Raw genomic sequence first — 72089 nt, forward strand, 5'->3', positions numbered from 1 at the left:
AGATATTTCTGCTTGAGGGAATTGATTTGGGACTTGATCCACAGTCGGGTGTCAAGATTACTGAGTTGGAAGAAGACCTGGGAAGTTCAATGGCTGAAAAAGAAGACACTAATGCCAATCCTGAGGAGGTTGAGATAACCTTATATGCTTTAATTGGTAACCCCACGCCTGGTACTATGAGGATTAGGGGTAAAATCAATGGAGTAAGTATGGTAGTGTTGCTTGACACAGGCAGCACCCATAACTTCATTGATGCAGCCTTAGTCCCTGGACTGAAATTAGTAGTTGACCAATCATAGACACTGGAGGTCAAGGTAGCCAATGGTGCCTTGATCAGGACTAAGGGATTTTGTGATCAAGTACCAGTTTGCTTGCAGGGAAAGGAGTTTTCTATTCAATTCCATGTGTTACCACTTGGAGGATGTGATGTGGTGCTAGGAACACAGTGGCTAACTACATTGGGTGATATTCAATGGAATTTCCAATTCTTAACTATGGGATTCTATCATCAAGGGCACAACATCAAGCTGCAAGGATTGAAGCAAACTGATTCACATCTCATTGATGGTGACCAATTTCTTAAAACCCCAATCAAAAAGGGTCTGTTGGTTCATATTTCAAACCCTTCATCACTGGAGAAACAGGTTGCATTACCTGTGGCAGTAACTGATCTACTGCAAGATTTTTCTCATGTTTTTGATACTCCAATAGGCCTGCCTCCTCTCAGGGGTCATGAACATCATATTACCCTTAAGGATGGAGTTCAACCAGTCTGCCAAAGGCCATACAGGTATCCTTTTTATCAAAAGAATGAGATAGAAAAAATAGTTAAGGAATTGTTAAATGCTGGATCTATAAGGAATAGTTGCAGTCCCTTTTCATCTCCTGTTTTGTTGGTGAGGAAGGCAGATGGTTCTTGGCGTATGTGCATTGATTATAGACAGCTTAACTTGAATACCATTAAGGATAAGTTTCCAATACCTGTTATTGATGAATTGCTTGATGAGCTGAATGGTGCTTGCATATTTTCTAAACTTGACTTAAGGTCAGGATATCATCAGATTAGGATGAGTGAGGAAGACATTCCTAAGACAGCCTTTAGGACTCATGAGGGGCATTATGAATTTCTGGTTATGCCCTTTGGACTCACTAATGCTCCTTCAACATTCCAGTCCCTAATGAATCAAGTGTTTAGACCCTACCTTAGAAGGTTTGTTCTTGTGTTTTTTGATGACATTCTGGTGTATAGCAAGTCCCTGGTTGAACATGTTTCTCATCTCAAAACTGTATTGGAGGTGTTAACTAAGGAAAAGTTATTTGCAAAGAAATCCAAGTGTGTCTTTGCTTGTGAAGAGGTGGAGTACTTGGGCCACTTGATTTTTGGTGAGGGAGTAAGGACAGATCCTAGGAAAACAATGGCAATGCAACAATGGCCTACTCCAAAGGATGTTAAGGCCTTGAGGGGATTCCTAGGTCTCACAGGGTATTTCAGGAAATTTGTGAGAGGGTATGGGCAGATTGCAGCACCACTGACAGCCCTTTTGAGAAAAGATTCTTTTGCTTGGACTGAAGAAGTTGAGATGGCATTCCAGAATCTCAAGTCTGCTATGTCCAATCCACCTGTCTTAGCTCTTCCAAACTTTGATAAACTATTTGTGGTGGAGTGTGATGCTTCAGGTGTTGGGTTGGGAGCTGTGTTAATGCAGGAAGGGAGAGCTATAGCATTTCACAGCCAGGCTCTTAAAGGCAGGAGTTTAGCTTTATCAACTTATGAAAAGGAACTGCTAGCCTTGGTCACTGCTGTGCAAAGGTGGAGGCCATACCTGGTTGGAAACTCTTTTCTGGTAAGGACAGACCAGCAGAGCCTCAAGTATATTTTGGAACAGAAAATTGGTACACCAACCCAACAAAAGTGGATCACCAAGCTGCTAGGGTATGCCTTTATTGTGGAATATAAGAAGGGTTAAGAAAATGTAGTAGCTGATGCTTTGTCTAGACAGGTCCCTAGTGATGAAGTCTCATCTCAAAATGGGGTTTTATGTATGATTTCTTTCCCTACTCCTGACTGGTTAGCTCAACTTAAATCCAGTTATGCTACTGATGCCCATGTTATGAGTATTTTGGAAGCTTTTCAAACAGGTAAGGAGGGTCCTAAGGGATTTAGTATGCACAATGGGCTGCTGTTGTACAAAGGCAGGATGTATGTGGGGTCATGTGAAGCCTTAAAAACAGCTATTCTGCAGCAAGTACATGATGGACCATGGGGGGGACATTTTGGGGTCCTTAAAACTTTGCACAGGGTTCAAAGGGACTTCTATTGGCCCGGATTGAAGTTAGATGTGAGGAAATATGTTAGGGAGTGTGACACTTGTCAAAGACTCAAGCATGAAACATGTCATCCAGCAGGTCTACTACAGCCCTTGCCTATCCCAGAGAGACCTTGGGTGGCTGTGAGCATGGATTTTGTTGAAGGCTTGCCAAAATCTCAGATGAAGGAAGTAGTGATGGTAGTGGTGGACAGGTTCACAAAGTTTGTTCACTTCATAGCCTTGTCACATCCCTACACTGCTTCTAAAGTGGCAAACTTGTATCTGCAACATGTGTTTAAATTGCATAGGATGCCTACTTCAATTGTGAGTGACAGGGACCCTGTTTTCACTTCTCACTTTTGGCAAGAACTGATGAAACTTCAGGGCATTCAATTGGCAATGTCCTCAGCATATCATCCCCAGACAGATGGCCAAACAGAGGTTGTGAACAAGAGTCTTGAACACTATCTTAGAGCTTTTGCAGCTGACAAACCAGCCACTTGGGTGGAGTGGTTGCCACTTGCTGAGTATTGGTTTAATACCAACTTCCACACCTCACTCAAGCTCACTCCTTTTGAAGCAGTGTATGGCTATCCTCCTCCACGATTGATGGACTACATTGTTGGTACAACAAAAATTGAAGGAGTGGATGCTCATTTGAGGACTAGACAGCAATTGACCTCCTTACTAAAGCAGAATTTGGTAGCAGCACTAAACAGAATGAAGCTATATTCTGACAGGCATAGAACTGAGAGAAGCTTCTCTGTGGGGGATTGGGTGTTCCTAAGGCTCCAACCTTACAAACAGAAGTCCCTTAAGCACCATCAGTTGAAGAAATTAGCTCCTAAGTTCTATGGACCATTCCAGATTTTGCAGAAGGTTGGAGAGGTGTCATATAAATTGGATTTACCTCCAAATTCTAAAATTCATCCCACCTTCCATGTATCTTGCTTGAAAGCTAAGTTGGGTCAACATGTGGTTTCAATTCCCACTCTACCACCTACTGATATGGAAGGGGCAGTCATCACAGAGCCTGTAGCTGTGCTGCAGGAAAGGTCACACCAGCTTCAAAATAGGACCATCACTCAAGTCCTAGTTTAGTGGCAAGGAGAAGGTGTTGATGATGCTACTTGGGAGAATTTATATGTGATGCAGCAGAGGTTCCCTCACCTTGTGGGCAAGGTCTTTTAAAGAGGTAGGTATTGTTAGGAGTTTTAATTAGGAGAATTGTTAAATGTAATGACCATTGCTATTTTAATTGGTTAAGTGCTTGGCTGTCTGCTAAGGTACCTAATTAGCTAAAATAGCAAAGGTAAGTATGTAGGAACTACAATAAGGCTATAGGGATGCTTATACCCGAATCAGGTGTAAAGGTTAGTGAAGTTAGTTGTGATAGCTAGGACAGCTGGAGTGTGAGTTAGTTACACAGCTGTAAGCACAGCTATGTGCAGTCATTTACCAAAGAGAATTGGGGTATAAGGATGAGAGGATGTAACCATAAGAGGCATCAATGCAGAAAAGCTCAATATTCTTTCTGTTATTCTATTCTTCTCTCTGTTATTCTATTCTTCTTCCCCATTCTTTCATTCATCCCAGGAGGCCTAGCTAACCTCGAATTTAGCTATTATCACCTCATCAATTCAGCACTTAACAGAATTTTCTTTCACGGGTCGAGTATGAACGGAATTTGGGACTAAATTTTTTTTCTCTCTTTCTCACCCTTTCTCATTCTAGTTTGTATAGAAATAGCGTCGGAATGATTATTTTCAATTTTTTTAATTTTTTAGCTATTTTTTTTGGAAATGGAAGCCCGGCTCGAGTAGGAACGGAATTCGGAACTAAAATTTTTTTCGGAATTTTCTTCCCCAGGTTGAGTACGAACGGAATTCAGGACTAAATTTTTTTTTTCTCTTTCTCGGCCTATCTCATCCCGTTTTGGCTAAAAATACTACCGGAAAGAGGTTTTTCATTTTTTGAATTTTTTTGCTATTTTTTTTCGGAATTTTCTTTCCCGGGTCAAGTATGAACATAATAAGGGACTAAAATATTTTCTCACTTTCTCGGCCTATCTCATCCCGTTTTGGCTAAAAATAATGACGGAAAGAGGTTTTTTAGTTTTTTGAATTTTTTTGCTTTTTTTTTTTTTGAAATTCTCTTGCCCGGGTCGAGTATGAACGGAATTCGGGACTAAATTTTTTTTTTCTCTTTCTCGGCCTCTCTCAACCCGTTTTGGATAGAAATAATGCCGGAATTAACTTTTTTAATTTTTTGAATTTTTTTGCTATTTTTTTCGGAATTTTCTTGCCTGGGTCGTGTATGAACGGAATTCGGGACTAAAATTTTTTTTTTCTCTTTCTCGTCCTATCTCATCCCGTTTTGGCTAAAACTAATGCTAGAAAGAGGTTTTTTAATTTTTTTGAATTTTTTTGCTATTTTTTTCAGAATTTTGTTGTCCGGGTTGAGTATGAACGGAATTCGGGACTAAAATTTTTTTCTTTGTTTCTTGGCCTATCTCATCCCATTTTGGCGAAAAATAATTTCGGAAATAGGTTTTTGAATTTTTTGAAGTTTTTTGCCATTTTTTTCAGAATTTCCTTGCCCGGGTTGAGTATGAACGGAATTTAGGACTAAATTTTTTTTTTCTCTTCCTTGGCCTATCTGATCCCTTTTTGGCTAAAAATAATGCCGGAAAGAGGTTTTTTAATTTTTTGAATTTTTTTGCTATTTTTTCCGAAATTTTCTTCCTCGTGTCGAGTATGAACGGAATTCGGGACTAAAATTTTTTTTGTTTCTTTCTCGTCCTATCTCATCCCGTTTTGGCTAAAAATAATGTTGGAAAGAGGTTTTTTAATTTTTTGATTTTTTTTTGGGAATTTTCTTCCCCGGGTCGAGTATGAACGGAATTCGGGACTAAATTTTTTTTCTCTCTTTCTCATCCTATCTCATCCCGGTTTGTATAGAAATAGCGTCGGAATGACGTTTTTCAATTTTTTGAATTTTTTATCTATTTTTTTTGGAAATGGAAGCCCGACTCGGGTAGGAACGGAATTCGGGACTAAAATTTTTTTTTCTCTTTCTCGGCCTCTCTCAACCCGTTTTGTATAGAAATAATGCTAGAATTTAGTTTTTTAATTTTTTAAATTTCTTTGCTATTTTTTTTGGAATTTTCTAGCTCGGGTTGGGTAGGAACAAAGTTCGGGACTAAAAATTTTTTCTCTCTTTCTCGGCCTATCTCATCCCGTTTTGGCTAAAAATAATTCCAGAAAGAGGTTTTTTAATTTTTTGACTTTTTTTCTATTTTTTTCGGAATTTTCTTCCTCGGGTCGAGTATGAACAGAATTCGGGACTAAAATTTTTTTCTCTCTTTCTCACTCTTTCTCATTCCAGTTTGTATAGAAATAGCGTCGGAATGATTATTTTCAATTTTTTTAATTTTTTAGCTATTTTTTTTGGAAATGGAAGCCCAGCTCGGGTAGGAACGGAATTCGGGACTAAAATTTTTTCTCTCTTTCTCATCCTATCTCATCCCGGTTTGTATAGAAATAGCGTCGGAATGACGTTTTTCAATTTTTTGAATTTTTTATCTATTTTTCTTGGAAATGGTAGCCCAGCTCAGGTAGGAACGGAATTCAGGACTGAAATTTTTTTTCCTCTTTCTCGGCCTCTTTTAACCCGTTTCAGATAGAAATAATGCCGGAATTTAGTTTTTTAATTTTTTGAATTTTTTTGCTATTTTTTTCGGAATTTTCTTGCCCGGGTCGAGTATGAACGGAACTCGAGACTAAAATTTTTTTCTCTCTTTCTCGGCCTATCTCATCCCGTTTCGGCTAAAAATAATGCCAGATAGAGGTTTTTTAATTTTTTGATTTTTTTTTTTCGAAATTTTCTTCCCCGGGTCGAGTACAAACGGAATTCGGGACTAAAGTTTTTTTCTCTCTTTCTCGGCCAATCCCTTCCCGTTTTGGCTAAAAATAATGCCAGAGAGAGGTTTCTTAATTTTTTGATTTTTTTTCTATCTTTTTCGGAATTTGGGACTAAATTTTTTTTCTCTCTTTCTCACCCTTTCTCATTCCAGTTTGTATAGAAATAGCGTCGGAATGATTATTTTCAATTTTTTTAATTTTTTAGCTTTTTTTTTGGAAATGGAAGCCCGGCTCGGGTAGGAACGGAATTCGAGACTAAAATTTTTTTCGGAATTTTCTTCCCCGAGTCTAGTATGAACGAAATTCGGGACTAAATTTTTTCTCTCTTTCTCGGCCTATCTCATTCCGTTTTGGCTAAAAATAAAACCGGAAAGAGGTTTTTAAATTTTTTGAATTTTTTTGCTATTTTACTCGGAATTTTCTTTCTCGAGTCGAGTATAAACGGAATTCGGGACTAAAATTTTTTTCTCTCTTTCTCAACCTGTCTCATCCCTGTTTTTATAGAAATAGCTTCGGAATGATGTTTTTCATTTTTTTTGAATTTTTTAGCTATTTTTTTCTGTAATGGAAGCCCGACTTGGGTAGGAACAAAATTCGGGACTAAAATTTTTTTCTCTCTTTCTTGGCCTCTCTCAACCCGTTTTGGATAGAAATAATGCCGAAATTAAGTTTTTTAATTTTTTTGATTTTTTTGCTATTTTTTTTGGAATTTTCTAGCTCAGGTTGGTTAGGAACAGAATTCGGGACTAAAATTTTTTTCTCTCTTTCTCGGCCTATCTCATCTTGTTTTGGCTAAAAATAATCCAGGAAAGAGGTTTTTGAATTTTTTTGCTATTTTTTTCGGAATTTTCTTGCCCGGGTCGAGTACGAACGGAATTCGGGACTTAAATTTTTTTCTCTCTTTCTCAGCCTATCTCATCCCGTTTCGGCTAAAAATAATGCCAGATAGAGGTTTTTTTTAATTTTTTGATTCTTTTTTCGGAATTTTCTTCCCCGGGTCGAGTACGAACGGAATTCGGGACTAAAATTTTTTTCTCTCTTTCTCGACCTGTCTCATTCCATTTTGGCTAAAAATAATGCCGGAAAGTGGTTTTTTAATTTTTTGAATTTTTTTGCTATTTTTTTCGGAATTTTCTTACCCGGGTCGAGTATGAACGGAATTCGAGGCTAAAATTTTTTACTCTCTTTTTCGGCCTGTCTCATTCCATTTTGGCTAAAAATAATGTCGGAAAGTGGTTTTTTAATTTTTTGATTTTTCTTTCTATTTTTTTCAGAATTTTCTTGCCCGGGTCGAGTTTGAATGGAATTCGGGACAACAATTTTTTTCTCTCTTTCTCAACCTATCTCATCCCGGTTTGTATAGAAATAGCGTCGGAATGATGTTTTTCAGTTTTTTGGATTTTTTAGCTATTTTTTTCTGAAATGGAAGCCCGGCTCGGGTAGGAACGTAATTCGGGACTAAAATTTTTTTCTCTCTTTCTTGGCCTCTCTCAACCCGTTTTGGATTGAAATAATGCTGGAATTAAATTTTTTAATTTTTTTGCTATTTTTTTGGAATTTGCTAGCTTGGGTTGGGTAGGAACAGAATTCGTGACTAAAATTTTTTTCTCTCTTTCTCGGCCTACCCCATCCCATTTTGGCTAAAAATAATGCCGGAAAGAGGTTTTTGAATTTTTTTGCTATTTTTTTCGGAATTTTCTTGCCCGAGTCGAGTATGAATAGAACTCAGGACTAAAATTTTTTTCTCTCTTTCTCGGCCTATCTCATCCCGTTTCGGCTAAAAATAATGCCAGTTAGGGGTTTTTAATTTTTTGATTTTTTTTTTTCGGAATTTTCTTCCCCGGGTTGAGTACGAATGGAATTCGGGACTAAAATTTTTTTTTTTCTCTTTCTCGGCCTATCTCATCCCGTTTTGGCTAAAAATAATGCCGGAAAGAGGTTTCTTAATTTTTTTATTTTTTTTCTATCTTTTTCGGAATTTTCTTTCTCGGGTCGAGTATGAACGGAATTCGGTACTAAAATTTTTTTCTCTCTTTCTCACCCTTTCTCATCCCAGTTTGTGTAGAAATAGCGTCGGAATGATTATTTTCAATTTTTTTAACTTTTTAGCTATTTTTTTTGGAAATGGAAGCCCGGCTCGGGTAGGAACGGAATTCGGGATTAAAATTTTTTTTCAGAATTTTCTTACTCGGGTCTAGTATGAACGAAATTCGGGACTAAATTTTTTTCTCTCTTTCTCGGCCTATCTCATCCCGTTTTGGCTAAAAATAATACCGGAAAGAGGTTTTTTAATTTTTTGAATTTTTTTTCTATTTTTTTTCGAAATTTTCTTTCCCATGTCGAGTATGAACGGAATTCGGGACTAAATTTTTTTTTCTCTCTTTCTCAACCTATCTCATCCCTGTTTGTATAGAAATAGCTTCGGAATGATGTTTTTCATTTTTGTAATTTTTTTAGCTATTTTTTTCTGAAACGGAAGCCCGGCTTGGGTTGGAACGGAATTTGGGACTAAAATTTTTTTCTCTCTTTCTTGGCCTCTCTCAACCCGTTTTGGATAGAAATAATGCCGGAATTAAGTTTTTTTATTTTTTTTTATTTTTTTGCTATTTTTTTGGAATTTTCTAGCTCGGGTTAGGTAGGAAGAGAATTCGGGACTAAATTTGTTTTGTCTCTTTCCCGGCCTATCTCATCCCGTTTTGGCTAAAAATAATGCCGGAAAGAGGTTTTTTAGTTTTTTGAATTTTTTTGCTATTTTTTTCGGAATTTTCTTGCCCGGGTCGAGTATGAACGGAATTCGGGACTAATTTTTTTTTCTCTTTCTCGGCCTCTCTCAACCCGTTTTGGATAGAAATAATGCCGGAATTAACTTTTTTAATTTTTTCAATTTTTTTGCTATTTTTTTTGGAATTTTCTAGCTCAGGTAGGGTAGGAACAGAATTTGGAACTAAAATTTTTTTCTCTCTTTCTCGGCCTATCTCATCCCGTTTTGGCTAAAAATGATGTCGGAAAGAGGTTTTTTAATTTTTTTAATTTTTTTGCTATTTTTTTGGGAATTTTTTTGCCTGGGTCGAGTATGAACGGAATTCGGGACTAAAATTTTTTTTTTCTCTTTCTCGGCCTATCTCATCCCGTTTTGGCTAAAAATAATGCTAGAAAGAGGTTTTTTAATTTTTTGAATTTTTTTGCTATTTTTTTCAGAATTTTCTTGTTCGGGTCGAGTATGAACGGAATTCGGAACTAAATTTTTTTTCTCTCTTTCTTGGCCTATCTCATCCCATTTTGGCTAAAAATAATTCCAGAAATTGGTTTTTTAATTTTTTGAATTTTTTTGCCATTTTTTTCGGAATTTTCTTGCCCGGGTCGAGTATGAACGGAATTCAGTACTAAAATTTTTTTCTCTCTTTCTCGGCCTATCTCTTCCCTTTTTGGCTAAAAATAATGCCGGAAAGAGGTTTTTTAATTTTTTGAATTTTTTTGCTATTTTTTTCGGAATTTTCTTCCTCGGGTCGAGTATGAACGGAATTCGGGACTAAAATTTTTTTCTTTCTTTCTTGGCCTATCTCGTCTCGTTTTGGCTAAAAATAATGTTGGAAAGAGGTTTTTAAATTTTTCAATTTTTTTTCTATTTTTTTTGGAATTTTCTTCCCCGGGTCGAGTTTGAACGGAATTCGGGACTAAAATTTTTTTCTCTCTTTCTCATCCTATCTCATCCCGGTTTGTATAGAAATAGCATCGGAATGACGTTTTTCAATTTTTTGAATTTTTTATCAATTTTTTTGGAAATGGAAGCCCAGCTTGGGTAGGAACGGAATTCGGGACTAAATTTTTTTTTTCTCTTTCTGGGCCTCTCTCAACCCGTTTTGGATAGAAATAATGCCAGAATTTAGTTTTTTAATTTTTTAAATTTTTTTGCTTTTTTTTTTTTGGAATTTTCTAGCTCGGGTCTAGTATGGACGAAATTCGGGACTAAATTTTTTTCTCTCTTTCTCGGCCTATCTCATCCCGTTTTGGCTAAAAATAATACCGGAAAGTGGTTTTTTAATTTTTTGAATTTTTTTTCTATTTTTTTTCGGAATTTTCTTTCCCATGTCGAGTATGAACGGAATTCAAGACTAAATTTTTTTTCTCTCTTTCTCAACCTATCTCATCCCTGTTTGTATAGAAATAGCTTCGGAATGATGTTTTTCATTTTTTTAATTTTTTTAGCTATTTTTTTCTGAAATGGAAGCCCGGCTTGGGTAGGAACGGAATTTGGGACTAAAATTTTTTTCTCTCTTTCTTGGCCTCTCTCAACCCGTTTTGGATAGAAATAATGCCGGAATTAAGTTTTTTAATTTTTTTTGATTTTTTTGCTATTTTTTTGGAATTTTCTAGCTCGGGTTAGGTAGGAACAGAATTCGGGACTAAAATTGTTTTGTCTCTTTCTCGGCCTATCTCATCCCGTTTTGGCTAAAAATAATGCCAGAAAGAGGTTTTTTAGTTTTTTGAATTTTTTTGCTATTTTTTTCGAAATTTTCTTGCCCGGGTCGAGTATGAACGGAATTCGGGACTAATTTTTTTTTTCTCTTTCTCGGCCTCTCTCAACCCGTTTTGGATAGAAATAATGCCGGAATTAACTTTTTTAATTTTTTGAATTTTTTTGCTATTTTTTTTTGGAATTTTCTAGCTCAGGTTGGGTAGGAACAGAATTTGGGACTAAAATTTTTTTCTCTCTTTCTCGGCCTATCTCATCCCGTTTTGGCTAAAAATGATTTCGGAAAGAGGTTTTTTAATTTTTTTAATTTTTTTGCTATTTTTTTGGGAATTTTCTTGCTTGGGTCGAGTATGAACGGAATTCGGGACTAAATTTTTTTTTTTTTCTCTTTCTCGGCCTATCTCATCCCGTTTTGGCTAAAAATAATGCTAGAAAGAGGTTTTTTAATTTTTTGAATTTTTTTGCTATTTTTTTCAGAATTTTCTTGTTCGGGTCGAGTATGAACGTAATTTGGGAGTAAATTTTTTTTCTCTCTTTCTTGGCCTATCTCATCCCATTTTGGCTAAAAATAATTCTAGAAATTGGTTTTTTAATTTTTTGAATTTTTTTGCCATTTTTTTCTGAATTTTCTTGCCCGGGTCGAGTATGAACGGAATTCAGGACTAAAATTTTTTTCTCTCTTTCTCGGCCTATCTCATCCTTTTTTGGCTAAAAATAATGCCAGAAAGAGGTTTTTTAATTTTTTGAATTTTTTTGCTATTTTTTTCGGAATTTTCTTCCATGGGTCGAGTATGAACGGAATTCGGGACTAAAATTTTTTTCTTTCTTTCTTGGCCTATCTCATCTCGATTTGGCTAAAAATAATGTTGGAAAGAGGTTTTTAAATTTTTTAATTTTTTTTCTATTTTTTTTGGAATTTTCTTCCCCGGGTCGAGTTTGAACGGAATTCGGGACTAAAATTTTTTTCTCTCTTTCTCATCCTATCTCATCCCGGTTTGTATAGAAATAGCGTCGGAATGACGTTTTTCAATTTTTTGAATTTTTTATCTATTTTTTTGGAAATGGAAGCCTAGCTTGGATAGGAACGGAATTCGGGACTAAATTTTTTTTTTCTCTTTCTCGACCTCTCTCAACCCGTTTTGGATAGAAATAATGCCAGAATTTAGTTTTTTAATTTTTTGAATTTTTTTGCTTTTTTTTTTTTGGAATTTTCTAGCTCGGGTCTAGTATGAACGAAATTCGGGACTACATTTTTTTTTCTCTTTCTCGGCCTATCTCATCCCGTTTTGGCTAAAAATAATACCGGAAAGAGGTTTTTTAATTTTTTGAATTTTTCTTCTATTTTTTTTCGGAATTTTCTTTCCCATGTCGAGTATGAACGGAATTCGGGACTAAATTTTTTTTCTCTCTTTCTCAACCTATCTCATCCCTGTTTGTATAGAAATAGCTTCGGAATGATGTTTTTCATTTTTTAAATTTTTTTAGCTATTTTTTTTTCTGAAACGGAAGCCCGGCTTGGGTAGGAACGGAATTTGGGACTAAAATTTTTTTCTCTCTTTCTTGGCCTCTCTCAACCCGTTTTGGATAGAAATAATGCTGGAATTAAGTTTTTTAATTTTTTTGATTTTTTTGCTATTTTTTTGGAATTTTCTAGCTCGGGTTAGGTAGGAATAGAATTCGGGACTAAAATTGTTCTGTCTCTTTCTCGGCCTATCTCATCCCGTTTTGGCTAAAAATAATGCTGGAAAGAGGTTTTTTAGTTTTTTGAATTTTTTTGCTATTTTTTTCGGAATTTTCTTGCCCGGGTCGAGTATGAACGGAATTCGGGACTAATTTTTTTTTTCTCTTTCTCGGCCTCTCTCAACCCGTTTTGGATAGAAATAATGCCGGAATTAACTTTTTTAATATTTTGAATTTTTTTGCTATTTTTTTTGGAATTTTCTAGCTCAGGTTGGGTAGGAACAGAATTTGGGACTAAATTTTTTTTTTCTCTTTCTCGGCCTATCTCATCCCGTTTTGGCTAAAAATGATGTCGGAAAGAGGTTTTTTAATTTTTTTAATTTTTTTGCTATTTTTTTGGGAATTTTCTTGCCTGGGTCGAGTATGAACGAAATTCGGGACTAAAATTTTTTTTCTCTCTTTCTCGGCCTATCTCATCCCGTTTTGGCTAAAAATAATGCTAGAAAGAGGTTTTTTGAATTTTTTTGCTATTTTTTTCAGAATTTTCTTGTTCGGGTCGAGTATGAACGGAATTCGGGACTAAATTTTTTTTTTCTCTTTCTTGGCCTATCTCATCCCATTTTGGTTAAAAATAATTCCAGAAATTGGTTTTTTAATTTTTTTGAATTTTTTTGCCATTTTTTTCGGAATTTTCTTGCCCGGATCGAGTATGAACGGAATTCAGGACTAAATTTTTTTTCTCTCTTTCTCAGCCTATCTCATCCCTTTTTGGCTAAAAATAATGCCGGAAAGAGGTTTTTTAATTTTTTGAATTTTTTTGCTATTTTTTTCGGAATTTTCTTCCTCGGGTCGAGTATGAACGGAATTCGGGACTAAAATTTTTTTCTTTCTTTCTCGGCCTATCTCATCTCGTTTTGGCTAAAAATAATGTTGGAAAGAGGTTTTTAAATTTTTTGATTTTTTTTCTATTTTTTTCGGAATTTTCTTCCCCGGGTCGAGTTTGAACGGAATTCGGGACTAAATTTTTTTTCTCTCTTTCTCATCCTATCTCATCCCGGTTTGTATAGAAATAGCGTCGGAATGACGTTTTTCAATTTTTTGAATTTTTTATCTATTTTTTTGAAATGGAAGCCCGGCTTGGGTAGGAACGGAATTCGGGACTAAATTTTTTTTTTTCTCTTTCTCAGCCTTTCTCAACCCGTTTTGGATAGAAATAATGCTAGAATTTAGTTTTTTAATTTTTTGAATTTTTTTGCTTTTTTTTTTTTGGAATTTTCTAGCTCGGGTTGGGTAGGAACAGAGTTCGGGACTAAAAATTTTTTCTCTCTTTCTCGGCCTATCTCATCCCGTTTTGGCTAAAAATAATGCCGGAAAGAGGTTTCTTAATTTTTTGATTTTTTTTCTATTTTTTTCGGAATTTTCTTACCCAGGTCGAATATGAACGAAATTCGAGATTAAAATTGTTTTCTCTCTTTCTCATCCTATCTCATCCCAGTTTGTATAGAAATAGCGTCAGAATGATGTTTATCAAATTTTTGAATTTTTTAGCTATTATTTTTGGAAATCGAAGCCCGGCTTGGGTAGGAACGGAGTTCGGGACTAAAATTTTTTTCAAGATAATAGGCCTAGTGGTGGATTACACGCACTCACAACTAGCCTGTCACATATAAGATCTCTAAAGTTTTGTTTCGGGCCTTTAATCTTTGCCCCTTTGTTCTTCTTCTTCTTCTTCTCCCATAACTTTTCTACACTTATTTTTTGGTTCTAAGGAAAAGTAAATTTAAAGCTGTTCTTGATTCATTTTGATTGAAAGTGCGTCCATTGTGAAAACCGTTTCTATAGTCTAACCTTGGGCTAAGAGAACATATTGCAACGAGTTCTACTCAGGGTTGCACAAGACAATGCTATTGTGTGATTCCATAGCTTTATGAGATCTTTCTAACTCTCTTTTTAATTTTCCATCATTGCTAATTTTTTAGAGTTTTTGTATTGTTGAATCAAGTTGTTTTTTTTTTTTTTTTTTTTTTTTTTTTTTTTTTCATTTTTTTTTACAGCTAAGTTTTAATACGATGTACCAAAATCAAGTAGTTGTAACTTATAACGGGGAAATTATTGTGTACTCCCAGAATACCATAAATGTGTACTCCCTCCTTTCACATGAATGGTAGGTCCCACTAATTAAATTCATGATGGGATCCACCATTTATGTGAAAAGAGAGAGAGTATGCATTTATGGTACTCCGAGAATACCTAATAATTTTCCCTTATAATGATCTATATTAATAGCTTTCGGCATAAATTAAGAAATGATCTTTTAGAGTAACTGAATCGTTACAACACATTGACGCAAGAGAAGGTATTTCAGTATTTGATATCAGCGAAACATGTCACGTAGACTCCCATATAAGAATGTAATATATTCCCATGACATTTAAAAAAAAATTTGGTAGACTCACACATATGGCCCTCACTCCTTGCATACAACACAACAACTCTATCTCTACCAAAAAAAAAAAAAAAAAAAAAAAAAACGACAACAACAACAACAACTCTATCTCTATGAGATACTCACTCTTTTGGCACAAGACTACATGTTCAACCACGACAATAACGTGGGATGCACTTTTGGCGCCGTAGCTAAAAATATGACATATGTAGACCCACAAAATTCTATATAGTGTGTTTGGATAATTTTATTTTTGCTAGCTTATATAGTTGACAACTTAAAAAAATATGTATAAAAAAATATAATTATATGCTTCTTCTTTTTTTGGTTGAGAAAATATAATTATATGTTCTAAAAATTTATTTGTACCATGTTCGCTGAAAATAAATCGATATATTAAACTAAAATATTGAAACCCAAACTAATCCCTTGCCAATATATTCGAAATCCCAAACTAATAGTCGAATGCAAATGAATTTTGTTGGAATGACACTTCTTGTGCTTATATGGGTGTGGCATTTAAGTTAGCAGTCTTGTAATTTAGTTTTTTGGGGGTAAGTTAGCAGTCTGGTAATTTAGAGGAATAGTCTTTTGTGTTCAAATCTCCTTTAATGTATGTATATGTATACATTAAAATAGGTTAGACATATTTCAAGCCCTCCTTATTAGCTACACTCCTTAACGAGTGAGTCCAAAATGAAACTCTCCCCATAAATAAATAAATAAAATCTCATTTAACTTTCTTTCTTTTCTTTTTTTGATGGTGAATCTCATCTCATTTAACTTTCGTTCCTGAATGAAGAGAAGTTACAAGCAAAGTCTCATGTTCGTATTATTATAATATCTCTTAATGTGAATGGGGCAAAGCTAGTGAGTAAAAATTGAGAGTCTGAGACAGACAGACCCATGTAGTGGAGATGATCTGATCTCCACCATTCATTATCAAATACAAAATACTACTACCTACTAGATCAAAACCATTGATTTATATCTACCTCACACTTTTTTTTTCTGGAACCCACTCAAAATCATCGGAGACAGACGGATACGGATACGAACAAAACTTCCTCTGCATCATCATCAATCCACACAACAATCCTGAACCGTCCGATGCTCTCCTCATATTCAACCCTTTGTTTCCCGCCAAATCCCCCCGAATCCCATTCCAATCCTCCAACACCTTCGAAGTCGAAGTCGAAGTCGAAGTCGAAGACGAAAACGACGACGACGTCATTGATTCCCCACCGACCGATACATCATTCTCGCCGGCGCCGGCGCCGGCGCTAGACCGAATCCTATGGCGCCACCTCCGTTCACTCTCTCCCACTTGCTCGGGGAATCCAATCGCCGATCTTTCTCCCATCGCCGGAAATTCTGAACCATCGATGACCGAAGCGCCGATGTTTAATACTCCGTGGAATCTTCCCGAGGGGCGGCGGATCTGGACGGCGGAGAAAGCAGGAGTCCTCGCCTGAGAGAAAATGAAGTTGCTGGTGAGGAATCGGACGGTGCCGATGAGATGGTCGCGGAGGCAACCTACGGCGAAGATCTGAATGGAGACGGCGGAGGTCTCGCTGGAGAGGAAGTCCGGTGGGACTTTGAAGAAGAATTTATCGTTCCAGGTAGGGTTTTCAGCGCCGAGACGGTCGGTTCGGGTTCGGACCTTGTGAGCCGGGTCGACCCATACGAGGGCGTAGGTTTGCATGCGACGCAAGTTAGAGGTTGGGGGTTTGAGATTCTGCGCAGAGATCAAGTTGATCTCCAAGGCTTTGTCTTGCTCTGAAGAAACTCTTTCTTCTTTCCTCATTGATGGTGCTGATCTGATCACGAAAGAATGAGAGATGGAGGGTTCTTGATCGGAATCAAGAAAGACTGCCTGAGTGTGACATGGCGTGAAGGTGAAGAGAGAAACGTACGTGTTCTGGAAATGGAAATATAAAAAGGTTATTAGAGAGAGAGAAAGACAGAGGGTGTCTCTGTGACTTTGGCAGGGTGCGTGTGAAGAACCCACACGATGGAAATATGGGAATATTCAGAAGCAAATGTTTTGAGTTTTGTTTGTTTTGCAAAAGTTATTTTTGTAAATTTATTTTATTATTCATTTTATTTTTTGTTTCTATTTATTGGTCCATTACACTTTTTAGTACTATTTATAGTTTTATTGTACTATTTAAGCTAACTTATGGTCCTGTTGTACTATTTAAACTAACTTTTACCTTTATCTATAAATTTTCAGCAAAAAGTTTTCAATTTCAGCAAAATAAGCAGATCCCAGACAGACCTTTAGTGTGCGTTTGGTAAAAACTATTTTTGCTAACTTATTTTACTATTTAGTTTATTTTTGTTATTATTTATAGGCTCCACTACAGTTTTTGGTATTATTCATGAATCTCATTATACTATTTTAACTAACTTTTACCTTTATCTACCGTACTTTCAACAAAAAGTTTTCAATTTCAACAAAATAAGCAGATCCCAAATAGACCCTTATTATTTAACAACTTTGCTAGACTTGAAATTTTCATAATGAAAGTTTAAATAGTATGTAAAACACCTATGAGCATTTAGACCCCCAAATAAAAATTACCAACACAAGGTTATAAACAAACAATTTATGTGCAGAATATGAATATAAGCTAAACCCAAATTGGCAACACACTCTAAACCATAATTAATCACAATCACAGCAGTAATTAAAAGGTAAAGGGAAAGGGAATAAAGATGCAAACACAAAAATAATATAACGATATGTTATTAAAGAGGAACCCGAAGTACTCAGCGAAAAACCTCTCCGCCGCCCTCCAAGCAGTCAATAATCCACTAAAGAATGAAGTTAGGATACATGAATAGTAGACGACCCTTCAAGCCTAATCTACCTAGTGCATCTAAGTCTTCCAAGCTTCTTGCTCCAACAGAGTTACGTCGAACCTTGTCTTCTCTAACTTACCGGATCCCGCTCAACAAGGTCGTCTTATTTATTTTCAGGTCTAATTTTTTTTTTTTTTTTTTTTTGTGAGTGGAAAAATAGACCATACTTTGTGTATAGTATATCCTATCCGAATACAATTTTTAAATTGTATTGATTATTGACTACTAAAATAAGTAAGTTTGTTTGACAAAATTAAGACTTCTTAACGAAATTAAGAATTATTGTGTATGGCAAATTAAAATGAGTGTAATTATTATTACTGATCAATAGCCCATTGCATCAACTAAAATGAATTGGTCTCTTCTGAACTGCTTCTCAAGCATCAAAAAACATTCTCATTTATATGGGTATAGTGAGATAAGAATTTGGCTAAATGTACCTCTCAAGGATATATCAATGGAGAGGGTGAGAGTAGAGGAATTTGGAAAATCAAAGAGTGAAAATTGTGGATGAGTCAATTTTGTTTTTCTCTAAGGTTTCTCTCTTAAAATTCTCTCTGGAAACTCTCTACATTTTGTGGGTATAAAGGTATTTATAGTAGGGTGTATAAGGAATGCGAAGAGTCAGTTACAACCAAACAGGGCATTCTGGCAACTCGACCTCGTGACTGGAATGAGTCACGAGTTTGAGTCGCAAGCTAACTGTCTGGTTAGACTAGAAGTTTTGTCTTGTATTGCTACAGCTAGCGTGACCCTTCAACTCTCCCTACATGCTTCACATGTGTGCCATTCTGGCGACTTGCCAGTCGGGAGGCTCTTCTTGAGTGCACACTTTTTAAGCTTTCTTCACACTCTCACATACACTATCCTTACATAATTCCCACCTAAATACAGGGTATCTAATTGCTAAATTACAAGCAAATTTGCACGGAATAAAGCCAACACATGATTGAATAAATTCAACCTTACACATAAGATGATTATTAATAATAATTCACATAAAATTTGTTTTTGAAGAATGATTATAAGTTGTTTTTTGAAATAAGTCTACTCTTTCACCTATCACCTATCACCTATCACCTTTCATCAGACCTTTCAACTTCAAACCCCCTTTTGTCTCTCACTTCAAGTGTCTTTTCTCTTTAATGTCAATCACTACTTTGTCTACTCTCTTCGTCTCCTTTCCCTTTTGCATGTCTGATAAGTGTCCTGTTTTTTCTTCTCTAGCTTCCTTTGTCTTTTCCACTACCATGTCTCTTCGTTTACAAGTTGCTAGTTGACATTCTCTTCTTGCTCTCCTTGTCTCACTCTAACCTTCCTATACCTTCTTTTCCTTTTATCAGTCTGTCAACTATCTAAACCTTACTTCCTTTTCTCTGTTTGTCCTTTGCATGCAACACCTTTTCACATGATCCTTGTGGTTCTTATGGATGACCCTTTCAATTTTCAAGAATTTGGCTGGACGGAAAGTAGTGGATCAGATACCAGCGCCATGGTTTTAAAAACCGGTATGGTTAAAGAACTGGAAAAAAGGGTGGTTTTTGGTTTTGTGGTCCGACCGGGGTCGAACCGGTGATGTCATAAACATTTAATTAATAATTTCAAAATTATAAAAATATATAATAAGTTTATGACTAATAATATATCTTGTCATAATATATAATAAATTTTTTATAAAAAAAAAAAAAAAAAAATTAAGTGAGTTTTCACCTTTTATATTAAATAAAAATGTAACTAAACATATTAACATTACAATATCATCCTTAAAACAAATAAAAATAATTAGTGGCATAGACAGCCATCACTATAAAAAAAATTAAAAAAAAAAGTTGTACTCAATTTTAAAAGCTTGTATAGAAGTCTTTATTTTCTTTTATGACATAGATTGTAATTGTTGATTATTAAAAAAAAAAACAAAACAAAACAAAACAAAAAAAGAGTAGTTGTTGATCTCATAAATTATATTATAAAATTATTAATATAAGAAAATAGTAATTGGTTTTTTATGAAATCATTTTAAAGAAAAGTGTAGTAAATTTTAAGTTATTTCATTTTATTAACAAAAATAATCCTCCTAAAAAAGAAAAGCAAACAAACATTAAAAAAAAAAAAAAAAAATTCATGCGCGTGACTTACTTGTGTAGTTGTGCTATTTTACCAAACATGCAAAAGGACCAAAACTATCCACCACACAAACTAATATCATTTCCTTAAATAATAAAAAATAAAAAAAGGTAAAAAAAAAAAAAAAAAGAGTCCATAACCCTAATGCCCCATATAAATACTAAGTGCAACCCAGCCACCCACTTACTCTTAGACCACATCTAAATTTCTCTTCCTCTCACAGTTTGCAAATCTAATAAATTTCTCAGATTTCATAGCTGCCCACTTGCTCTCTCATTGATTTAAATTCTAGATTTCAAATCTAAATTTCTCTCTCTCTCTCTCTCTCTCTCTCTCTCTCTCTCTCTCTCTCTCTCTCTCTCTCAGTAGTGATGACACTGGCACTGTGGCACACTATGAAATCTATGGTGTGCCTCGAAAAGGGAGTTGAAAGTTCAACACTATGATAAAGATTTGCAAGTCAAAATCTGTAGATATGCTGTGAGTGTTTCGACTAAATATTCTTTTTCTTTCTATTTATAATTATTTCAAGAGATTAAAAAACAAAAACTAAGATCAAAAGTGTCTCTGATTGCTTTAACAATTGTGACTTTAGGATCATTTTGGCATTTTAACAAAATTGTTCAAAAACCGGTTAAGTTGTTCCGGTTTCCGATTTTCACGATTAACTGGCCGGTTTCTGGTTAATTTCGATTTTTTATATTTTTCGGTTTTCAGTCATAATCGGACCAAATTAGCGTCCAATTCTCAGTTAAACTAGTTGAACCGACCGGTTTGGTACGGTTTTTAAAACCATAACCACTGTTGATTTGTTTTCAAATGAAGTGGAGTCTGACCTGCACTCTAGTGATGATGAAGAAATTCCTTTTACATGACATGGCCCAATAATAGAACCTGATCACATAGAAGTCACAATCCAACGGGATTTTTGGGGTCTCTGTGCCATTGGATTCATTCTAGACTACAAGAAGTTTTCTGTGAACCATCTCCAACAAATTATCAATGCTACATGGCGGATTAGAGGTAATGTGACGATCATCGGAAGGGATTCATACTTTTACATCTTACGTTTTGAGCATGTTGATGATCTTAACAATATCTGCTCGAAAGGACCACGGGCTATAGATGGGGCTCTACTTGCTTTGGAGAAATGAAGGCCAAACTTGTTGATTAAAAGGCTTCAACTAAACTTTGTTTCAATTTTGGGTCCAATTGCATGGGCTTCCTTTGGAGTACCAATACCCGAACTTAGCTGAAAGGATGGGACATATTATGGGTATATTTAAGCGAGTAGATTGGGAGGATAGCATACCTCGTAATATTAGGTTTATAAGAATTAGAGTTTGGATCAACTTATGGATGCCTGTTATTTCAGGTTTTGTGTTTTGTCTAGATGATGGTTCAAAAATTTGGATACAGTGTAAGTATGAGAAGGTTCACAAGCTATGCAATAGATGTGGTTTGATTGGGCATACATGAAGTCAGTGCTCACAGAGCATGGAGGATATTGAAATGATGCATTCAGAACCTTCACTAGGTAAATTTCAGTTTTGACACCTTTGAACCTCAATTTTGCAATTTCCTACGAGCTTTTTATAATAGAAGAAGGAGGTGGGCTACACAAATTAGGTATGGCTACAGGCAGAAACAACTTCATGCTTAAAACCACAACCTACCTATGCCTTATCCTTCTTCCTCTAATAGCTCTTCCTAAACACATGCAAATCACTCTTGCAGATACCCTGACCCTTATACTCCGATTTTGCATAACCCTGTTCCCAATACAACAGCACAGAGCCACCACTCCCCACATTTAGCCAACACAACCACTTAGACACAAAATAACCAAGATCTAGAACAAACCACCTTAAACATTGCCATAAACTATATAAACCTAGGTAACCCTCCAGTTCCTAACACTCCTTTCAACTCACCAGCCTTATCACCCCTTCACCCTCCCCTTGAGGAACCTAACAATGTACAAAACCCTCTCCCTAACCAACCTTTTGGTGCCTCCTTTGCCTTACGCCCCCCTTGGTTCCCAACAAAATCATCCATTTTAAGATGGTCATGGATTGGAGAGAAAGGACCTTTTATCACAACTGGTTTACTACAGGATAGCCAATATTTTGTTTCTGACACTGAAAGTGAGTCCAGTACGGCTATTCTGTCTAATCTTGATAGCCTAAATAGAGATAGACCTGAGGTTTTGCCAACTTCAGTTTGGAATAAGGGACACATCCCTGAATCTCCCGACTCTATAGTTGAAGCCCTTATTTGTAGAGTTAAAGAGATAGATTATGTTTTGAATTGGGGAAACAAGCAGGGGCCCTCAACTCTTTCGAGCCCAAACCCATTATCAGGACCAAACCTATAGTCCGCCCCCTATGGCCCATCAGGAGACACCAACTAGTACTAATAATAACTCAGATTCTCTTGCTAGTCTTGGTCCATGCCCTTTGATGGATGCTGGTATACGCACTCTAAGCTTACAGGGCCCAATTGTAGTCGATCTAGGCCTAACCTCACCTAGCTCTACACACTCTGAACCTTTCCTACAAGCTTGGCTTTGACTTGAAGAATGTGACGACACACAATCTGGTTTGTAGACTCTTAATTCAGATTCAAGAAAGAGATTTCGTAAGGAGATATGGAGGTTAGGAAGAAACATTAGACAGAAACTATTGTGTGGGTTCTTCTCTAACTCAATCACTCAGGGAAGCAAAAGGAATACATATCCTCAGGTGATATTGTGGAACCAAGCACTATTGTTATTGATTGGATTATTGAAAATTCAATCACACCTACCATAGAAAATCAAGAAGGTTTCTGGGAAGCTGACCCTTATCAGCTTCCCTAATAGCCATGAGAGTTATAAATTGGAACTGTAGAGGTTTGGGCAAATCCTCTGCAATTCTATAATGCTAGAAAATTTCCCTCGAGTTTAGGCCTAATGTTCTCTTTCTTATGGAAACTCGACTAGCAAAGGATAAAGCTGAAGGTATTTGGAGTAGGTGTAGTTTTTTTGATGGATGGGAGTACCCGAGAGATGGACTGAATGGAGGTCTTTTGCTTGCCTGGATGCCAAATTAGAAACTTCAAGTCACTTATGCTTCAAAGCACCTGGTGCACACAAACATGCTAGACAACAAAGGTACTCCTCTTTCCATTTTCTTTGTTTATGGTCACCCTATATTAGCCAAAAGGGAGGAAGTTTGGTGCAAGCTTAAGGAATTGAAATTATTATCCCACCCCAACTGGCTTTGTATTAGGGATTTTAACCAAGTCCTCAATACTGAATACAAATTTTCTTTCACTTAAAGGTCAATTCTAGGGGCAGAGTCTTTAAAAAACCTTATTTCTGATTTAGCCCTACGTGAACTAGTAGCATTTGGTCAAAGGTTCACTTGGATGAATAGGAGAGATGAGGGTCACCTAATTATGTCCTTAGGAATCTACCAATAATTAGATCTGATTATGGCCCAATTGTCCTAGACTTTGATTTCCAACACTCTTGCCGTAGGAGACCCTTTAGATTTAAGCATATGTGGACATCTCATCCTTTGTGCAAGGATGTAGTGAAACAAGCTTGGGAATATAGGTCTACTAGATCTAGGGCTTACCAATTGAGGAGTAAACTATCAAATGTGAGGAAAACCTTCTTAATCTGGAATAGAGAATTTTTTGGAAGAGTGGAACAAGATATCAATCATAAGAAAGAACAACTTAAAAGGTTACAAAATTCCATTTACAACTTGGATGTTAAGAAGGAGAATGAGCTTAAGGAAGACCTAGAAACACTCATGAATAGGGAGGAAGTGACGTGGTCCCAAAAATCTAGATGTAACTGGATTATTCTTGGTGATAGGAACATGAAATATTTTCAGACAGTAGTGAAACATTTCAGAAAGTAGTGAAACAAAGAAGGGCAAGAAACCGAATTCTACAACTTAAAACAGAGGATGGAGTTTCTGTGGAGGATTAGGGGACCATAGAGAATTTATTGGTTGATCACTTCAAAAAATCATATGAAGGAACGGTTATTGCCTCCTTGGAGTACATGTTGGATGAAATCCAAGCCCTTCCCATACCCCAACTGCCTTCACAACAGAATCTAACTCTAAACTGTCCTATCACAAACCGGGAGATAGAATCCACTGTCTTTCAATTGGGATCCCACAAAGTCGCTGGACCTGATGGAATCTCTGCTTTTTTTCTATCAGCACTATTGGGAAACTGTGAAGAATGACATTTTCAACACTATTCACACTTTCTTCCATTCAGGCTCTTTACTCAAATCCCTTAACCATACCTTTATCATCTTAGTTCCAAAAACTCCTTTTCTAGAAAATGTTAATCAGTTTAGACCTATTAGTTTGTGCAATGTGATTTACAAGATTATTGCTAAGATCCTAATCAATAGGCTTAAACCCTTCATGGATTAGTTGATCACTCCCTTTCAGAATGCTTTAATCAGAAGGAAAAACATTTTAGATAATATCTAGATTTCCCATGAAAGTTTTGACCTCATAGGTAAGAAGAAAGGAAGGAATAATTGTTTTGGCTCCTTAAAAATTGATATAAGCAAAGCATATGACAAGGTAGACTGGAAATTCTTGAAAGATGTCCTAGTAGCTATGAATTTTAGTCCTAGATGGATTGGTTGGAAAATGAAGTGTGTGTCAACTGTTGAATATACTTTATTAGTCAATGGTAGCATGACTCAGATCTTCACTTCCTTAGAAGGGCTTAGACAAGGGGATCCTATATCCCCCTATCTATTTCTTATGTGTGCTAATGTGTTATCCATTGCTTTTTTAAAAGCTGAAAAAAAACAAGGATATTCAAGGGATTAAGGCGGGAAGAAATGGTTGTTCTTTTACTCACCTACTCTTTGTTGATGACTCCCTCCTATTCTTCAAAAAAGACACCAAGTCTCTCCTCATTTTATAGAATACCTTCCAATGGTATTGTTCCATATCAAGGCAGAGCATTAATCTTACCATATCAGATCTTTTCTATTCTCCAACATGCTTAGTGAAGAACAAAGTACCCTGGCCATACTGCTTCAAGTAAACTTGGTCGAATACCCTATCAAATATTTAGGTCTTGATTTCAAGCTAAGAGGGAAACGGGTTGCTGACTTTAAGTTTTTGAAGGATAAACTACTTTCAAAGCTCTAAGGATGGAAATCAAGGCTGCTTTCCCAAGCAGGAAGGGGCACTCTTATCAAATTTGTCCTCCAATCTATCCCTATGTACACCTTCTCCTGCTTCAAAGTTCCTGATACTACTTGTTGGAATCTAGACTCTATTGTTAAGAATATCTAGTGGGGACATGACCAAGGAATTAAAAAAATGCATATGGTTCATTGGGACAAGCTGTGCCAAAATAGAAAGGAAGGTGGTATTGGTTTTAGGAAATTCAACCTTATGAACCAAGCAATGCTTGCAAAACAATTTTGGAGGATTAGTCATAACCCCAATTCCTAATGGCTAGAACCTTCAAAGCCAAGTACTTCCCAAGATGCTCCATCCATGAATGTGTTCCTAAGCCTCACCACTCTTGGTTTTGGAGGAGCATAGTTAAGCAGGATGATAAAAAACTAAAAGAAGATGGTAGGTGGTGAGTGGATGGGATATACCACTTCAACACCCTTTTTGGTTTCAATGCCCTACCCAAAACCTCCTAAATCCTAATCTAGTTTTCTGTAATTATTGCTAATCTCATTAATCACACTTCTGGAATATCGAAAGTTGACTTGGTTAGATCTGTTTACATTGGTCCTCAATATTCTGATATCCTAAGTATTCCTTTATTGAAGACTGGGGCTGTAGTAGACAAAATTATTTGGAAACACTCCTCTTCTAGGGAGTTTGTAGTAAAAAATGCATTTAAAATGCTCCTTAAGGATGAGGCTTTAAAGTCCCCTGGTCACCTCAAAACTCCCCTAATTCCCTATGAGGTATGAAACCTCATCTGGAAGGTGAAAGTCCCATACAAAGTCAACTTGTTTATATGGAGAATTTTACAGGATAGCATTCCCACTTTCCTTACTTTGAAAAATAAAGAAATAGGCATAAATAGTACTTGCCCATTGTGTAATGAAGATGATGAGTCCACATCTCATATATTCCTCCATTGTGCCTTTGCTAGAGCTTGCCCTAGCAGTCCATACCTCTGATTTAGGTAGTTTAAGTGTGCAAACTTGGGTTAGTGACATCCTTTTAAACTTCTAACAGATGGATCAAGGAAAGATAGAGTACCTGTAATACATATTCTCTCTCCTTTGGACAATCTGTAATCATAGGAACATAGATCACATAATGACAAAACTCCTAACCCAATTGAAGTCATTCTAATTGCCTAAAATTTGTCTTGTAGGTATAGGGATGCTTTTAACATGTATGAAAGCCATGACAGTCAATGAAGGAAAAAACAGTCAACTTGCTAGAACATTTGAGGAGCTTGGGACTTGATTATTAAAATAGCTAGAGCCAAGAAAAGGAGACCTAAGAGAACTGCATATGCCTATGAAGCAAAAAATTTGCAAGGGACTGTCATGTTTTCAGGTAGTGTTAGCTGTGCAGCAACTAAGGAAGCTTTAGTGGAGGCTGTTGTCAAGGCCAAAAATCTTGGTTTCTGTAGAATTTTGTTTTTGTGCTGTAGTAATAAAATAGTCCAAGTCTGTAACCAGAATTGTAATCCTAGTTGGAAGGAAAAAATAATGATCTATGATATCTTAAATCTGCAGGAATAGGGTGTGTGTTGCATAGCCCTTTTTGTTCCCAGGGCTATACTAGGCTCTATCTGCAATTATGCCAAAAGTTACTAGAGTACCTGGTTCTTGTAGCTGGATGCATCCAACCTTGGTGTAGGTCTTGTATCCTTCTTTCATTGGTATAAAAAAAAAATTATTTATTTATTTTTTGAAGTTGGTAACTAATTAATCATTATAAGTTTTTTTTTCTACAATATTTTCAACAAAAAAATCAATTAGTTTATTTTATTTGAAAAAAAAAAAAAAAATATATATATATATATATAATGCTACAATACTTTCATAGAACAACATCTTTTATTTTGAAAAGTCATTTATTTTGGCTATGGATTGTTAAAGAATAGGTCTAAGAATCCATAATTTATGCCAATTTTATTGATATACTTCAGTTTCATTTTTTCACATTTTTAAATTAATACTTCTCATATATGTCTATAATTTCAAATATATGTTTTTAACTCTATTATGACCAAATTATCTTGACATGCACTTTGTCATTTGATATTTAAAAATCTTTGTTTGTTGCGTTATTAAAGTGAGAAGACTACCTTAATAATTCATCTTCCAATTCACTTATATTATTGTATGCAACCAGATAAAGACCTCAATTACTTTCTTGAGGCCATTGTGTTTGAATGCTTGTACTTGAATAGTGTTAAAAAAAAAAAATTATACGTGAATGGTGGTATCCAAAAACATTGGCCAAAATGGTCAAATACCATCTTTCGTTGAAATATTTAGCAATCTACCACTGTTTGTGAAATATTTAGCAATCTATCACCTTTTTAAAACTTGATTTTTGACATGTAACTTTATGGGGGTCTAAATTAAGTTTAGTTCGTCCATGTTAGTTGTTCATGACCAGATCACGTCCAAAACATTTTAAAAGGAAGGAAACCCAACAGAAGCACCACAAACATAAACAAGGTTCGTCCATGAATATCATGATCGTCCAAATCAAGATGGTCGTCCATGGCATACCAAGGCATGGACAACCAAACAACACTTAGCCAATCTCAAAGGAGCTTTTTACAGGTTCTATGCTATCAAACCACGATCTGCCATTCCAGAACGTGGGGAGGATTCTCCGAAATCTGCTCCATTTTCTCCATTAACTCCACACATCCCCCATGATGATAGTGGATCTAAACAAGTAGGCCCACTCTTAACTCTCTATAAAAGGATCAAGTCTCATTCAACTAAGGTAAGTTCTACAACTCACTAATTCACCATCCTTGTGTTCTAGAGAGGAAATTGACTTAACCGTCACAGGGTCCTTGACCGGTTCACACCGGTCACACTTAACAGTCTTTTTTCTCTTTAGGTCATCAAGCCATCACTACAGCCCTAAGTATTTAGCCTACTAATTCTTGTACATCATCAGTTGGCACTATCTGTGGGAAAGTAAGCAAAGTTTCTAAGTGTTAACCGCCATACTTTCCAAGAAAAAAAGGCTGCATGGTTCGAACTAGGTCGATGGCCACAGTCTAGAACACCAGGAGAGTGGAAATGCCTTTAGTCATCCAAATCATGCACTAGCACCACCACTGTTGTCCATCCAGCAGCAACTGCAATCCATGGCAGCTGCAATGGTGGACTTGATGCAACAAAACCAAGAGTTAATTAGAGAAGTCAACTAACAATGTTGGCAGCGACATGACAAGGAAAATGGGAAAAATTTAGAGAATGGAGGGGTGGAGAATGGTGTTGAAGGAGGAGATTAGTCTAGAGGTACCGTCACTCGGAGGGTGCCACACTTGGAGAGAGAATTAGACTAGATGAAGAAAGCCATGGAAGAGAGCAAACCATGTGGATGATCTCATCCACAAAACTGATTCTCCCTTTACCGCGTCCATCATGAGTCATCCTCTACCCTTAAAGTTCAAAATGCCTACCTTTGACTCATATGATAAAACGCGAGACCCTTATGATCATATTGCCATGTTCAAGATGACCGTGCATCTCTAAGGTGTTCTAGATGAAATCATGTGCAGAGCCCTTCCTACCATGTTGAAAGACCCAGCCAGGGTGTGGTTTGGTAAACTACCACCAAACACAATAACTTCGTTCTAGGAGTTAAGTAAGTTTTTCATAAACAACTTCGTTGGAGGCCAAAGGCATAAGCATTCCTTGTCCAGTTTACTGAACATTAAGTAAGGAGAAAACGAGAGTCTTTAGACTTTCATAAGTTGTTTTAACAGGGAAGCCCTATTGGTAGATGAGATGGATGATAAGATCCTCTTAGCAACCTTCTACAATGGGGTTACTTCGGATTTATTCATCCACAAATTGTATGACCAAGAGCCACTGACGATGGCCGAGTTGATACACTCAGCTTAAAATTTCATGAATGCTGAGGATGCAATTATTACCAAGAAAAAGGAGAAGGCTAAATGAGCGAAAGCTAGTTATGTACACCATTCAGGGCAAGGCCCTTGTCCAAAGAAGGCCAAGATGGGGGAGAAAAGAGATCAAGATGGCAAGAAGGCAGGATCATCTTCGAGACGATATTCCAACTACACTCCCTTGAATACTCCACTTGACCAAGTGTTGATGCAAATCAAAGACGACTAGTCCTTGAAATGGCCAGAAAAGATGAAAGGAGATCCCAACAAACAGAATAAAAGTAATTACTGTCGCTTCCATTGAGATCACAGATATGACACGAATGAGTGTTATGACTTGAAGTAGCAAATTGAAGTTCTCATTAAGCAGGGAAAATTGAAAAATTTCATTGGATAGGACCAGAAGGACAAAAGGCAACCATTGAAAGGGAAAGCAGAAGAACTAGTGCATCAGCCACTAGGAGAAATAAGGGTCATTGTGGGGGGAGGAATGTCAACTGAAAGTTCATCCAAAAGATGAAAGACCCACTTACGGGTAGTTCAGAATGTTCAATTCACTTTCTACCCACCAAGGACTTCCATAGTGGACGAGCCTACCATTACTTCCATAGATGAAGATGCGAGACAACTACATCATCCTCATGACGTTGCAATTGTTATCACTTTGACGATTGCAAAATACACAACTAGAAGTGTTAGTAGACAATGGGAGTTTAGTGGATATCCTCTACTATCCAACCTTTCAGCAAATGATGATTAACAAGGAATTACTTTGTCTAGTGAATGTGACTTTGATTGGGTTTGGAGGAATGAAGGTTCTACCAGTAGGCACTATCTCCTTCCAGTAGTGGTCGGTTCTTACCCACGACAAACCAATAAGGAAGTAAACTTCCTTGTTGTAGAATGTTCATCCTCATATAATGCCATCATAGGATGACCAACTTTGAACAATTGGAAGACTACTACGTCCACATATCACTTTTCTGTTAAATTCCCAATGGGCTATGGCATTGGAGAAGCACAAGGAGACTAGCTAGCGGCTAGAGAGTTTTATTTAGCTATGTTAACAATGGATGAGCAGATGCAGACGATAAACATTGAAGAAAGAAGAATAGTTGTTGAACCGATTGAAGTTATTAGAAGATGTTTACCTAGATAAATCTAACCAGAAGAAGTTTACTAGAATCGAAACAAGCATGGAAGAGAAGACGAAGCAAGATCTCAACCAATTCCTCAGGAAGAGCACTAATGTTTTTGCTTAGAGTCACGAAGACATGCCTGGGATTGACCCAAGTGTGATTACTCATTGTTAGGACATATATGTTTCACTTGTTAAGAACATATGTCATTCTTTTATGTAATTGGCTAATCCTTTAACAAAACGCACTTTACTTGTATTTGGGTAGATCTAGGATGTGTTTAATACTTCAAGAAACATGTTGTTCAAGTCTAGTATTAAAGCCATGAAGATTGGACCAAAAAACAAGTGAAGAAAAGTTGTTCACTAAAGCTGGACAGATAGCTCGACATCTGCGAACAGATAGCTCGACACCTCTCGACAGCTAGGCTATCTATTGAGCTCTTCAGTTGATTGTTATCGCAATCTCGACACCTTTCAATAGCTGGTGGATCGATCAAGAAAGCTTTTGTCTCATCGACAACTCCTCGATAGCTTCTCGATAGTTGTATCTGTCGAAGTTTAAAGCTCGACACCTCCCAATCGATCGAGGTTACAGGAATTCAGATTTCCAAATCTGAATTTCGGCCCAAGCTTATGTATTTGTGTAGGGTTTCTTTTCTCACAACCCTAAGCATATATAAGGCTTATTTTAGAGGCCGTCACATATGAGAATACAAGGAGAACATATGCAAAAGGTGACTGATGCCTTATTCTCTCTAAAAGAAGCTACTACTTCTTTGCGCTTTAGGGTTTTGTAACTAAGTGCTTCTTGATCTTCATTGTTGATGAAGTGAAGAACTTTGCAGCCAACATCTTCTTCTAGTTGGTGTGTTAGTCACGTACTGGGAGCCGTGCATTTTTGGTTAGTCACGTACTGGGATCCGTGCAAAAAGGGTGGCGTTCATATATTGAAGAGTTCAGAGATTCTGAAGCGATAAAAGGTTTTTGTTGTGAGTTCATCTACCGGGATTGTAGAGTCTATGGACAAAGGTTTTGTACTAGATCTGAAACTTCTCTTTACTATAGTGGATTGCTTTTCGGGAAGGTTTCCCCCCAGGTTTTTTTACGGTGAAACTAGTTTGTTTCAATGGTTTTCCTAGGTTATCATATCTTGTCTTATTTATTTTTTCTGCTGCATGATTTTGACATGATATTGATGTTTTTTTATTTTAACAAGTTTTATTAATAATAAATCTAATTAACAACTTGGGTTTAAAACTTGTTAATTATATCAACTAGGGTCTTAATTTCCCAACACTCATCGTCTAAATGTGTCCCCGTTTTATAAGCCCCTCAGTCAAAAAAGGAGAGTGTTCGCCCTAGAACAAGAGAATGCCATCAAAGAAGAAGTCTAGAAGTTGGTAATAGCAGAATTCATCCGTAAAGTCTACTACCCTGATTGGCTAGATAACGTAGTGATGGTCAAAGAAGCTAACGGCAAATGGAGGATGTGTGTGGACTTTACAGATTTGAACAAGGCTTGCCCCAAGGATAATTATCTCCTTCCACACATTGACCAGCTGGTAGACTCAACAGCTGGACACCAATTGCTAAGTTTCATGGACGCATTCTTGGGGTACAATTAGATCGAGATGGACAAGGCCGACCAGGAGAAAACATCCTTCATCACAAGCCAAGGTTTGTTTTGCTACAAAGTAATGCCTTTTGGTTTGAAAAATGCAGGGGCCACTTACCAAAGGCTAGTTAACCACATGTTTCGTTCACAAATTAGGTGAAATGTTGAAGTTTACATGGATGACATGCTTGTCAAAAGCGTGAAGGAGACGCAGCACTTTAGATGATCTCTAGGCTACTTTTAACATGCTTAGACGATACAACATGAGGTTGAACCCGAGCAAATGTGCCTTCAGAGTTTCATCAGGAAAGTTCCTTGGTTTTATGGTTTCACAGAGGGGAATTGAAGCAAATCCTAACAAAATCCAAGCAATATTGAGCATGAAGCCCCCAAAGAATGTCAAAGAAGTCCAAAGCCTCACTGGACGAGTAGCAGCCCTCAACAGGTTCGTTCCAAAAAGTTACTTACAAGTATTTACCATTTTTCAGAGTGTTAAGGAAAGCATTTGAATGGACAGACGAGTGTCAACGGGATTGAAGACCTTGAGGCATATCTCACTTTAGCTCCATTGTTGAGCCCATCCAAATCAAGTGAAGAGTTATATCTATACCTAGCTATGTCCCCTTATGCAATGAGCTCAGCCTTAATCAAGGAAGAAGGAAAGGTGCAGAAGCCCCTCTACTACACTAGTAAGGCCTTAAGAGGAGCTGAAGGACGATACCCACCAATAGAAAAGTTAGCCTTCTCATTGCTAATAGCAGCAAGAAAACTTAGGCCTTATTTCTAAGCTCACATCAGCAACGTCCTGACAGATCATCCGCTTAAGAAGGCTATGAATAAGCTGGAAGCAACTGGACGATTAATCCAATAGGTAGTGGAACTCAGTGAGTTTGACCTAAGATATCACCTTAGAGAAGCAATAAAAGCCCAAGCACTAGTAGACTTTATCACAAAATTTACTCCTGTCCATGATCAGCAGAGTAGAGACTGGGGGGCAAAACAGTGGCAAGTCCATGTGGATGGTTCATCTATGGTTTGCCTACTCAATATGCAGGAGGAGTTGGTATACGTCTACAATTCCATATGACCAACAACGAAGCTGAGTATGAAGCCCTCCTTTAAGGCTTGGAGTTAGCTAAGTCACTTGGAGCACAATCAGTTCTCATCCAGGGAGATTTGTAGCTGATTATGGTCTAAGTAAATGGAACGTGTGAAGCCAGGGAAGAATTAATGAAGACGTATTTGGGCAAAGTCAAGCACTGCATTAAGGGCTTCACAACAGCTTAGTTTCACTAGATCCCAAGGGAAGAAAACATGGAAGCTAACATCCTAGCCAAAAAAGCATCTGCAGATGAGTTGGTTAATGACCAGATTAAAGTCCAGTACACCCCTAGTATAGACGTTCTAGAGGTACATCAGATAGACGGAGAATCTAACTGGACCACTCCTATCATGTCTAATCTCAAGGACGGACTCCTCTCCAAAGATAGAGAAGAAGTAAGGAAGCTAAGGGTAAGAGTAGCAAAATTTGTCCTCCTAGACGAGGTATTGTATAAAAAGGGTTTCTCTTAGGCCTACTTAAGATGTTTGACTTTGGACGAGTCCCATTATGTTATGAGGGACATCTATGGAGGGGCATGTGGAAATCACTTAAGAGCAAGGTCCCTCGTCCACAAGATTGTCCATGCGAGATATTACTGGCTGTCCATGAAAGTAGATGTCGAAGCGTATGTCAGAGCATGTGACAAGTGTTAGTGCTACAACAATGTACCTAGATGACCATTAGAATACCTTACTCCAATGGTGGCCCCTTGGTCGTTCGCCTAGTGGGGACTTGACATCCTTGGTCCCTTTCCTAGGGGGACAAGACAAATGAAATTCTTGGTAGTAGGGATCGATTATTTTACTAAATGGGTGGAAACAAAACCATTAGCAAAGATTACCGAGAAAAACACTAGAAACTTCATTGGGAAGAACATCATCTGTTGTTTTGGAATCCCTAGGGTGCTCGTCTCAAACAATGGGCACCAATTTGATAACACACCCTTCAGAGAGTTCTGCGAGCAGTTAGGAATCAAGAATCACTACTCCTCACCCTTCCAACTACAAGCTAATGGACAGGTAGAAGTTGTAAACTGATCTTTATTAAAGATCATTAAGACTCGGCTTGAGGGGGTAAAGGGGATAGTCCTTTGGGCATACAGGACGACAATGAGGACAAGCTAATGGATAGGCAAAAGTTGTAAACTGATCTTTATTGAAGATCATTAAGACTCGGCTTGAAGGGGTAAAGGGGATAGTCCTTTGGGCATACGGGACGACAGTGAGGACTCCTATTAGAGAAACTCCTTTTAAGCTAGCATATGGAAGTGATGCAGTGATACCCGCGAAGGTTGGCTTTACTAGCTATAAAGTGGCCCGCTATAAGGATGAGGAAAATGAGAAACAGCTCCGTCTAAGCCTCGATCTCATTAATGAGGTAAGGGTGGACGTAGAACAAAGGGCGGCACACTACAAGAACCTGATGACTAACCACCACTATGTGTTGGTCAAACCGAGGTAATTCAACATTGCAGACCTTGTCCTGAGAAGGGTGTCCCTGGCTACAAAGGACCTCGCTCATAGAAAGTTGGGACTTAACTGGGAAGGACCATGCAAAGTCATCAACTACAAAAGACGAGGATTATAGAATCTGGAAGCCTTGGATGGACGAAGGTTAGAGCATCCATGGAATGTAGAACACTTGAGGAAGTATTATTAGTGAAGACTCGTCAAGGAGGTCAGCATGGATGACCTTAAAGACTACTGGTTCCCACTAGTAATCTATTTATGTTATCTTTTAGCACTTATGTTTTTTAATAACATTTTATGTTTTCTAGCATTTGAATTCCCTAAAAAGCACTAGCTACTGGCATATGCAATGTTTATGGACGATGTCATGATCAAAGTCTATTTGTATATAAGTTAGTTTGAATTCCCTAAAAAGAACTAGTTACTGGCATGAGCCATGTCTGTGGACAATGTTATGTAAGTTCTTCACTGCATATAAAGCAATTTGGATTTTCTAACTTTTCTAACTCAAGAGTTGATGATTCTCTATAAAACTAAAGCCCATGAGAAGCTCAAAAGCTATGGACGTGTAAAATTCCTGGATGCAGAGACGTATCGTCCCAAGCCATCCTTAGAAGAGGAAAAGGCAAAATATTACATGATAAAAAGAAAAAACCTTAAGGTAAAAATAAAAGTACAAAGAAGGAACAAACACCTCCCCGTACAATCGTCGATAAATAGTAGACGAAGAAAGGCATGCATGCAACAAATAGATGAAATCTAAGGACAGTAAACAGCTAAAACCCTTGAGTAGTCCAAACCATGGATGAGCAAAAACTTAGCCATTCCAAAATTCCTAAGAAAAGTCCAAGTTATGGACGAGGAAACACTTAGCCATTTCAAAGTGAAGTCCAAACCATGGACGAGAAAACACTTGGATATTAAAACTGGCAACAAAAAGGCTTTCAACATGGACGAAAATATATTTATAATAAACTTAAGGGTAGATGATCATCATCCAAAACCCTTTAAAGTGATAAGCCTAAGAAGGCAAGTGTATGAATCCTCCATCCTTAAACATGGACGAGGTGAATGTAAAGAAAACTTAAAAAAATGGTCCAAGACAACGGACCCCCAAAAAAAAAAAATTAAAAAAAAACAACAACGATTTTTTTGTTTGCTTACAAGTTAAATTACTTCGATAATCCACTAGGGGACAACACCTTTAGACTTCGAATTGTCCTTCGTAGGGAGAGAAGTAGAGGCATTGTCCTCAATGTTCGCGTCCTCTGAGCTAGTCTAAAGTAAAGAACTTTCAGCGGCAATGGGAAGCTTGATGGAGTTAAAATCCACCCCATGAAAGGCTTCAATGGCGTCCATAAGGAAGTCCTCAAAGCTTGCGGCATAATTCTTGTCTAAAAGATCGGTGAACACGCTAGATGCCTTGAATTCTTTGATAGCTTCGTCCTTAGCCTTGCTTAGAGAGGAAGTGAGCTTGTCACTTCTCTTTTGGAGATGATCTAGACAGGTATCATTCTCGACGATATCTACCTTTAGCTCCTTAACGAGATTTTTCAACTCCTTTATCTCATCCTCCAGCTTGACTCTTTCCCTAGCTTTATGACTAGACTCCTTCTCCATGTCATGAACTTTTTGTCTCTAGCCTAATCCTCTCCTTGTCCAACTCAGTGGCTTCCCTGGACATCGCCATGAACTTGTACATGGCCTACATTAAGAAATATAGACGTAAGACAAAAGGAAGAATAAAGTTCAATTTTTCATGTGGCTAAGGACGAAGGAAAATACCTTGAAGAGATCATGAACTGTAGATCGTTCAAACTCCATCACAGACATGTTATAGCAGATGGAGATGTCCTTGTCAGTCACTTCCTACTGAAATCTGTCCCAGGAAAGACCCTTACTTCTTAAGAGAGTCAACGGGCTACTCTTAGGAGGTACATTAACAGAAGAAAGGGACGAGCTCGCATCGGGGAGAGGATTTTTCACCATCGACAGCTACTTATACACAGCAAGAGGAATGGAGGGGTTAGTCTCAACGACCGGGAGCTTAGACAAACCATGTTTAGGATTTTTACTACCTCGACGGCTAGGAAAACTTCCAGTATCAAGTGTCCTATATAAAGTCTTCATCTTCTCCGAAGCTGCTGGACGAGACTAGGTAAGGGCGCCTTCCTCTACTTGGACAACTTCCTCATTTGCTAGGCCTTTCCCTTTATTCTCCTTCATAGTTACCATTCCTATACAAAAGAAAGAGGATTGTCAGAGTCTAGACGAACTGAATGAGTAGGAACAAGCAAAAGTACAAGAAAATAAATAACTTACTTCAACAAGTAGTAAGCTCGTGGGCTAACGCTTCCTCTATAGGAACAGGCCCAAGTCCCCAGTGGATAGGTGATGGAGCATTACTAGGGAGTGGAAAGCTCTGTCTAAAAAAGAGTGTGCTTACTGGACGCAATTCAAATAAAATTTATTTAGCGAAGAATGAGCTACAGCTGAAAAGAAAACAATAAAGAGTTAGACGAAGATAATATGATATTTAAGATGAAGTAAAATTAAGCAGCATGCCCTAAGAACGTAAATGACCCATTTCACTAGTGTAAGGAAGAAAGGTATCCCTACCTACCTCAATGGGGTTTCCAGTCCAATACCCAGAGACAAAGAAGAACTTCGTCTTCCACCTCCTATTAGACGAAGGAAGGGAATTAATTAACCTATAGCTAGAGCCCCTAGCTGAAAATTGGTAAAAATTAACAAATTGATTTATCTTAGAAGGCTTATAACAATACAGGAACTCGTCCACAGTAAGAGGACAGTTCCCATTGAAAGCCTTTCTCCATAGTACCTACATAGACACTATGGTTCTCCATGCATTAGGGTTTAACTAATTTGGCCCTATACCTAACCTATAGAGGAGTTCTTTGGCACAGGCATTCAAAGGTAACCTAAGTCCCCATAGAAGATAAGCCTTCTATATACCAACCCTAGGAGAATTGGGATTACAACACCATTCTCCAGGGGCAGCAAGACAAGGGTTAACCTCATCAGGAATTTGGTATTTATCTCTGAGCATGATAAGTCTTTTTTCGTCCACTCTAGATGGAATATTCATAGCACAATTATATATGATTTCCACCTCTTCATTAGGAGAAGGAATGGATGGCTCAACACTCGTGGACAGGCTAGCGGACGACCCAGAAGTAGCCCTCATCCTTATCTCCTCCTGAAGGACTTCTAGAGGAACCCCAGGAACTCCGGTCTAGTATTGCTTATCCGTAGAATTACCCCTACTACTACTACTCTCAGTGCTACTACCACTACTATTACTCTCATCATAATACTTGTCTATTTCTCTCTCATCCCTATCAGTAGACGAGGACACTATAACCTCAGCCATTTGTAAAGAATTCTAAAGAAGAAAACCTACAAACGAGGAAAATAGGATACCTAATTCTAGATGAAGAGGACTAAGGATGGAAGGAAACTTCTAGACTAGGCACGAAGGATGACTGATGTCAGAGAAGAAAATATGAGAAATGTGAGAGGGTAGAAGAGGGATTGCCCTATTTATAGACAATAGGGTGGGACAATGAAATGATGCAAGCCAACCAGAATACGCCACGAGGCAATTTTTTGAAGAACAAAATGACGTGACCTATACACCGCTAGGATTAAGCCACGTGTTAACATCCAGAACGAGGACACAAGGACAAGGGGGTAACTGATGGGTTTTAAATTAAGTTTAGTTCGTCCATGGTAGTCGTCCATGACCAGATCACGTCCAGACCATTTTAAAAGGAAGGAAACCCAACAGAAGCACCACAAACATGAACAAGGTCCGTCCATGAATATCATGTTCATCCAAATCAGGATGGTCATCCATGGCATACAAGGGCATGGATGACCAAACAACACTTAGCCAATTTCAAAGGAGCTTTTTACCGGTTCTATGCAATCAAACCACGATCTGCCATTCCAGAACATGGGGAGGATTCCCCAAAATTTGCTCAATTTTCTCCATTAACTCCACACATCCCTCATGATGATAGTAGATCCGAACAAGTAGACCCACTCCGAGCTCTCTATAAAAGGATTAAGTCTCATTCAACCAAGGTAAGTTCTACAACTCACTAATTCACCATCCTTGTGTTCTAGAGAGGAATCTGACTTAACCATTATAGGGTTCTTGGCCGGTTCACATTGGTCACCCTTGATAGTCTTTTTTCTCCTCAGGTCATCAAGTCATCACTGCAGCCCAGAGCATTCAGCCTACTGATTCTTGTGCATCATCATAACTCGAGTTTCAAAAACTCGAGTTCCATAAAAACTGCTACATTGGCACCTGCTAACCTGGATTATTTTAATTAAAAAAGACCATGTGGAACTCGAGTTTCTTGTAATGTGTTACTCAACACCTACACAATATGACTGACTTGTGCTTTTTACACACTTCACTTTACCTGTGAGACACTTCACTTCACTTGTCCTTCACTTCACAAGTCACGCACCATGGGCATCATCCTTGCTTTCTTTACTACCCTTGCACACACCTGACGTGATTTCTTTAATCTAATTCTTTTCTTCACTTTAGCAGCTTTTCTTCACCTTAGCGTGTCCCGCATGCATAAGGCCACATCAACTTTTAAAGGAACTCGAGCTTCAAGAGCTCGAGTTTCATATTACCGTGTCACATTTTTTTGGAACTCGAATTTCATAAACTTGAGTTCTATGCAAAAATATCTACTATAACATCTCTTACAAAGTGTTGTTTGGTGTTTAAGTTGGCTCTTCCACTTCTAGAGGCTACTTCATCCTCTGTACTAGGTCAAATCTTGCATTTTTTTTTGGGAATAATGGTTCACCTTCTCTCTCTCTCTGACATGGTGTAATTGGTGTTCTACTCTTAAGCTTTGTTTTGTGTTGTGCACAAAGATTTTGACCAACCACTCCAAAACCAGTCAAATTGGGATGGTTCATGGTTTTAACTATCGAACTAGCAGTTTCCGGTTAAAGTTACTGATTCTCTGGCAAAATTTGCTAAATGGTACTTTTTAAGAAAAATTTTAAGGGATAATATGAGGGCGAAGTTAATTAGTTATGTAAATTCTTCTGGAACTCGAGTTTGTCAAACTTGAGTTTCAACCCAAAATCAAGTTTCAATTAGTTTAGGTTGTGTGACAGGTATAACAAATTGGAACTTGAGTTTGCTAAACTTGATTTTGGGTTGGAACTCAAATTTGTCAAACTCGAGTTTCAAAAAGAGTCTATATAACAAAATAACTTCAGTCACATGTTTCTGATCTCTCGATTTTGGGTTGGAACTCAAGTCTATCAAACTCAATTTTGCCAAGTTTCTCTTATTTTCAGTTATTAATGATAATCAAACCACAGTAGTATCTAGTTCCCAGTCCGGCCGATCCGGTTTGGTTTTTAAAACTACTAGTTGCTAATCTGTGCGATACACAGGAAAGTTGTTAGTAACTATAAGATTTCAGCAAATCAAATGCTTTAAAATTTGAAAATCTTAAAGAACTTACATTAGCACTCATCAATTTGTTTACAAAGCCAATGCTAAATAGATCTACAAATTGCATTCTCATATCCTCTGTCATTTACAAGGTGACAGGATTCTTTTCATTATGGTTTGCATCCTTCTATCCTTCGAAAGCTTTAAGAAGTGTCATGTGGTCACTGCATAAGAATGTGTATAAGGTTATACAAAATTATATCATTATAATCAACATCCTAAAGCTAATATTCAATCCAAAAATGTGTAACCAATGTTACATATTAGAGTGTTGTAGAGGGCAGAGAGAAGAGCAAACATTTTCTTACAACCACGACCATATGGCTTAGAGTTCTAACCATTATTCTAAGGAACCCAACAATATCAATAACCCAAAAAGTATTGTTGTGATACATTTACTTTAGGACAAATATATTCGAGCAATCAAAATCAAGCAAATATATCTTAAAATTACAATTTTAGACACAACTAGGGATGGCAATTTCTGCCCGATCCGTGGGTACCCGGTCCGGCCCGACCCTAATGGGCCGGATTTTACCCGGTCCGATAAGGAATAGGGTCGGATTTGGGTCTTTAAAAAAAAACCCGAACCGGGTCCGGGTTTTTATGAAAATCCGGCCCGGACCCGACCCGACCCGACCCGACCCGCTTATATATATAAATACTAAAATACCCTCCTATATATATATTGTTATAAACCCTAACATTTTCTTCTTCAGCTCACTTGCAGCCCGCCTCTCATCTCTTCTTCATTTCATTTCAATACTCTCACTCACACACTCTCACTCTCTCACTCACAAATCACAACTCACTCACTCACTCTCAATCTCACCTTCGGCCAACTACCCAACCTCTCACCATCGGTCCAACTCTCGCCGCCGTCCCAAGCTTTCGCCACCGTCCCAAGCTCTGTCAGTGTCACCGTTCACCGCCGGTCTCAGTTCGTTCTGTTTGGGTTCATTACGGTTTGGGACCTTTGGGATCGTTAGGGAGTTTGGGTTCTTTTTTTTTTTTTTTTTTTTGAGAATCAAGTTTGGGTTTGTGATTTCTGTGTTAGGATTTGTGTTTGTGTTTGTGATTTTGAAAGTAAAAATAAAAAATCTGAAATCTTTGTGATTGTTTTTTTGGGTTTTTAGTTGCTACTCTGTTTCGATTGAAGAATATGATCTGGGGTTTTTGTCTTTGGGTTTCTAATCTAGGTTAATGAACATGTTCTCGGCGTCTTGGGGGTTTTTTTTTTTGGTTTTCTGATCAGACTGATGTAGATTGATGAACGTGATTTGGGGTTTTTTTTTTGGGATTTCTGATCTTGGACGGGGCCCACGGGACCCGCGGGGCCCGACGGGGCGGGTCTGAGGCACAGAAAAAAAACCCATTTATTAAACGGGGTGGGTTCGGGTTTTTGGGACAGACCCGCGGGTCGGGTTCGGGCATTAAGAAACCTGGCCCGAACCCGACCCGTTGCCATTCCTAGACACAACCACACAAACCCACTATGAAATTCTACTTAAATTGTCTATTGCTTTCATCGAACTATTTGATTAACAAAAATACAAACATCACTTAGTGTAAGTAAAGCCAATAAAAATCACCAAAAAAGGAAAACCATCTTGCTGGAAACATCATAAAGACCAATAAATTAGACAGAAATATAAAATTAAATAAACTCATTTCCAAACATGTATCTATGAAAAACTCTAAAATATATAACAAATTTTCTTCTATCTTCATTTAATAAAAAAAAAAAGTCATAAGAAACTGTTATTCTAACTTTCATAAATTACACTTATATGTATCGCTTTCATCGAACTATTTGATTAACAGGCATACAAACAGCACTTAGTGTAAGTAAAGCCAATAAAAATCACCAAAAAAGGAAAACTATCTTGCTAGAAACATCACAGAGACCAATAAATTAGACAGAAATATAAAATTAAACAAACTCATATACTAACACATATCTATGAAAATCTAAAAAATATATAACAAATTTTTTTCTATCTTCATTTAATAAAGAAAAATGACAAAAAATTGTTATTCTAACTTTCATAAATTGCACTTATACCCTTTTTTTATAAGCAAGCAAAAAATGCATAGCTCAAGTTGTAATAACAAAATTGGAAAATTCTTAATGGAAGAAGGTAAGCTGTCTATGAATTCAGATGAAGATATAAGAGGCATATGAAAGCAATAATAACACCAATCAATCAATTATCCAACCTATCACACACTATCCTTAAGTTGATCCTAGGCACCTATTTCGGAACCCATGTTATACCCTACCATTCAAGAACTTAAGCGCAATTTGCAGCATGAGCTTGGAACTTTTTATTACATGACAATGATGAAACTACCAATTTTCAACTCTCTCCTAATATAAAACTTTTGCTCTACTGATACCTTAATTTCACTTCTCAATTGGTTTGGAAGTCGAAGAAACAAAAGCCTATAGCAAAATGTAACACTAAAAAAGAGCTAAAAATAATTGGTAATTTGCCAAAAACAGTTAATCAACTTCATGCAATTCATTTATAAGTAATGTAAGTTAAAACAAATAAGTAACTGTACTAAATATTACATTTGTGTGTGTATATATACACACACACACATTGCACGTATATTTTCTTTCACGTTTTCACACATATTTTATAAGATCCTAGTAAGGCACCTTAACTAATGGTTCATAAGCACTATTTACCACATTATAAGCTCATGAATGTTAAACACAATTTAATGATTTATACATTATAAAATAAGTGGAAACTAAATGAAACTCACCAGCATTTTACTTTTCACACTGAAAATCACACCTGCATCAGCAACTGCAGTTGGCTTTAAATGCTCCAATATCCTTGATAGCCACTTGGACATCATTCCAAATTTACTACAAATGGCTAATTACTTACAAATGGTTAGAGCAATCTAATTAATTCATATAGCTACATTAAAAAAAAAAAACAAAAACAAAAAACAAAAGAACATGGCCATTATGATTGATAACTCAATTGAACATGATCAAATTAAATAGAGTGATACTCCCTGCATACAAATTCAAGCACAACTTCTGTGTTATTTGTTGCTAATAACCTACAGCCTCCTATTTTTCTTTTCTTTTTTCTCTCTAGCTTAAGGTTTATTATGAACTCTCAATATTCATGAGCACTTGATGGATAGGAAAGGAAAATAAAAGGGGATAGAAAACACAGAGCATTGCCAAATGTCTTGTAGCTTAATTAACACTTCCACTACCCTATAAGTTGTGGAGACTCATTTTGCACAAACCACCACATAAAAGAATCTCAAAGCACTGTCCTAAAACAGCCAATCTAATGCAAGCTTAGCAAATAAAAATTTCGGATATAATCTGATTTTTATCTTGTCTTCAAAATTTATCTATTAACCTTGACTAATTTTGTAACTTCAAGTTCAAATCTCAAATATGCAATTCAATCTTATTCGAAGTGAAGATCATCCTAGGGAAAATCTAATTGTTCTAAATCCAAGTTCACAATTCTAAAAATACGGGGTTTCAAGACAGAACCTGAAGCTTTAAGTATAAGGTCAACTGCACAAAAAAAACTTTGTATAAAGGTGTAATATATGCCTTTTGATTTATCATGAATAATGCCATAAGAAATTGTAAATGCATCCATATACCAATAATCACTTTCTTATATGCTTTGACACCAAATGGGTATTAATTAACTAAATTTCACATCACTAATCCAATGAAGCTCACTAAAGGCCACAAAACATTTATATGAAAATCAATAGTTTCACTACTTTAAAATAGATCGTAACACTATAACTCTGAATTCAAAAATATATTTTGAAAGCAAAACCTTAGAAACCAAAAGTACACAACCTACTAATATTAAATCATGCACAATAAACATGCATAATGTGGTAAACTTATACAATCTCTCAAATTAAACCCTCCAAAATATGGACATCTTGTTATTCCACAATTAAACTGCATTCCAAATACCCAACATACACCTATTACTTGACAAAAGTAGCCAGATCCTAGAGTAATGTTCTTCTCAGAAATTGAATCTGTACAAAACAATCACAAAACAATAAATCTGCACAAAACAATCACATTATGAATCAATCATTAATGGCCATATGTCTCCAATTTGTGTCACCAACAATAGAGCAAAAAAATATACAAAACAACAAATCTAATGTTGACAAATAAGTTGTGCTAATTTGTTCCCTTTGCAATCACTTATAATTTTGAGAAGGAGAGTATATATATATTCATAGATGGAGAGTATATATATTTAATAAAAAGAAAAAAAAATCAGATTTATAAATAATAAAATAAATAAAAAAAACTCTTTTGAGAAGGAGAGTATATATATATTCATAGACGGAAAGTATATATATTTAATAAAAAAAAATCAAATTTAAAAATTAAAAAGAATGTTGACGTGAAAAATTATGGAGCTAACAAAGGCTTCGGTTTTATATATATATATATATATATATATAGATTATAATAATTTGACTCTAGGATTCAGTTTGTTATATTTTGCAAAATTCAGGGTTTAATTTGTTATATTTAAAAATTGAGGGTTTAATTTGTTATCATAATAAAACCCCTAAGGTGTGGCTTAGGCTAGCTATCACTGCCTCTCTCGCCTTCTTCATCCTCTTTCGCTGATCTCTCTCTCTTCTCCCAAGTGTTTACGTTAAAATAGGTTTCGATTTCATTATAGTTGGACAATAATTCTAAATCAAACCAAACCAAACAGGTTTCTGGGACTCTCTCTCTATTGTTCGGACTAGGAATAACTTCATCTTAGTTTGTTCTGCTGTTCATCCTAAGAGATGGGGAAAGCGAAGAAAGGTCCCAAATTTGCTGCCATGAAAAAAATGGTCACCAAAAAATCCATCAAAAAGTAAGCCTCTTTTTTTTTTTCTTAAGTTTTTTATATTACTCTCTAATCAGTTGTAATTTTTTGCTTTTATGTACTGGATTCACTATTCAGTTACAAACAACAAGTTTTGGACCCAAAAAAGAACGATAACAACGAAAAGAAGCTCCCAAGAAATGTGTAAGCCTTATTGTGTTGTTACTTGTTATATATATATATATATATATATAGAATTTTGGTGTTAAATTTTGGGTATAGGAGCTTTGGGATTTGTAAGCAAACATATTGTGTTGTAACGTGTTTAATTTTGTGTGATATAGGCCGAAGGTTTCATCGGCACTTTTCTTCAATTACAACACCTCGTTGGGACCGCCATATCGGGTTTTGGTAGATACCAACTTCATCAATTTCTCTATCCAGAATAAAGTGAGTGATTAGTAGCTTTATTCCATTTTATTTTAAATGGGTTTGGTTCATAAAAATGCATAGTTTGAGAGAAATTTTTATTGTTCATGACTTACTGAATGTGTGTAATTACCAATTGAGAAGGAAAAAAAATCTAAGAATGAGATAGAAATCCTTATTCCATTCTAGAGCTTGTTCTCTTCCCATTAATGCATTGAAGGATATGTTCTGGAAGCATGGATAAAAATAATAACTTTTTAAATGTATTTTGACTCGGTAACTTCGCATTATAATCTTAACTTATGCAATTTCTTTCATTGTTGTGTAGCTGGACTTGGAGAAGGGAATGATGGACTGCCTATATGCTAAATGTGAGTTTAGAACCACTGGTTTCTTCAATTTAATGTGAATATTAATTTGCTGCAAGAATTTCTGTGCGGTGTTGATGAGGTATCCTAAGTTCAACATAGTTGTTAATGTGGTTTTATAACAAGCATTGAGTGCCATGTATCATTGGCAAACACTTAAATATGTGTTGGTTGCTTAATGATGTTTATCAAAATATTACTCATGGTTGTGTGGATGTCCATGAGAATGCTTAAGGAATAAAATGAGGATCTTTTTTTTTTTTAATTATGATTTTATTGAATCCGCCTACCTTGTGGATTGAAGGCACTCCTTGTATCACGCAATGTGTGATGGCAGAGCTTGAGAAGCTAGGTCAGAAATATCGAGTTGCTTTGAGGTATCTTCCCATGCTTTTTACTTTGCAATATTTCCCAATAAAGTTTTGTATGCTTGTCATCTACGTAGCCCAAAAAAAATTTATGAATGTCATTCACATTTCTTTATCTATGTTAGTATGAAGAGGATCAAGACTTGTTGGATGCATGTGTTAATGTGTATGTGGGAGTAGGATTAGTGGTGGATCTTATTCAATATACTCTGTGTACTATTTTGTTCATTTAATTCCATATCCAATAATATTAGCTATTAATATTTTTTTTTAATAACTAAAATATTAGATATCCATATTTATAATCTGAGTGAGAAATGAGAATTCTTATGGTGTTATGATGTGCTATTTAAGAAAAAATGTTATTGTTTTATGGAATGATTCTCATTCAAGTTGATTTCAGTTTTCCCCTGTTGGATGAATGAAATCTATTCAATCAAAAGGAAAAAGAGTAAAAATTAATTTATTAATTTTATTGATTATGCATTAAAATTCTGAACCTTGCATGTTTTCTGTTGCCATTCTCATGTATCAATACATAAACTAGCGTTTTTCTGCTCTCTTTCTATTAGATTTTGATATTGAGAATCTCGTTGTATACTGAACCTAGGATTTTTATTTTTTGGGAATAAGTAAACAATTGAAGATACAACCAGTGATGATCATCAGCTAATGAGTACTGTCCTTTATTCTTATTTCGGTACAGGATTGCTAAGGATCCTCGTTTTGAAAGACTAATTTGCACTCATAAAGGGACCTATGCTGATGACTGTATTGTTGATAGAGTTACAGAGGTATGATTTGAATTAATTTGATGTGAAATTTCTTGTGTGCATCACTCATATTTAGTACTAGTATCAATTTTCCCATTTTTAAAATGTCTGACAAACTTAAGCTTTCTCCAAGAATTATTTAAATGCTCCAAAATATATGTGAGGTCCATATGATAAGATGTAAGGTTAGACAGTTAACTGCTTCTTGAAAGGGTTTGGGATAATTCTTATTTGAGGAAATTTTAGGAACTTACCTCCTCGCACTAGAATGGCACTGTGACCCTTAAGGAGAGTAGATTTTACAAGTCAAGATGATATGGATATAAGTCATATAAGTATATAACCTTCTTACGGCAATGATCCTACCATTTCTGAAGGAATTAGAGTTTTCATCTAATCAATGTAGGACAAACTGAGGGATGTTTACTTGGGTTTGTGGTGGGTTAAGGTTCAAGTGGATTTGAGGATCTAGGGTTTAAAACTTTGAATAGGGTTTTGTAGGGAAGAGAAAAGATTTGATAGGGTTAAAAAGAGGTAAGAAGAATGGAAATTAAATCTGTAAAAAATGGCCACGTACAATGGATATGAACAGTATGGGTGAACAGTATCATAAACAGTACTGCAAGAAAGAGTAGAAGAAAAAAGAGGAGAGAAAAAGGAAGAAAAGAACAACTAGGCCTACATGCCTCAATACTCAAAACACAGCATTTTTTTTTATCGCCTTCCTGTTTTGACTTTTGAGTACAATACAACATGTATTAATAAATAAAACCTAAGATACTTAGGATCTCCTTGAAAATTTTAGACTCAACTAAATTATCAAAATACCGTAATTAGCAGGGATTGCAGAAAATAATATTTGAAAAAATAATATCCTGTCTAAGTTCTTTAGGGCGCATGAGACGATAGGTTGGTGTAATTGACCCAAGGATTTGACAGACATAAAAGAACTGTGATTTGAAATTGAAGGTGCTCCTCCAATTTTTTTTTTTTTTTTTTTTTTTTTTTTTTTTTTTTTCCCAAAGCATGAATACTAGAGAAACTTACAGTAATGATGTTGAATAAATGTAATAGGTTGTCAGCACCCATATTCATTCTCAAATGTTCACTGGATTTGTTAATAGATCAGCATGGGGGTGTTTCAATTAAATTTACAACTAAGAATGACACACCATTAAAATTATACATCAGAATACCCAAGCCACGTCAATGTCCTTGTTTCTTGGATATCAAATTGCTATAATGTTTATGGACTGACTGATACAAGTGTTTTCAGTCTTATGGTAATAGCAGCTTCATTTCAACAATATTTATCGAACAGTGAATGGGTTACAGATCATTTGAAATACAGCCTAAAAATTGGTAGCCAATAGAAACAATAACATTAGTTGGAATGTGATGAATGAAAAAGCTCTTAAACTAGGTGCATCCACATTTGGCAAGAGCACATCACATTTGTTGACTTAATGATATGCATGCTTCACCTCTCTTTGCTCAAAAAGCTGTAGTAAACACCTGCAGTCATCCATGACAGCCCATAGCAGCCTATTATTAGATTTGTAATTTGCCCACTAATGTCACTGTATCCTCACCTTCTGTGGCTGTAGTACCCATAATGCATATCTCTGCCATTAAACTAGTGCCAACAACAGATCTAGAGCAACTTCTAACACTCCTCCCCTGAGTATCTCTGGCTAAACCCCTTCCTTCTGTTAGCATAGGATTAACTAAGGAGGATTCATCAGAGTTGTGTTTAAATCATTCCTCAGGTGACTTGGTCCATTTAATCTGGAGACCACATACTGCGTTTTAATTTTTTTTTGTCACAATAGATGAGGTTTACAGGTATGCCCAGCCAATTAAAGGGGAAAAAAAAAGACTCAAGCAAAAGGGCAATCACACAAAACCTGAACAAGTGATTTTGTATATGAATGACAAAGGGACATTAATTAAGAAGGGAAGTACCTCGTGCCAAAAAGAAATAAATAAATGACTGGCAAGCTATTATGCATGCACAACCACATGAAAATTTTCACCCTAGGAGTCATCCTATGATTTCTGCACCCTATCCTCAATGACTTTTTCATTAGGTTTTTAAAATTAAAGCACTTATATGCAGATTTAAGAAAATATCAAATGAGTAGAGAAGGTCCAAACCAAGGAATCATCATTGCTGGAATGTTGCTGGATAGGAATGGCTTTCAAGGCTAAGTAGGTAGAAGATAATTTAAATTCCAAGCACCTTTATCTGCCATGTGATCCATTACCCATCATCCTCTCTTGTTAAAGCCTCAGAAACAGGATTACAGGTTGGGCCAACCAATTATTAGTCCAGAATAAGGCCTCGTTTCCATTATGGTCTTCACTTTATGCATTGTTCTCAGTCACTGAGACTATGTTTAGATTAAAGTTCTTTGTCAGAATACTTGGGTTGTTTTGAACAGATGGAAATTTTCTTTTCCGCAGTCATGTTGCTCTAGTATTATTTATTATGTTTGTAATTTTTGGGCTCTTTCCGGATGAATGCAATTGTAAATTAAGTTTATTGTTGCGTTTAGCTCTTTTTCCTTCTGGTAACATTTGTGAACTATTTTGTTGGAAACAGCATAAATGCTACATTGTTGCTACATGTGATCGAGATTTGAAGCGAAGGATCCGAAAGGTATGATCTATTAATAATGGCTTGACACTATCACAAAACTGGAGTCCAATATTATGTGAAACTGGGTTCTGATATATAAGGTTGCTTATTTACTGGCAGGTTCCTGGTGTACCAATTATGTATATTACTCGGCACAAGTACTCAATTGAACGGTTGCCTGAAGCAACAGTCGGCGGAGGTAGGCTAATGACTAATTATTAACTTACAGCTGTAAATAGTTTGAGAGTTTGAAATTACCTTTTGCTATTTTGACTAACACAGTTTTACCTGATTGACCCTTTTTTCAAAGTTAAATGACGTAGGACAAGAGGGAACTCTGATTTAGAGCACCAGGGCAGATCTGGTATAGCTTAGGTTTTGAAGAATTAGGGTTAGGTTTTGGTGGGGAATAAGCTAGAAAATAATAGGATTAAAGGGTTTCCAAAGGAGACAAGGATTAGTAGGGTTTCGGAATGAAAACAAAGGTGAAAATCAAGATTTGGGTAGCTGTGAACAGTGATATGAATAGTAACCGTGAATAGTAAAATTAAAGAAAATAGAAAAATTCTAGGCATCACACCTAGCCTCGGAGAAGGTTGCATCACACAAACCTTAAGAAAGCTTCATAGCTCTTAAATTCTGAAAACATTCATTTTTAACCAACTCAATAGAAAGTATTACAACTCTTAAATAGAAAACTAGTACCTAATCCTAGTTGAACTAGGATTTCTTAAAACCCTAATGACTTGGACTTAGACTTAGGCTTTTACTACTAAGCCCAACTAAATAACCAAACTTAAAATAAAGCCCAAAAGATCTAATGGACTGTTAGCACAACCCATTCCAGAATATTATGAAATTACAAAACTGCCCTTGATATATAAAATCAAATAAAATATGATAAATCTGTCTTCCCATTGCCTCCTGCATCATTAAATGTGCACTGTGTAGTTTGGATCACTATGAATTATATGTAAAAGTTATAGGCATTTTTTCTGTTTACATATATATGTGGCTGGCTTTCCCCTTTTTTGGGGTAATATTTTTTGACACTTTATGGTTTTTCTGGTGCAGCTCCAAGGTATTGATGATGGAAGTAAGATGTTCAACAACGGGAAGGCTTAGATTCTGTTTTGATTAATCAGGTTGAGTACTGATCTTTGTTTGAACTTCCTTCTGTCCTGAGTGAAAGAAAAGGAGAAAGAAGTTTTGTGTAGGTTATATAATTTTGGATTCTCACTTGTTAAATTGAACTAAAGTTTTGTCTTGATTTATCTTGACTTCTATAATTAAAGAACCCATATATGTATCTCCTACTTGTTAACTACTGCAGTTTGTCCCAACAGTTGCTCTCTTGCTGTGGTCTAAAATCTATTCAACTCATAAGCACTGAATGTGCCAATGCGTGTGTGAATGTGCAAAATGATGTATAGCTGAGCCCCTCTGCAACTACAATGCATAAAATATGATGAAGCTTACTTGTAGTTTATGTAAACATGTGGAACTTTTTTTGCACAACTAATTAGAATTCACATACGATGGGGCATTTGGAGATGCATGAAATGGAAATAGACTAATTTGGTTCCCATTGATGACATAAAAGCCCTCTCTCTTTTACACACCTGTCCAAGTTGTACCATGAATGCTTTTAGGGAAGTTGCCACCTAATACTTCTCTTGAAGTCTTATTTCTAGTAAATGCTTTTAGGGAAAATCTTGTGTCTGTTACTCTTAGGTTTTGGGTTTCAATTCTTTAGCACCTTCACTTTACCTTCAAAAATTAAGAGTAATGCTACAGACATAAACTATTTTACAACATTTTTACAAAATGCTGATGTGGTCATCCTCTTATTAGTTTTCATTTAAACCCATCATTAATATTACATTTTTATTTACCAATAATCATTCATCACATCAGTAGTTTGTAAATTTTTTTGTAAAATGGTTTGTATCTCTAGCATTATTCAGAAATTGGAAGGTAGTTAAATTGCTATTTGTGGAAGGGTACTACTTATTCCACAAGCATAGCAAACGGGAGAAAAAAGGGTGTTTGTTTGCCTAGAAGGAAGGTGGGTGGCCAGGGTTGAAACGTTTTTCAGATTGGAACAGAGCTGCAATTCTCAAGCATGTGTAATCTTCTTCTCATAAAGGTAGGCTCACTATGGGTAGCATGGGATAATCGAAATTGCTCTTGGGGATGGACAAGCTATTGAAGTTAAAGAGAATTGGCTTGGACCTTTTTCAAGCGTCTGAGTGGAAAAGGAGATAAAACGATTCCTTAATTTGATGATTGATATCTTGGCTTCTAAAGTTGGGCATAGGGTGGCTTATGATACACTGTTAGTAATCTATTATTGTTTTGGTCAAAAGTCCCGAGTGTTCTCTGATTATTCTTCAAGTTGGTTTGCCCTCAGTTCAATTGTTTGAGTATATACTGTGGTGTAGAAGCCTTTCCAAATTCGGAATCTTTTCTTGTCGATCAGCTTGGAATGTTATTAGAAATTGGTCGAGTTTGGTATGGTCTAAGGCCGTGGTTCCTAAGCGTTCCTTTTGTTTTCTGGTTGGCTACAATGAGGAAAGGGTATTTCCTCTACCCGCTGGATGCAGCAGCAGGTCTCTCATATGTGTGCTTCATCAGTACGCATGTGCAAGGACTCGTTGTATATAGTGGGTATACCTTTTTTTTTTTTTTTTTGAAATTTAAACTGAATTTCATTCCATAATGAGAAAGGAGTACAACAAGGAGATAAAGAATACACTCAAGGAAACTTAGTACATACAGTGAGAGTAGAACAATCCAGCTAACATAGGAGGACAAACACCTAACCAAACCTGAGAAGTTTCCTGCAGCCTTGCAAATTGAGCAAGGGAGTGCGCTGCCTTGTTGTAGTCACGTCTCACATGATTCACTTTCCAGCTGCTGAATGAAGCAAGGACAGTACAAATTCCTTGATAAATATGACCAACACAGCCACCAAAATTGCCATCTAGAACACCCGAAACAGCTGCCATAGAATCAGACTCCAATATAATTTGGGTAAGCATAAGCTCTTTGGCAAGAAGGAGGCCACATTCCATTGCTAGGCCTTCAACTTCCTCCACCGAATATCTGCCTTGAAAATATTTACAGCAGGCAGCTACAAAATCACCGGCTGCATCAATAATCACAACACCCACACTAGAGTTCTTTCCACTTTCCGAAGTAGCACCATCAACTTTGATCTTGAAAAAACCAAGAGGGGCTGCATGTCCTATGTCAACTTGCCGAGACAGATCCTGAGGGCGAGCTGACAAAGCACTCCTCGACTCCAAAATAAATTTCTTTGCAAAACTCCAAATGTAATCCGGAATTTGGCTTGAGGACTCATACAGAATTCTATTCCTATTGGACCAAATAGCCCAAGCAGCCCCAAAAAAGAACTCCAATTCGTTGGACGAACCACTCCCCAAGATCTCCAAGGCAATATCTACAATATCCATGTTGCCATTCAACACCACAAGAGGGCAATCCAGCCAACATCTCCAAACTCTCTTAGCCATTTCACATTTGACAAAAACATGAGAGATAGTTTCAGGCTCCTTCCCACAAGTTGGACAAATATCACACTTTACCACCCCTTTACTTTGCAAATTCACAAGAGTAGGAAGAGCATTCAAACATAATCTCCAAGCAAAAATACGCACCTTAGGAGGAATGCTTAAATGCCAAAGTTTTCTCCAAAGAGCCGTCCTAGAGTCGCCATTAGAGCATTCCCCTTCATCTGAGGAATTCAATACATCACAAGCAATGTAATAGGCACTTTTGACACTAAATTCCCCTATTTTATTACCCACCCAAATAATTTGATCATCCGGAAGGCTGTGGCAAAGGGGAATGTTTAGTATAGTTCTAGCTTCAAAAGGTAGGAATAGAGATCTTACTATCTCACCTTTCCACCTTTTAGTTTCTTTGTCAATAAGTGCCGAGACTCTAGGATAATCATCAAAAGACTTCGGGGGTGAGACCACTTTGAATGTGGTAGGAGTCGGAAGCCATTTGTCCTCCCATATAAGAATCCTTTCACCATTACCTACGCGCCAACGGGTGCCTCTTTTGACAACTTCCAACCCATTATAAATGCTCCTCCATGTGAAGGAAGGGCTGGAACCAAGCTTGGAGTGGAAAACATCCCCGTGTGGATAGTATCTTGCTCTATAGATTTTTGCTACCAGAGAGTTTGGATTTGAGATTAGCCTCCAACCTTGCTTTGCAAGCATAGCAAGGTTAAAAGCTTGAAGATTCCTGAACCCCATTCCTCCAACCAATTTAGACTTGCACATTCTCCTCCAACTAACCCAAGCTATTCTAGATTCTTGACCCCTTTGGCCCCACCAAAACTTTCTCATCATTGCTTCCATTTCAACACAAAGACTCTTCGGAATTTGGAAGCAGCTCATCGCATATGTCGGAATAGCTTGGGCAACAGCTTTAATAAGAATCTCCCGGCCACCTATAGATAACATTTTCTCTTTCCACCCCGACAATTTCTTCTCCACCCTCTCCTTAATTTCAGCAAAAATTTCCACTTTAGACTTCCCAATAATAGAGGGTAATCCCAGATATTTCTTATGGTGGGTATCTTGCATCGGCCCCAATAAATTCAGCACTTCCCTTCTTCTTTCATCAGAGGTATTGCTGCTGAAAAATATGGATGATTTGTCTGCATTAATCTTTTGGCCAGAAGCATCTTCGTACAGTTGGAGAATATTAACAAGGCTCTGACATTCTTGACTATTTGCTTTGCAAAATAGGAGGCTGTCGTCCGCAAAAAACAAATGGGTGATCTTGGGGCAGCCTTTGCAAATGGATATTCCACTAATCTTATAATTCCTGGCAGCATCATGGATAAGAGAGGAAAAGCCATCTGCACATAAAAGAAAAATATAAGGCGAAATAGGGTCTCCTTGCCGGAGACCCCTTGTAGGAATAATATCACCATAGGCAGCCCCATTCACAAGGATAGAGTAAGAAACAGAAGTAATACAATGCATGATCAACTCTACCCACTTCACGTGAAAACCCATTTTAATCATCACAGATTTAATGAAATCCCACTCCAACCTATCATAAGCTTTACTCATATCCAATTTTATAGCAGCAAAACCATCTTTACCTTCTTTTTTATGTTCAAGATAATGCATAAGTTCAAAAGCAACAAGTACATTATCAGTGATAAGTCTCCCAGAAAGAAATGCACTCTGGTTTTCAGATATAATAGAAGGAAGAATCACTTTAAGACGGTTTGCTAATACTTTTGATATGAGTTTATATATAACATTGCAAAGACTGATAGGTCTAAAGTCCATCATTTTTGTGGGGTTTTTAACTTTAGGCACTAAAGTGATGTTAGTTCTATTAATTTCAGTCATAGGCATATTCAAGTTCAGAACATTTAAAATCATGCTTATGACATCATTGCCAACAATACTCCAGTAATTTTGAAAAAAGATAGCAGACATACCGTCCGGTCCCGGAGCTTTTGTTGGGTGCATTTGATTAAGGGCCACCTCAATCTCCTCTCTAGTAAATTCTTTAATGAGTGCTTGATTCATGTCCTCGCTGACTTTTGTTGGAATAGAATCAAGAACTTCCGGTATGCGAGTCGGGTAGGCGGTGGAGTATAAATTTTTGAAATAGGAAACAGCCACCTCCGCAATGCTGTCAGGAGAATCATGCCAAACCCCTCCATCATCCATAATACAGTTGATGGTATTTTTCCTTCTCCTATCTGAGGCCTTAGAGTGGAAATATTTAGTATTCCTATCCCCAAGTCCTAACCATTGAACCTTAGATCTCTGCTGCCATTTAATTTCTTCACTATCTAGTAGCTCATTAATTTCTTTTCGTAATTTATTAATGTCACCCCCCAGGCTGCCATCTTTGTCTCTGCTGACCAGATAATTAAGAGTTTCCCTCTTCTCCTTGATTTTCTTTGGGATTTGCCCAAACACCGTTTTGTTCCATTTGGAAAGATTTTTTGCACAATTCCTTAGTCTAGCAGCTATTCCAGAGGGGGAATGTAAGTCCTGGCTGTCAACCCAAGCTCCCTGTATGATATCTTTGCATTCCGCCCTTTTAGTCCACATAGCTTCAAAATGGAATCTACGCTTAAAGGATAACTCCTGAGTAACAGCAGTATCAGTTAAAAGAAGAGCACAGTGGTCCGAAGTGGATTCCACCAAATGGTGCACTTTAACATTCTTATAGTGATCAATCCACTCGGGGGTAGCTAATGCTCGATCTAATCTTAATAATACCCTGCTATCACCCTCTTGCATATTACACCAAGTGAACTCGGGACCCTCAAAACCAAGATCCTTGAATCCGCATTGATGAATAACTTCTCTAAAATCATCCATTTGTTTCTGCGATCTTGGAGCTCCTCCCAACTTTTCTTCCACTGAAACTACTTCATTAAAATCACCAAAACACAGCCAGGGCAAATGGTACATTCGGTTAAGGCTTCTCAAAAAATCCCAGGATTCCTTTCTACGCCAAGTTTCAGGGTTACCGTAAAAACCGGTAATACGCCATTTAAAACCCGACTCAACTTCAGTCACCACAGCATCAATAAAATATCTGGAGTAACTTTGGACTTCTAAATGTATATCTCTATTCCAAAGCATAGCTAAACCCCCACTCCTACCCGTACTAGGAACAATCAATCCATTCAGCAAACCAATTTTGAATTTTACTTTATTCATTTGGTAATTTTTCATCTTTGTTTCCGACAGGAAAACAATACCGGGCTTCCAACGTTGCACAAGCTCGCGCAACACTCGAACTGACCGGGGGTTCCCAAGCCCCCGGCAGTTCCACCCTAAAGCAATCATTTATCTAGGCGGTGCTGCTCAGCAGTCACCGCCGTTTCAAAATTTTCATAAACATTTCCCCCCTTCTCACCGAAGCATAAACGCTTCTGTGCAGTTTCCTCAGAAGCAAATAAAATATCAGTTAAGGCTTTTCTTTTATTACTCACCTCTTGGGCTTTTTCAGCATTCACAGACTCTTGGGCTTTCCCTTTATCCCTTGCCATTCTCTTGAACTTCCTTCTAATTGTTTGAGCTAGCCCACGTTCCTGACAAAGAGGAACAGCCTCTTCCCCGTGACAATTAAGTTCTCCATTTCCTCCAGGCCTCATATCTTGAGCTGCATCATTAACTTTCAGGTCCGGCCCAAAGTTCTTTTCCCCACCCAAGCTTATAATTTTTTCTTTTAAAACAGGCCTTATCTTATGAGTAGCATTAAGAGCTTCCATAACCGGCCCACAATCCTTCTCCCCATTAAAGCTATCTGCCCCTTTTATTCTTTGTGGGCTTAAATGAACATCCACACTAATATCCGGGCCAGCCCAAACATCAACCATCTGCTGACTTACCAAGCAAGTTGGATTTGCGCTGGGCACTTCACGTGACTTCTGCACTTCTCCACTTCTCAAGGCATCAGCAACATCATCCTCTGTTCTGACCTTCTCTCCGTGTTCCCTGGGATTTGACTTCACACACTCCATCCGGTCAGTATCCATCAAGCTCACCGTCCCCTTCCTCCCTTCAGTTCCTCCGCCCACTGCCAGAGCTGGACAGCTATGACCGCTACCTCCGCCCACTGCCAGAGCTGGACAGCTATGACCGCTACCTCCATTTCTTTCTTTGATATTGCTATTCAGTCCCATAGAGTCAGCGCCCCTCATCTCTGCGTTGGCCTGCTGCTTCAGTTTAAAATTTCCACCTCCATCCTTTAATGCTCCACCCGCTTTCAGCCACTCACCATACTGGTTTCCTGCTGGATTCTCCATGGGATTAACTAGGCAATGTTTATCATCATGCCCAAGGATTCCACATTTGTAGCAGAAAATGGGTAATCTTTCATATCTAAAATCAACCCAAATCCTATCATTTTCATCGTTTTTAACAAACCCACCCCTCCGGAGAGGTTTATCCAGCTGCACTTCAACTCTTACTCTAAGGAACTTAGCTTGATCAGCTTGTAAAGCTCTTTTGTCGACCTCCAATACCTTTCCGATTTTGCTGCCAATCTCTCTTCCAAAGTCTTCAACCATGTTCTCAAAAGGCAAACCCCAAATCTGAACCCAAAAAGGAGAGTGGGAAAAACAAATATTCTTTGAAGTCAGCCCCTTCCTCCATCGGCATAGAAGGAGAAGGTTATTTTCAAAGTTCCAAGGACCACTCTTTTCAACCCACTCCAACTGACATTTAGACCCAAACTTAAATTGCAAAATGCTATTCCCAACTTCCACAATTCTTAAGTCAGAACCCATCTTCCATGCTGCCCTAAGGGTATTCTTTAAAGCTCTAAGATTTTGATGACGATCTGACAGTAAACGACCAAACAGACTTAAAGAGCATTCTTCTAAATTTCCAGAACTACTACTATTTGCAACAACAATATCTTCCTCTTCTTCTCTAGTGAGTTTCAAGTTTCCTAGGCTATTGACAACTTCTTGATCCATAGAACAACAACCAAAAGAAGAAGAATAATAGACCAAGAGAGAACCCTCAGAAATCAGAGTTTATTGAGGAGGAAAGGCTCTTACCTAGGAGAGAGGAAAAAGGCTCTTACTGACAGAGAGAAAAGGAGACTCCTACGAGGGAGAGAGAGTGGGGTGGGTATACCTTTCGCCTACTTATGATGGGCTTGTCAAATGTGGGATATATAAAGGCTCTCTTTGGTTGGGAAAATAAAAAGAAGACATTAGAAATTTTAGTTTTCCACCATGTTTGGTTGGGGGAATAGAAAAAGAAGGCTGAAAAATAAATATGAAATTTTTTTTATTTTTTATTTAGTTGGAAAGAAAAATGAGATGATGAAAATGATGGTTTGCATTAATTTACTATTATGTCCATATTACAGTGTATAAGAAGTTTTTTTTTTAAAATTTTTTTTATTATAATATAAGAAAAATATTACTTCTTATTAATTAAATCAGTAAAGATTCATAAAGAGACATCTTATAAAAGTTAAGACATCATTTTCTATATATATTAGGGTCAAACATGAAGACAAGATAATTAAAAAACAAAAAGGAAGGAATCAGTGCAAAGTTGAAAGTTATAATGAAAGGGCAAAGAAGTTTTTTCATTTAAATGCTCTTTTTCCTCATTTTCTCCCCAATTCAAGGAAAATTATCGCATGCACCAGACACATGAAACACGCCTCTCACGGGCCTGTGACTTCACATGAGAGAGCGATGTGCATGGACCGGGTGAGTAGGGATGCAGCTCTGTGGACCGCTCGTCGGGCCTAATAGGTGGTGGTATCACACCCTTCTCAAAGGAACCGTATGTGACACTCGCGTCATACGGCTCCGTCCCGGAAGAAGGACCCCCATCTTTCCTTTGACCAACAGGTCCTCGAACCAACCTGTCCCCACTTTCTTGGTAAGCGGTTTCTTTTCATTCATTCATTCATTGATTCAAGGTAGCTGTAGCTTGCTTCCAAGTCCAAGTACTAGCGGTAGAAGCTAGTAGCCAGAAGCAAACTTTCGGGCCGGGAAGGAGCCAAAAAACGTGAGCGCCTCTGTAATCTTTCTAAAGCAAGAAGCGCGAAACTTGACTTTGAGAAAGAAGCGCCTTATATTCTAATATTAGTAAAGGCACCTTAGCCTATCTAAACGTAAGGGGCCTTTTCTTGCTCGTTAGCGCTTTAGTTTTCAATGAGGACATTTAGGCTTTACTAATAGAATATATAGGGCTTTCGATTTGGTGGAGATTAATTTTTGGGTGCTAAGGTAGAGAATGCCCAGGACCACCCATTTTCTCTTTCATTTTTTGTTGTGAACCAAACAAAGAAAGACACATCTTTTCTCTCCGCTTTTTTTTTTCCCCATGTTTCCCATTAGCTATTTTTCGCCATAAGGGGATGCAAAGAAATGCTTGGTTCATAATGCTAATATCCTATCAGAGGTGAGAATTTTCCAATCAAATAAGCAAGATACTGGTTTCTGAGCTGGGGCTTGTCAAATTGGACTCAATAATGTTAATGAATCTTGCCAATAGAAATATGTTATGAATGGTTATGGTTTTGTGTTTGATTCTTTATTTTTGTAGTCCTTGTATTTGCAAGTCTCTATTTTTTAAGTGAAGGTTTGCGACTTTGGGGCTGTTGCGTGTTGGTGTGTTAAGGATTGACTTGTGTTCTATCCCCAAAAAAAAAAAAAAAAAAAAAAAAAAAAATTGACTTCTATTCTATATGTTTTTTCTGTTAATAATACTAGTGTGTAGTCTTGTGCGCACAGATATAATTAAAAATAATCACAATTATACGGTTCAAATTATACATTTTTTTAGAAGAAGTTCAAATTATACAAGGTATTAACTTATATATATATATATATATACACTTGATTCCAGGCCAAGGCCCAAAAGCCATAAGGTTATACTTGAAGAAATGGGCTGGACCCATCAATGTGAATACAAGCTAGGGTGCCTAAAGAGTCACAGGTAACTCACCAGAGCAGCTACGGTGGAGATCCAAGTAGGCCACCATTACGAAAACTCTTATCTGAGGTAAGGAACATGGATGGCGTTCAGCGAAAAAGAGTGGGACTACGGGTAACTATTTCTCTTTTTAATTCGAGATGTTACTCCCATCAGATTCATCTCTGGAAACACCCTAAAAGGATAAGGATCATAGAAATAGTCACCTCTACATTAATGAGAGGTTCTCTACTTAATCTTTTCCACATTAAAATACATATAGGACAAAATTGAACAATGCAGACACCCCCCAAAAGTCTTATTTGGTGATGAAAGTGGGGTAAAACCGAGGGGTGATGTGACAAGTATCCCAAAAAATCTGGCTGGAAGTAGGCCAGTTGAGGAGATAAGGGAAGGGAAAATGCCTATAAAAGGGGAGGAGGTTGCAACAAAGGGGGATGGGAAAATGTGAAGAAGAAAACCTTAAGGAAAAACTATAGAGTGCCTTACTGTATTTTTCTTTTCTTGCTTACTCCCTATACCTTGGGAAAACAATTTATCGTATCTAAAAGCATCTCCTCTTTACTCCTACTTTCTTAATCAGTTGTTTAAGCCTCACTCTGTTGGATTTTTACCTTATGTGTATGATAAATAAATTCTGTAAGTCAGTTATCTAGACATTTGTGCTTGGTCGATGGTGTTTGGATTTCTTTCCCCCACAATTGGCGCCGTCTGTGAGAAAATTCCACCAAGAAGTAGGCTTAGAAGCCGATTTAAGTAAAAGGATGGAAAATCGATCAACGAGTGGGCCTGCCCACTTCTCTCGTCTGAGCATCTTAAAAGAATCAGTCCACAAGGACAGGTGTGTATGGTTTGAAGTGCATAGGGAGAATCAAGAACAATCCTCGCAACGTCATAAACGAGAGCTTGTACCTCCCCCACACAGGGAAAGGTCGGCTACTAACACTATGTGACCATCTCAATCCAGCAGGGACAGGGAGATGGATAGGTTGAAGGAGCAAGTACTGGACCTACAACGGGAGGCTAGGAGGAATGAAGAGCGCCTTTGAAGAAGGGATGGAGAATGCCTCTGCCGAAAGGCCCTAGTCCTACACCGAATCAATCTCGAAGAAAGGAAAGTAGCATAGGGGAGCGATAGGGAAACTAAGATAGAAGACAATCTCCACCTCACGGGGAGAGAACGGTTTCTCCTCCTTGGAGGCGTAGAAGGGAGGAATCCCTACCTCATAGGGAGAGAATAGTTTCTCCTCCTCTATGGAGACGTAGGAGGGAGGAGTCCTCGCTACATAGGGAGAGGATCAGGATACCACCCCCTCAACGTCCTGCATTCTAGGGTCTTGGAGAGCCCTTTACCTCTCAAACCTCAAGGACCGATTCTATGAGCAGGGCACTACAGCAAATATCATGTTCTCTGTTCTTAGAAGAAATAGAAAGCACAGATCTATCGCAGAGGTTTACTAGGCTTACCTTTACCATCTATGATGGTAAGACCAATCTCGTAGAGCACGTCAGCCATTACAATCAAAGTATGGCATTCTACTATAAGAATGAGGCCTTGATGTGCAAGCTTTTCCCCTCTAGCCTAGGGCCTACCGCGATGAGACGGTTTGATGGGTTGGAGAAGGATTCTATATGTGGTTATGACGAATTGATAAGATCATTTGGAGCACGGTTTATAACATGTAGTAGAACTCCAAAGGCGTTTGACTCTCTCTTCACCATGTCCATAAGGAAGGTGAAACCCTTAGAGCATACTCGAATCAATATTGGGATTTGTACAATGAGATAGGTGGAGACAATGGAGGAATTGCAGCCAGCACATTCAAAGTAGGGCTCTCTATCAATTCCGAGCTAAGGACTTCGCTTGCTTTAAAGCTAGTCACAGATATGCATAAGTTGATGGAACGAGTAGAAGAGTATAAGAGGTTAGAAAATGATTAGTTACAGGATAATGCTAAAGCCAAGGCACCTACTAGGTAGAAGAAAGAGGTTAGGATAGACCATCCCCCTCAGCCGAGAAGAGACTTCTTCTCCTAGGTTCAAAAGCCAAGGTCTAAAATGGTAAGTTCACTATATAAGGAGCCGGTCTATCCAATTGTGGAAAAGATAAAGAGCAAGCCTTACTTTCAGTGGCCAAACAAGATGAGTGGTGATGTATCATGGAGGAACCAAAAGCTTTTCTACTCTTATCATCGGGACAAGGGTCACACAACCGAGGACAATCGAACTTTGAAAGATCATCTAGGCCAGCTCAAGAAAGTGGGATACCTTCAGGAGTTTATAGCTCGAGATAACCCTTGGCCCTAATAAGGGAAGGGGGTGAGTTCGTCATGGGCCTCAACTCCCTCTCTGGGGCTCATAGAGTTGATTCATACTACTAAGCCCCAAGCCAAATTAGGGCAAGCTGCTTCCCAAGTTCTGAACATGGCCCAGTATCAAACCTGGAGATAGGTCCCTCCCCTTCTAAAAAGGCATGGTGGGAGGAAGAATATTTAGGTTTTTCGGGAAAGGACAAGGAGGGCACTATTCAACCCTATAATGATGCACTGGTGGTTACTTTACAAATTGCGGGTTTTAATGCAAGGAAGGTAATGATAGACCAAGGGAATAGGGCTGAATTTATGTATCCAGATCTATATGAAGGGCTAGGTCTAACCCCCAAGGACCTAACTCGATACGATACTCCCCTAGTTGCCTTCAATGGCACTATGGTCACACCAATCAGCCAAATAAGGTTAGTCGTAGAGATAGGAGGAAGAAAGGAGTTAGTGGATTTTATAGTGGTTCACTCCTATTCCCCTTATACAGCCATCCTCGATCGTTTATGGATTCACTCTATGGAAGGTGAGCTAGACAATCCGTCATAGCAACTGTGGGTGCAACGCCTGGTTTGGGGAGTGCACCTCAGCCGAGTGGACTGGGGTGAAGAAACAAGGATTTGCCACCAAGTTTTATGGGCTAGGAACCATGAATATAGCGCCCTCACATGAAAAGACTGGATTTTACTACTAGAGTATGGGTTCAAAGTTTAAGTATGATTTTGGGAATGTGTTAGGCACCCAAAACCGCCCGACTCGTGGGTCGGCTTCCACTCATTGTATCTTATATCTTAATCTCATTAAAGGAATGTTCAACATTATATTCTATATTCACACACTAACATGCATCTAACAATCAACATGGCATCAAATATCCCAAAACCTAACATTCATCTATCATGCTTACATATCAAACCTAGCATAAATCTACCATACATATCAACCATCGCAAACCCTAGCATGTTCCTCTCAAAAGCATCTCATCTCATATGGCATCATATCATGGTCAAGGTAGCACATATGCATGGCAGCAAGCAAGCATACATCATATCCAAGGCAACAAACAAATCATGGAATAATCAAACAAACATGTTATTGCATCTCACTATTGAGGGGAAAAGAAAAACAAACAAACCTCATCCATGTTCATCATCCAAACAAGATCATATTCAAATCAATGCATGCTCATGTGAATGCATGACTTATTATACTGCATCTTAGCACCTGTACATCAATGGATGGACATGTGAATTCATGATCATGTGATCAAAGCAAGAAATAAAAGAAAACCTTAATCTAGCATGTTAAAGGCAAACAAACAATTAAACAAATGAACAGAGACTTAGAAAGCATAAAAAAGGAACAAAACAATGGCATATGATATGAAAGAAACAAAGAACTAGAAGCAGAAAACCTAAATTAGGGTTTTTGGGCACGAGTATAAGTGCGCATACATAGGCCTACGTACGCAGGCCAGTTGTATGCGTACGCATACTACGAGCCTACATACGCATACAGAAACATGCGTATGCAGACACGCTTGAAGAACCCTAACCTAGAAACTCAAAAACATATAAATTAGAGCAACACTTTAAAACAATAAATCTAGCAACCTAACATGCTTTTAAACCAAAAACAACAAAACCTAAACTAAACAAACATATCTAAACACAAATTAAGCAAAAAAACAAATTAAAATGAGATTAAAAGTAGAAAAGAAAGAAAAGAGGTTAGAACATATACCTCAAAACAAAAAGCTCTTTGGCTTGATTTTGACCATTCCCCTCAGTTAAATTTATTCACAACCAAACAAAAATGATTAGTAAACTTCAAAATTTGAAGATCAAGACCAGAAAATGTCCCAATCAAAATAAAATTGATTTAAGGATGTTTTGTGAAAAAAACTCCCTTTTTATACACTATTTCTAGTGAATCTTAGGTTTTTCCCTTAGGATTTTCTTTGTGTTTTTGAAATATACCATGTAAGGCTTTATATAGTTGAAAATTGGGGTTTGGAATGGCTCCCAGATGATGTGGGATTCATTCCAAACCTCAGTCTTTAATGCAGAAAACTTTCCTTTCATAGGTTTCTGAAACTTTAGTTGCGTGCCTAGGTCCATGCTTACGTACACAGGCCGAGGGTTTCCTTGGCCTTTTATTTTCCAAAAATGGATTTGTTTGCTCAAAAAATTTATATTTTCCATTTTGACACCTCTCAAGTTAATTTGTAATCTGATTGGGCCATAAACCAACATTGGGCCTTAGAATTTGGGCATTATTGGGGAACGGGGGCCCAAGTCGTAAGGGGTATAAAATACAGCATCTGCAGCAGCTACAATCTCCCCCAGAAGATCTGCGTGAATAGTTGGAGAAGGTGTACATAGACCTTGGAGATAGATATTTTCAAATAGGAAAAAGCCTTCAAATCATGGAAAAAGTGCAGCTTCTACTATTTGTAGTAAATAATGTGGATGTGTTTGCTTGGAGCCCATATGAAGCCCTCGGAGTGGACCCTGAGTTTATATGCCATCGGCTTAATGTGGATCCCAACCACCCACCAAGGAAGCAAAAGCCTCGTAGGTCCTTGGATATCCATGCTGATGCAGTAAAAGAAAAGGTAAACATACAGAAGGCTAAGGCTAACAAGGAGGGTTTCTACCCCGAGTAGCTAGCTAACACAGTGGTAGTGAAAAGGAAAAACAAAAAGTGACGAGTGTGAGTGGATTTCATGGATCTAAACAAAGCATGTCCAAAAGATCCCTTTCCAATACCCAAAATTGATCAACTTGTCGATGCTACCTTTGGACATCCAAGAATGAATTTTCTCGATGCCTTCTAGGGTTACCATTAGATAGCCCTAGCTCCCGAGGACCAAGAGAGAACGTCATTCATCACCCTTATAGGTAACTATTACTATTGGGTCATGCCGTTCAAATTGAAAAATGCAGGGTCAACATATCAAAGGATGGTTACCAAAATGTTCAAGGGACAATTATGGAGGAATATGGAGGCCTATATAGACGATATGGTGGTGAAAAGTAAAGCTGTAGAAGAGCATATTTCGAATCTCAAGTAAACATTTGAAACTCTTCGGAAGCATCGCCTAAAGTTGAATGCCTCTAAATGTGCCTTCGAGGTAAGTTTGGGGAAGTTCTTGGGATATTTGGTCACAAACTGGGGTATTTAAGTAAACCTGGACCAAATCGTAGCATTGCAAAACCTAAAAACCCCAAGGAATCCAAAGGAGTTCCAGCACCTTACGGGAATGATAGTAGCTCTTAATCATTTCATCTCTATGTCTACAGACAAGTGTAGACCCTTCTTCCAGTTGTTAAAGAAGTGGAAGGATTTTCGGTGGACAGATGAGTTCCAAACGGCTTTTCATGAGCTGAAGTTGTACTTAGCCCAAGCCCTAATCTTATCCTGATTGGTAATGGGAGAAATATTGTACATGTACCTAGCTATGACGAACTACACGGTAAGTGCTGTACTAATCTAGTTAGAGTAGGATATTCAGAAGTCGATCTATTATGTTAGCAAAACCCTTGTGGAAGCAGAGATGCATTATCTCCCTCTGGAGAAGGCTGCTTTAGCAATGATCCATGCTACTCGGAAACTACCTCACTATTTCCAGGCTCATACAGTGGTAGTCGTAACCGAGCATCCACTATAGGCCTTGCTCAGGAAGGCAAATTTCTCGAGCAGGATAGCGAAGTGGAAGGCATCTTTGGGGGTCTTCAATATTCAATACAAGCTTAGAACCTCCATCAAGGGATAGGTCCTAGCGGATTTCATCATGGAATTCATTCCAAGACATCCCAAAATCTTGCGCATCGGAGGAAATAAGCAAGCAAGTCCCCAGAAATACGCAACATGGAAAGTATACGTGGATGGAGCCTCGAATTGCAGAGGAACAGGAGTTGGTATAGTTCTAGTCTCTTAGAAGGGTATTAGGTTGGAGAAGTCATTTAGGTTGGGCTTTCACGCATCAAACAATGAAGCAGAATATAAGGCTCTCTTAGTAAGGCTTCAGATGTCTAAGCAGGCAGGGGCAGCTAAGCTGCGATTGCATTGTGACACTCGGCTGGTAGTCAGCCAAGACAATGGTGAATTTGAGGCTAAAAGAAGTTAGAGCCCTAAAGGGTTAGTTTGAGAAAGTGGATATCTTTTAAATCTCTAGGGGGAGCAACAATCATACTGATTCTCTAGCTACTCTGGCCTCATCAGGGATTGATCCTCTCCCAAGAATCATATCGGTAGAATTCTTGCCTTCTCCTAGCACTCTCTCCCCGAAAGAAGCCGCGATCTTAAGTATACATGCATCTCCAAGTTGGATGGATCCCATTATGATATACCTTCAGGAAGAAAATCTTCCCAAGAACAAACAAGAGGTCGAGAAGATCAGATGGAAATCACCCAGGTGTTGGTTATCCAAGGAAGGAAAGTTGTACAAGAGATCATACTCAAGATCCTATTTGCTATGTGTCCACCTCGAGGTAGTTGAGGTACTCCTGGAGGAATTACAAGTGGGGATATGTGGAAGTCACACGAGAGGAAGGTCTTTGGTACATAAGGCTCTTACCCAGGGGTACTAGTGGCTGAGCATGGGAAAGCAAGTCCAAGAGTTTTCTAAGAAGTGTGATTTGCCAAAAAAATTTCCTAGCATCCATCAGCCTAAAGGAGTTCTTAATCCGATATCTAGTCCCTGGCCATTTGCCCTATGGGGACTAGACATAGCGGGGCCTCTCCCTAAGGTAATTAACAACATGAGGTGGCTTTTAGTTGGAAAGGACTACTTCACCAAATAGGTCAAAGCTGAACTCCTACCCAACATTTGGGACACCGACGTCAAAATATTTGTGTGGAGAAACCTTGTGACCCAATTTGGCATACCTAAGGTTTTGAAATTAGACAACGGGCTACAGTTCGACAGTAAAGCATTCTGACGATACTACTCGAAGCTGAGCATCATTAACAGATACTCCACTCCATCTTATCCCCAAGGTAATGGTCAAGCTGAGGAAACTAATAAGTCCATTGTGAATGGTCGAAAGAGAAGACTGGATGATTCTAAGGAAAGATGGGCCGAAGAAATAACTAGCGTACTATGGGCATACTGAACCACTCCAAGAAGGTCAACTGGGGAAACCTCATTCTCAATGACCTACGGCGTAGAAGCAATAATTATTGTGGAGATAGGACTACCTACGTCTCAAACTGATAGATTTGGTGAAGAAAGAATAACCAATTACTCAGCAGGCACCTAGACCTTGTGGAAGAAAACTGTGAGTTGGCCTCGGCAAAGTTGGCCAATTATCAACAAAAGATTAGCTATGGATACAATAAAGGCATCAAGTATAGGGAGTTTAATCCAAGAGGAAAGTCCAAGGGAACACGAGAGATCCCATAATGAGAAAGTTAGGACCAAACTAGGAGGGTTGTATTGAGTTACATCCATCGCGGGGACAGGAGCATATCGGTTAGAAGACCTAGATGAAAGACCAATAACTAGGCCATGGAATGTATTTAATTTAAAGAAGTATTACTTTTGATTGATATATAAGATAATGTACATTATTCACGTTTATTACTATTACATCTCAAGAATAACGAAGGACGTCAAGAAAATTCAAGCCATGGCATCAAGATTATAATGCAAGAGAACAAATCTTGTGGTACTACACCCTGTCTTTGCCTCGAGTGGGCCTTAAGCTGAACTTTCTGCATTAGCCTGACTCCAGGGTCACTAACGGAAAGGGAAAATAAGACTTAACAAAAATGGCGAGAATAAATCCCATGGTACTAGACCCTGTCTTTGCCTTGGGTGGGCCTTAAGCTGAACTTTTTGTCTTAGCCTAACTCCAGAGTCACTAACGGAAAGGTAAATTAAGGCTTAACAAAAATGGCGAGAACAAATCCCATGGTACTAGGTGTGCGTTTGGGTCCGGCTGATGCGTTTGGTTTGCATTTTTCTGTTCTTCTTCTTTTTTCTTTTTCTTTTTTTCTTTTTTTTTTTCACGCATTTTGGGACAAATTTTACTGTTACGGCTACTGTTCATGCACTGTTCATGAACAGTGGCCGCAAAGTTTGACTTGTCAAACAATTTTTAGCCAATTAGTGCACACCGTGCATTGTTCACGGACCCACAAATTTCATTTTTCAGCAACTTTTTCATTAAAAATGGGTCCCACTGTACTATTCACACATTTAAAATTTATTTTACTATAGTCTTTTTCAGTTTTCAATTTCAGTTTTCAGTTTTCAGCTGTATCCAAACGGACCCTAGACCCTATCTTTGCCTCGGGTGGGCCTTAAGCTAAACTTTCTACCTTAGCCTAACTCCAGGGTCACTAACGGAAAGGGAAATTAAGACTCAACAAAAATGGCAAGAACAAATCCCATGGTACTAGACCCTATCTTTGCCTCGAGTGGGTCTTAAGCTGAACTTTCTGCCTTAGCCTAACTCCAGGGTCACTAACAGGAAAAAGGAAATTAATACTTAACAAAGGATGTTAGTAATAAGCCCCGTGGTACTAGACCCTGTATTTGCCTCGATTAATGCCTAAGATGAACTTTCTACCTTAACTCGAATCTAGAGTTAACAGTAGTAAGAGAAACATAAAGTAACCGGGAAAAAAGGGATCTCATGGCCTCAAACTTTACGATTCCTTCAAATACATAAGAGATTTAAGCACGGCCACAGTGTGAAGATAAAAGAACGTCCCAATCCGTGGGATATTATAAAGCAACTCACATTTTACCACGGTTCTTTAAAATAACAAGCAAAGATGAACATGTGAGAAATATGGAACAACAATATAGATAAGGATAGTCAAATTACAAAATTAGCCCTTAAAACGGGGCACCCAAAAACAAAAGAGAAAAGAAAATGGAAACAACCAAAACTAAAGAGTTTAAAACTTAGTCTAAGCACATCTTTTAAGCCAGTCCCCTAGAGGACAGCTCCACAGTAGAGCTTGCCAAATCCCCCACTACTGGCATAACCAGAGCTGATCCCTTGACTTCCCTCACAGAGGACTCATCATTGATGATAGCCTAGATCTTGAGGTTGGGAACTATTATCAATTCAAGTGGAATCGAGATGCTATCAGCCTACCTTAGAGTAGAGGTAGCCTCTACTTGCATTTTGTCTAAGGCCACGGTCCACCCTTTAGTGAAGTAACCTAAAGATTCTGCTCCACTTCAGGCTTCTTCAAGATAATGCAATTGGTTTGGCCTTGATAGTAGGCAACTTGTATTTTCTCATCATCCACAGCTACAAAGGCCTTCAGCTCGGCAATCTTGGCCTCCAGGTCCTTCTAAATTTCTTGGAGCTCTTTCTCTAAGGCCTCTTTCCTCTCAGTTATAGCCTTAGTATTCTTCTCAGCCTCAGAGCGAAGCTTCTCAGACTCGGATACCTTGTTCATCATATCCAAGATTTTCTTGAGAAGATCTTCGTTGTCTTTGGTCAGCTCCTCCAACTTGGCCTTAGTTGCCAAGTACCTACTTTCCACCACCGCGGAACATTAATAACCCTACAAACTAGGAGTTAGAAATAAAAGTAGCTTAAAGGTAAAGAAAAGAAAATAGAGAGACAAAGGGTTTACCATGATTGCCTCCCTCTTCATGTTGAGAAGGAGGGCATCATCTTCCCATTGCTCCTAATGACTCATGTCTTCTGGGAGGAGGAGTGTTTTGCCCACGAACTTAGCCACACAACCCTCATGACCTTCCCTCTAGGGCCTGACTCTATCCATGGCAAAAAGAGGCTCCACGTCCACTATGAAGGCCCTGGTGTAGGCCGAAGCTCCTGCGATGTCTACAGGAGCACTACCCTCCTCTGCTGGGGAACTCTCAGGGTCAAGGACCGTCACTTGGGGCCCTGAACTTCCTCTTTCCCCCCTCTGATGTTTCCGTCCACCTCATGATCCTCAAGGCAGAGTAGTAGACACCGAGGTAATTTGGGGAGTAGCAGGAGTAGAGGGGGCTTAACTTTGAGGAATAGGTGGATTTGGGACTTGAGCTGTAGAGGGATTAGCCAAAATCTAGCTAAGGGTGACCCAAGACCTCTGGTAAGACATCTCAATCGAAGTATTTTCCATAGAAACGGTGGTTAGGAGTTCAGGTTCTTGAGTCCCAGTAGGGGACTTAGAGGAAAAGAATTTCCCGTCTTCCTCTTCCTTCTACAACGCAGGTGTTTGGCGAGAATGACTACTGTAATTCCAAGATTGGCCAGGGTGAAAGGAGGTAGGGAGTTGCTATGTCTTCTTCCTTCATCCTTCCAAGCTCTTTCAGATGGGGATAGAACGTATCCCTTTACTCGGACGTCAATGTATGGGAGCAACGAATGATTCTGTGTGATTGCCCTTCCTATGTTCTTGAAACTCCAGTATACAGGAGTATACCCAAGGATAAGGTAGGCGGCCTGAAGCTACCGATCTGAGTGAGGGTATATAGGGGATCTCAGTAGCTTGTTTAGGTCTGTGGAGTTGATCAGCTATCTTTTCTTCTTGAATGCATGGTCATCTGAAAAGACAAAGGGATGAAACAAAATTTAGCATGGGAGATAAGATCAAGTAAACAACACGGATATAAAATTATATATACATACCAAGTAAATATGTAAAGGAAGATCCTAGAATTTCTACCCACCTGTTCTACCTGAAGATGTAGGACATTGGATTCCATCGGGAAACCAATTCCCCGAGTGATTAGATAGTTCCCCTCTATCTCTTTGTCAAAATCTAGGAGACCCGATATAAGTCTAACCTCCCCGTGCCGGATTTTGAAGTAAAATCCAAAGGTTTTGCTAACTTGGAAACTATATACGTAATTGATATCATGCTCAGTTAAGCTATAACTGAGTCATTTGTTAAGTTCATCTACACAACTAACTATTCTAAATGCGTTATGGGTACATTGGTCGGGGCAAACTTTAAAGTGCCTCAAAAAATTGGTCAGCAACCTACTCATATGGATCCTAATTCCCTCTACAAATGCTACCAAGGAGATAATGACCTTTCCTTCTCCCCTTGAGAATATCACCTTAGACTCGGGGCAATACCTAACTTCTACATCCCTGGGGATCCTATACACCCTTTTAAACTTGGCCAGTCTTTCAGGTGTGTCAACCATAGACTTGAATTTTCCAATTATCCTAATCTACTATCAAGTCGAATAAAAACAAAGAGGTGGGGGGGGGGGGGAAGGACATACAAACAAGAAAGAGAGATGAAGTAATACTCAAGATCACTTGAAAGTGGCTGGAGAAACTCTTGGTGGAGAAAGAGGAGAGAAGATTAAGAAAAAGATTGAAGTAATACTCGAGATCGCCTAAAAGTGGCCGGAAAAACTCTTGGTGGAGAAAGAGGAGAGAAGCTTAAGAAAAAGAATGAAGAGAAATTGAAGAAAAAATTGAGAAGAGTGAAATATGGGAACTCAAAAACTGGTCTGAGTTCCCCCTTTATATAGAAGAGAAGGGAGCGGGAAAATGCAAGGAGCGACCTTTGGCTTCCCGCACCTTCCCATTTTCCTAAGCTTTAATCTAACCATTCACAAATACACGTGCCATTCATCGAAGGGCGGGGAATCCATGCACATTTAGGGCAATTAATACCTGATGGTGCCACCTCCGATCAATGATAGTTAATGATTATCCCCCTTATATCTCGGGCCATGATCTCCACCTCAACATTAATGAAGTAGAGATCATGAGGGGCTATTGTGGGGGGGATGAACTTAATTCCAGGCCGAGGCCCAAAAGCCATTAGGTTATACTTGAAGAAATGGACCGGTCCATCAATGTGGATACAAGCTAGGGCGTCAAAAGAGTCACAGGTAACTCACCAGAGCAACTCCCATGGAGATCCAAGTAGGCCACCATTACCAAAACTCTTATTTGAGGTAAGGAACATGGATGGCCCTTCAGTGGAAAAGAGTGGGACCACAGGTAACTATTTCCCTTTTTAATTCAAGATGTTACTCCCATCAAATTCGCCTTATGAAACACCTTGAAAGGATAAGGATCACAAAAAC

At 37.9% G+C, this 72089-nt stretch overlaps 4 protein-coding genes across 4 annotated transcripts; 1 reads left to right on the forward strand and 3 right to left on the reverse strand.

The window, feature by feature from the left end:
* Positions 1-15620: 15620 nt before the first annotated feature.
* LOC115987875 lies at positions 15621-16884 on the reverse strand. The gene has a single exon (XM_031111482.1). It carries the CDS (start codon positions 16637-16639, stop codon positions 15824-15826), a length of 816 nt encoding a protein of 271 aa, XP_030967342.1. The 5' UTR covers positions 16640-16884; the 3' UTR covers positions 15621-15823.
* A 27525-nt stretch (positions 16885-44409) lies between these two features.
* LOC115983450 (rRNA-processing protein FCF1 homolog) lies at positions 44410-50641 on the forward strand. Its single transcript, XM_031106128.1, has 9 exons — positions 44410-44708; positions 44799-44864; positions 45005-45110; positions 45418-45460; positions 45762-45834; positions 46532-46619; positions 49204-49260; positions 49360-49438; positions 50314-50641. The coding sequence occupies exons 1-9, from the start codon at positions 44638-44640 to the stop codon at positions 50325-50327; spliced, it is 597 nt and encodes a 198-aa protein (XP_030961988.1). The 5' UTR covers positions 44410-44637; the 3' UTR covers positions 50328-50641.
* A 1366-nt stretch (positions 50642-52007) lies between these two features.
* LOC115985500 lies at positions 52008-56111 on the reverse strand. Its single transcript, XM_031108441.1, has 2 exons — positions 54740-56111; positions 52008-54142 (listed from the first exon to the last, which is right to left on the reverse strand). The coding sequence occupies exons 1-2, from the start codon at positions 56109-56111 to the stop codon at positions 52008-52010; spliced, it is 3507 nt and encodes a 1168-aa protein (XP_030964301.1).
* LOC115985501 lies at positions 56108-57885 on the reverse strand. The gene is made up of 2 exons (XM_031108442.1): positions 56914-57885; positions 56108-56874 (listed from the first exon to the last, which is right to left on the reverse strand). Exons 1-2 carry the CDS (start codon positions 57746-57748, stop codon positions 56108-56110), a joined length of 1602 nt encoding a protein of 533 aa, XP_030964302.1. The 5' UTR covers positions 57749-57885.
* Positions 57886-72089: the final 14204 nt, after the last annotated feature.

The sequence above is a fragment of the Quercus lobata genome, chromosome 4, assembly GCF_001633185.2.
Source record: "Quercus lobata isolate SW786 chromosome 4, ValleyOak3.0 Primary Assembly, whole genome shotgun sequence".
In the NCBI taxonomy this organism is placed as follows: Eukaryota; Viridiplantae; Streptophyta; class Magnoliopsida; order Fagales; family Fagaceae; genus Quercus; species Quercus lobata.

Excerpts from the sequence above, each read along its gene's own strand:
- LOC115987875 (XM_031111482.1), bottom strand. The coding sequence starts at position 16,639 with ATGAGGAAAGAAGAAAGAGTTTCTTCAGAGCAAGACAAAGCCTTGGAG.
- LOC115983450 (XM_031106128.1), top strand. The coding sequence starts at position 44,638 with ATGGGGAAAGCGAAGAAAGGTCCCAAATTTGCTGCCATGAAAAAAATG. Across the intron at positions 46,620-49,203 it reads TTGTTGATAGAGTTACAGAG|CATAAATGCTACATTGTTGC; the intron begins GTATGATTTGAA and ends TGTTGGAAACAG. Across the intron at positions 49,261-49,359 it reads TGAAGCGAAGGATCCGAAAG|GTTCCTGGTGTACCAATTAT; the intron begins GTATGATCTATT and ends ATTTACTGGCAG.
- LOC115985500 (XM_031108441.1), bottom strand. The coding sequence starts at position 56,111 with ATGATTGCTTTAGGGTGGAACTGCCGGGGGCTTGGGAACCCCCGGTCA. Across the intron at positions 54,143-54,739 it reads AAAAGCTCCGGGACCGGACG|ATGGCTTTTCCTCTCTTATC; the intron begins GTATGTCTGCTA and ends TTTTATGTGCAG.
- LOC115985501 (XM_031108442.1), bottom strand. The coding sequence starts at position 57,748 with ATGGATCAAGAAGTTGTCAATAGCCTAGGAAACTTGAAACTCACTAGA. Across the intron at positions 56,875-56,913 it reads TATCAAAGAAAGAAATGGAG|GTAGCGGTCATAGCTGTCCA; the intron begins GTAGCGGTCATA and ends CAGTGGGCGGAG.